The 72,089-nt window shown below is 38.3% G+C and overlaps 2 protein-coding genes across 2 annotated transcripts; both read right to left on the reverse strand.

The window, feature by feature from the left end:
* Positions 1–1,218: 1,218 nt before the first annotated feature.
* Positions 1,219–3,218, reverse strand: LOC113039678 (homeobox protein Nkx-2.5-like). The gene is made up of 2 exons (XM_026197689.1): positions 2,529–3,218; positions 1,219–1,924 (listed from the first exon to the last, which is right to left on the reverse strand). The coding sequence occupies exons 1-2, from the start codon at positions 2,821–2,823 to the stop codon at positions 1,407–1,409; spliced, it is 813 nt and encodes a 270-aa protein (XP_026053474.1). The 5' UTR covers positions 2,824–3,218; the 3' UTR covers positions 1,219–1,406.
* Positions 3,219–13,742: 10,524 nt separating this feature from the next.
* LOC113039680 (stanniocalcin-like) lies at positions 13,743–29,887 on the reverse strand. The gene is made up of 4 exons (XM_026197690.1): positions 29,579–29,887; positions 20,980–21,122; positions 20,230–20,441; positions 13,743–17,924 (listed from the first exon to the last, which is right to left on the reverse strand). The coding sequence occupies exons 1-4, from the start codon at positions 29,691–29,693 to the stop codon at positions 17,642–17,644; spliced, it is 753 nt and encodes a 250-aa protein (XP_026053475.1). The 5' UTR covers positions 29,694–29,887; the 3' UTR covers positions 13,743–17,641.
* Positions 29,888–72,089: the final 42,202 nt, after the last annotated feature.

The raw sequence follows: 72,089 nt of genomic DNA on the forward strand, positions 1-72,089 counted from the left end.
TTGGCTAATGTGAGTGTAATGACAAGCTCATTGGAAAGCGGTAAGATCGGGAGATAATGGAATTGGTTCAGTTTACGATATTACAGTCTTTGTTCGATCGATTGGACTTATCTTAGATCTTAAAATAAATTCGCGTTGAAGCTCTTTATTCGTGATTTAAATTCGTGACACATCTTTATGCCACTGTCTCTCAAGGGACAAACATGTAAAACGGTATAAATCACTTATTTAGGAAGCTATTGTTTGTATCTGTATTTATTTATTTTTTTATTATTATATAACCTAAAAACAAACGAAAAATTTAAATAGGAGATAATAATATTGTGTTATAATAAAATAATATTATTTTCCCCCAAGCAGCCTAAAACGTTTCATATGGTAAAATCTAAATGAAATTTATTTTTCTTTCTTTCTTTCTTTCTTTCTTTCTTTCTTTCTTTCTTTCTTTCTTTCTTTCTTTCTTTCTTGTTATTAGTATTATAAAATATTTAATATGACCGAATCAACACTGGGTTATGCCAACGAAACTAAATTTAAAGATCGAATCAGAAGAAAACTAAACTAAACTTTCTCCAATGAACCACGAGATTTAATATAACTATAACTGCAAGAGTTAATATGTCTGCAACCTAAACGAGCTGACAGACCAATTCTTTTAAAATTGTCTTCTTTTAAAAATAACAATAAAATTATAGCTAATAATAATAATAATAATAATAATGATAATAATAATCATAAAATCATACTCCAAGTTAGTCCACATACATTGGGCTAAATAAATAAATAAATACATAGCCTATACATACATATAAATACATATATACATTTGAAAACGTAGCTTTATCAATAATATACTTATCATTTTAATATTTTAATTTTAAATAGCCTACTCCCAAACAGTTTGTAGTATATATTATCGTTTAAAATGTTATGTTCACTGGACTTTTTACAACTCTTTGAGGAAGGAAAGTCATACACAAAAATGCAATAGTAAAAAAAAAAAAAAAAATGAGGCTGTTGTAAAGTGGGATCTAAATATATATCAAATAGTGTGATATTTTAACTCTTAGACACCGGCATTCTAACTGATATGTAAAATATATGTTATGTGTCGGGGATCCGCAACACATCTCACAATAAAAGCCGTATTTTGCATAATTTAGCTTTCTTGAAAAATCTCTAAATAGCAGCATGACAAAATCTCATTCAAGCTAAACGTTATTAAATACTTAGTCTTTATTTGGTGTTTGTTGGGTAAACCAGCGATATAAAAACAAAAATAGCTATATATAAAATCAGACAATTTATAGGATATGACAGCATGTTTTCCTCAACGTTTTTTGCCAGTGCCATTCGATGAAATAGTCTTAATCCCAAATCTTCTCTTCCAGGACTCAAGGCAGGTCTCACCAAGTCCTGATCCCATCCACTCCTCCCGTCGCCAAATTCATATCCACAAAGTGGTTGGGTATTTGACTTGTGTTGGCAAACGGTGGTACAGAAGTGAAGTTACAGTGGTATGGGTTATTTCCATAGCTGTTGTAATAGTTATTGTAGGGATATGACACGGTGACGTTGTACGGAGCTGCGTGACAGGGCTTGCCGTCCCGCACCAGCACGGGCACCGCCACCCTCCGTGGACCGGCCAGCTCCAGACTTCTGTCCTGCCGCTGTCTCTTACACTTGTACCTCCGGTTCTGGAACCAGATTTTGACCTGTGTCGAGGTGAGCTTCAGCACGTGAGCCAGGTGGTCTCGCTCGGGTGCTGACAGGTACCTCTGCTGCTTGAAGCGTCTCTCCAGCTCAAACACCTGAGTCTGAGAGAAGAGCACGCGAGGTTTCCTGCGCAGCCTCTGCTTCGGCTTCTCCACGGCTCTTTCTTCTTTTCTATCAGTATAACCCGAATCGTCAAATTGACACATGCCTATTTGGGTGAAATAAATAAATAAACACAATAAGTATAAAATGCATGCTTAAATGCGTTATAAAGCATTGATTAGTATTAGGGGATCAGTAGCCTATACAAAAAAATTCCAAATTCTATTATTTTGGTTGTTAATAATACTATAGTAGCCTACTACTACAAATACAATGACATCTATTACTACTACAGGGCTGCTAACATCTAATAAAATGACTAATAACGCTTTTATTGTTTTAGAAACTTTAAAAGATCGAATATGACAGCAAAATTTGTGTCTGTTATATTACATAATATAGAACTGATTTGGGCTTAGAGCCAATGATAATATTACAGGCCTGTTGTATTATATTTATTGGCAGTTAACACCCCTCATATCAAGAACCACTGGTTATTGTTTATATTCTTTAGAGGAGAGAGAGAGTGAGAGATGTTTCTGAGATCAGTGTTTTTATTTCTACAGAAAAAAGTTGGTTGTGGAACTTGAAAATATTCTTGAACGGTAGGCTATAAAAAACTGTTTTGGTTGTAACAAAAACACTTGGATTGTTTAATTTCCCTTCACCTTGCATTGATTGAACAGCAGTATTAACTGTAAATGCCCTACTTGTTTCTTCGCTCGGGTCCATCTCCTCCTCCGTTGGAGATCCGCAGGAGCTTCTGACGATGTCGCAGTGGTCTGGATCCAGGGCCCCGGCGGTCACGCTGTGTGTGTCGGGGCTGTAGAGGAGCTCCAGGCTCCGGCTCAGTGTGCTGTGCATGCACTGAAGCTGAAGCGACTGCAGCGGGACAGTGTCCTGCTCAACACCCATCAATCCACTGGGGTGCAGAGCATGCTGCTGCTCCAGTTTGAGGATGTCCTTTACCGAAAACGGAGTGGAGGTCACAGGACTCGGAAGCATCGCGACAGATTTGCGTGCGTGCTTGAATGAAGGTGGAAGAAAGGTTCTTCGTTTCACCTGGGTCAAATTCAAAGCAACATCAGCTGACTTCGTGAAGTTCCCACAGATGTAAACTGTAGTGAATTCTCCTTTTGGGGTGTTTGGCTATATATGTGAATCTCCACGAGATGAAGAGTGTCCTCTATCTTCCTCTTTCTGCTGCTGGCTGAAGGTGCGGAGAGAAGCGCTCTTATCTAATAGAGAGCCTCCTTATCTCAGATGGACTCCTCCCATTCTGTGCCTCCCATCATCACCTGTCCCAGCTCACCACAGTGTTAGTCTGTTAATAAAAGTCTCCAAATCAGGATCGTTGTGACTGAAATACCATTCACGCAGATTCAAGTTGAGTGGTTTGATGATCAGTTTTGAATAAGTGCACACTATTTTGTCACATTGGCCTAAACAAGGTAATCTAACACTAACAGCTTTTAATAAAAAAATAAATAAAAATAAAAATACGATTTCATATCACTACGTTAGGTTACAAAAACTAAATAAATTTATTAAGGGCTGTTTCAAGTGGAAATAAACGTTAATTAACGTTAATTTCAGTTCATCTGCGATATTAAAGCATTAAGATGGCTTGTGTTAGCTTGACCATAAGATATGAAACAACATTACTTTTGGATTTTATAGTTGTTATGTTAGCCATTGATGTTAGTGTTAAATCGATGTTAGTGTGCTACATCTCTAAATATAAATGTGCTTCATGTGTTAACATCTAAATGTATTAGTTATTTAACATTAAAGAATCAATCTTAATATATGTAATTACACAGCAAGCCTAAATGTAAGGGTAACACCAGGTAGAAATAATTATTTAACGTAACAATTGCATTTAATAATAGGCCTAATATTTTTCTAATGCTAAGGCCTTCTTTTAGAAATTGAGCGTTACTAATAGACCTGTTATGAAATTTAATTTTCGTGACTGGAAGCATTTAACATATATTCATAACACTCACTTTATGCAACCAATCAGCTCTGAATAAATCTAAATATAACAAAAAAGAACCACTGGGAAATTCACTTTTTTCAAACCATAAAAATGATGATAGCCTATTAACTAAATTCGCATACAGTATGTGTTCATGCTAATTTTCATTAGCTTTCAAGAATAAATTGTAATAATTTGTTTATTAACCAATGAAAGTAAGAATAATTACAGCTTATTTATATCCGCGTTAATCTGCTGTGTATTTAAGACGTGCAAGCTAATACAGCCTATCTGGTTAAATATAAATTTACTATATAAATATAAATTTAATATATATATTACTCAGTTATTTAATATATTGCGCAAACAGTGCTGTAATGTGACTTTCTCGAATCTTCGCTAATATTAGCTGGGATTCCTTCTATGTTGCGCCAGTCTGCAGGAAACCCTCCGTTCATCTTCGTGAAATCAGGGTTGAATTGCTCTGGTTCTTCGGGGATGCAGAGTGGATGTCCGAGAAGGTGACATCCAACAGGCCTATTAGTGTACACAGGCCACAACAAACAGTAACCCTACACCTGATGTAGTCTCTGGCGCCAGGCTGCAATGCTTGAGTGAGGTTGAGACGCCGCGCGACCACCGGATGACACTTCACCTGCCTGCATGACAGAAACCACACCACTAACCACATCTAATTCAGCAATATACAAACTATATATATTTGTGTATAGTTGTGCATGTCGTGTTTTATTTTAATCATTTATTTTACTTATTTGTGGTTTTATTTTAAATTGATTTGAACAGTCGCCTTAGGTCATCAGAATCGATCAGAATTTTGTCCGTCACAAAATACTACTACTACTACTAATAAATAAATAAATAAAATAATAAAAAAACATGTTATTTTCAAATGAAGTGAAATGTTCGTAATGTTACAAGTGACTGAAGAGAATCTAAAGTTATGAAAATCTCATCACGTCGTTGTAATAACTGGCTCCCCAGTGATAGTGTAGACAAATTATTTTTTGTTATGTTCAAAATTTTCGATGCAGCTGATGTTTACTCCATGCATATGTGACAAAGATGTAAACTTTAGCATAGGCTATAGTTTAAAAGAATAAACATGTACTGAGTATAATGTCTTCAGACAGTTGCAAGCTATTTGCAATTAAACATAAATTTATTATAGGTTTAATTTATATTAAATCCAGATACTTGAACGTAAGAGTGATTTTTTTTATCCACTTAAGAGAGACTTACATATACATATTTAATATTTAAATGAAGTATGGTTAAAGTGAATTACCACGGAATGAACTCATAAGCATAAACTAAACTACACTGTTTTAATGTAACTTCTATTGGAACTTATTTAATTTAATTATGTGTAATTACACATGGACTACTACAGTTAAAATTAATCAAGTACTTCAAATGTGCTTTAGTATGTTAGTCAACACATTTGAGTTAACAATGTCAACGTTGTTTAAAATGTACTTTCGACTACAACTTTTATTTCATTGTTACAATAGTATATGAAGATACAGACTTTTTATAAATATTTTTTTGGGAAAAACAACAAATGCACTTTCAATTTAATTAAGTGCACTTCTATTTTACCAGAAACTGCCTTTGTGTTAACAAACATGTCACACAAAATTAAAATATAAATTTAGAGGAGTGTGGGGCATGTTTGTCACACAACGAAGTTGTGACAAGGGCTAAATATCAGTATTAAATTAAACTCCTCTTCATATATATATATATATATATATATATATATATATATATATATATATATATATATATATATATATATATATATATATAGCCTATATATATATTTTTTTATTTATTATTTTTTATCAAAAAACATAATTTCTTATTTTCACATTTTACGGCTGCTATTTAATTTCACTACTTATCTGTTTATTTTTCTGGAAATCATTTCACAATAGCAAAAAAAAAAAAAAAAAAAAAAAAAAAAAAAAAGTGACAACTTAAACCAGTTTCCCTATACTTATCGACTCTTTTTGGATTTGGGCCATATCTACGAATAATGATGTTTTCATGTTGTACATAGTTTATTATTATTATTATTATTATTATTATTATTATTATTATTATTATTATTATTATTATTGTGTTGACCTGTTTCTGTTTGTGGTACACACGCGTGCTTTGGTCAGAGTGAACTTTTACTGTTTTTCTTGTCGGCTGCGAGAATTGTATCTAGTCTAAATATAGTTTAAAATTAATTTAATATTCTTATTGTTCATATTTTTGACAATTGTGGATTGTGTGCTTTTTATAGATTTTAATTGTAGCCTATGCTTTCGATTGTTTTCGATATTATATTTGAAATAACAATAGGCCCTATTTTAGAGCATGCAATTCAAAGTGAGAAGAAAAAGGCATTGTTACGCTTTTACCTGGGACAGGCTGTATATTCTCTGTGTGTAACCAGTAGGAGCAGGAGCTTTGATCCCGTCCCTCACTGAAGAGGTAATCACTATATAATTGCGCATCTGTGGAAGGCAGAGTGTTCACGAGTTCTCCAGGCAGCATTCACAAAACTCAACGAATCCTTTGGCCTCTGAGCGAAGCTTATGGGCTCCATCTCGCTGCCAATGACGGCAGTGTAACGTAAGACGGTAGTTAAGTAATAACCGTAATTAATCATGCTGTAAAAAAGAGCGCTGATGGCTGCTGAAAGGAAACACTCGCCTTCGAGCCTTTCCTTTAAACAGAACTCCATCAAAACGTTACTCGAGATTCAGTAACCATAACCTCATACAGTGACGGATTCTGATTGACAGAGAGTCCTGGATGAAGAGGTTTACACCGGACACGGAAAATCTAAGTGTTAAGTGGCCTATATATATATATATATATATATATATATATATATATATATATATATATATATATATATATATATATATATATATATATATATATATATATATAATATATATATATATATATATATATATATATATATATATATATATATATATATATATATATATATATATATATATATATATATAATGTTTCAGTTGGATGTTTGTCTAACATCCTTTAAATTTTCAGTGAACAATTAAAAGTAACGTTACCATACTGGTAGAACAATTCTGATATTCTAATATTACAATAACATTCTGAGAACATTCAGAAAAACGTTTTCATAACTCTATAGCATTAGCTTAATGTTATTAGAACATATCGTGTTAGCTGTCAGCGTAGAATTTTGATATTTGTGTTCTAATAACATAATATATTGCCAGAATGCACCACCAGTATTGAATTTGGTTTCCTTGGATGAAAAGAAAATGTTATATAGTTCATATGGCAATTATTATTATTATTTTATTTTTATGGAAAACCTGAAGTAATCCATATTGCTGTCATGTCGTCATTCTTTCCACTAGATGTCCCTGTAAGTCTAATTATAAAAATTAGCACAGATCACTGATGGTTGAAAATGTCTTTAATTTAATCGCCCAGCCTTCAGTTCAAATACGTTTGACCGGATTAAAAAAAAAAAATAAAAAAAATAAAAACATAAAACAAATAATTTAATAAATAAATATATAAAAGATAATTATTAAATGGGATCTACTATATTTGATAGCCCCAAAGCCATATAGGTTACTGTACCTGTGAACAATATACATAACATTTAATTTTACAATATTTCTTAGGGATACTTATAGGTAAATGATACTGTAGAGGCTTTACTGCCCTAGAGATACAACTGACAGGTGTCACGTCTCTAGTCACGTGATTACACTCAGTGGAAAGACCTAGTGAACACTGCCGCCTGCTGGAGAGGAAAATCATATTTCATAATATTACTGTTTTACTGTATTTTTTTTTCAGTTAGATGCATAAAAGACTCTTCCAAGCCAAGGAATCTTACCAACATCAAACCTTTGTGTATTTTTGAGTGAAACAGGATATTCAGTGAGAGAAAATGCATCAGGACTGTATTTTATTCATTTATTTGTGTCATTTTAACATATTTTAGGGGTTGAAACAAAATTAAAGTATGGAAGCATATGGGTAGCATTATTCAATTTGGGATGTAATATGCAAAATGACAATGCAATATGTAAAATGGCAATGCATTTCTGTATTTACATTTACATTTTCCAATACATATTACATCCCAAATTGAATAATGCTACCCATATGCTTCCATACCAAATTAGACACAACTTTAAACAAAACTATATGTTTTTCTTGTTTTTTTTTTTTTCACATTGTCACAGAGTCTGTTGATTGACCCTAACTTGTACTGAGCGATTTTCTAGTTTAAAAACTATAAAAAGATTGGATCATCATACACTGCATATTTTGAGGGATTATTTTACAATTGGTTAGCACTTTATAATGTTTTATGTTTTCAGTAAATTCAAAGTTTTCTGTAAATAAAACCTCCTAACCTATACACGAGAACTGAACACATTTCCACTGTTTATGCAGGATATACTCAGCACTCAGTGTCATTCAGCTTGCTGGTGTTGTAGCGGTCTTAATTTAGTGCTGTAAGTGCCACAAGCACAGATTAAGTGCCGCACTGTCATGAGTTTAGGCCTAGATACTTGTCAGAGTTACAGAAAGTATAACGTGTTGAAAAAGGCAATTGAGAAGATAAGGAGAAGGCTTGAGAAATCCTTTCTCCAGTTTCAGGGAGATGCCAGTGATTTGACAGATAACCAAACATTATCTCTCATTACGGTTCTTGTCTGTCTCCCCTGTGGCTGACTCCTCAGTGCATCATTTCCATTACAATATGTGTGCAGACCGACTGTTAATCATGCTGTTGCAACATTAATCTCATCACAGAAGAAAGAAAGTCAGGTTTGGAACAACATGATGGTGACTAAATGATGACTGAATTTGCAATTTTGGGTGAATTAAAGGTTCCCTTCATTCAGTATGAAAAGGTATGACACTTTTCATTACCTCAACTGTTTCTCCTAAACAGCAATAGGATTAAACGGGGAGAAAATCGCGAGTTTCGCTTACGTCTCCCAGTTCTCAGATTATTCTGATAAGAGACTGATCCCAGTAATCTCTTGTCTCCCCAATGGTTTCAGAAGAGATCTCAACAATGTCTCAGACTTGCCAAGTCTGTAATTAAAAATCATTTCAGTGTGAACTTAAACATTTCTTCTAAGAACAAATGATTTGACCTACAGTGTGCCATCCGCATTCATTTATTCATTTACATTTATACATGTAAATGGGTACAAAGGATACATTACAAATAAAAGCTCCTTATTGGCACTGATGGATTGTCAAAGAAGCTTTAACATCCAAAGAACCTTTCCATCCCACAAAAGGCTCTTTATAGAGAAGACATTTTCTTAAGATTATTAAAATGCTGGATCTTTTAGGAACTGATCACTGAAAGGTTCTTTGAGGAAACCAAAAATTGTTCTTCTATTGCATCGATGTGAAAACAACACATCTTTAATTTACCCAAAAATGAAAATTCAGTCATCACGCTCATCCCCATGTTAGTCTGAACCTATATCCCTTTCTTTCCTCGGTGACGAGTGACAGCATTTCCATTTTAATGTGAACTATACTAAGCCATTTAGAAAGATGTTCATATCAAGATCTTCTCAACTTACTAAAGTCTATTTTTTTTAGCATTTTAGCATGGAAGCGTGCAAATACAAAACGAGTACAGTTACAGAGCTGTGCTACTAATGTGATAAAACACAACCTAGCAAAAAAAAAAATGCCACCATAAGGTTGCTCTGTTCTGCAGGAGCATTCTTGACTGAGGTTAGTAAGGGACAGCTTGTTGTCCAGTGTGACACCAAGGTTTTTGGCTTTCTGTGTGGGTGAGATGGTTGAGTTGTCTATTGAAATGACAAGGTGTTGGCAAGGGTCGTTCTTGGCTGGAATAAACAAGTGCTTTTTATTTGTTTGTTTTTTTGTAAATTCAGGTGATGGCTGTTCATCCAGGCAGAGATTTGCCATGCATACAGTGATTTCTGATAGTTGTCAAAAGAGAAGAGAGGATTGAGCATAACCGCAATAAGAATGATAGAAAGAAACCACGATGATGCAGTCAGTGACACTGCTTTAACTGTTTCTGCAGCACGAGTGAAGACACTGACCTCACAATGTAAGCTGTCATAAGAACAGAAATAAGGTGCTTGCTATTGTTCTGGTGTTAAACAGAATTATTTGTGAAGACACAGATCACAGCTTGTGTGTGTATGTTGTTCGGGGTTGGGTCGGTCACTGGAGAGAGCTTCACATGGCCTCTCCAATATGTAAAACTACAGGAGGCGTCGCTTTAGATTTGGGAAGCTGAGGTCCAAGAGCTTTTGTTTAGACAGTTTAGCCACAAATGGCGGGATGGCAATGATGGTCCAATTAGGAGCTGGGACTGCACCCTGGACTGGATCCCTGTGTTATTTTTTACTGCTGCCCTCTTCCTTTTTCCTCTTTATAAATCACTGCTTGTGCTTTTGCCAATGCTAGCCTTACATAGCAACCCACTTCCCCGAGCTACATGGGACATGAGATGATGTAGACATACAGTGCTGAAATAGAGATCTTTGTTTGCATTAGCCTTCTGTCACATTAATATAAAGGTAAGAATGTGATCAACAAAGTTTCAGGAAGCTGGCTGTTATTTAATTATTATAATTAATCTGCAAAGAAAGTACATTCTGATCAAACTCCGGTCTGACCTTTTTCATAATTAAGAACATATTTTGTGTTTACTGCAGAGGGACTGGTTTTATATGTATTTATCAAATGTATTTTAATGTACTTTCCTTTCCTCCAGTGCTGTAAACTATTAAATGCCAGATTTAAATAAATAGAAATTAGCACATTCATATGCATTTTATATATATATATATATATATATATATATATATATATAAACATCTGATTTATAAGCTTATGTGACACAAGTCCCCATGAGTTGGTATGTATTCACCAGCACAGAAAACTACACACACATATGCAGTATATATAATAAATGTCAGATTCAGAAATATAGAAATTGATTAACATTACAGTGTATTCCCTTATTGTCAGATTCAGATATAGTCTATAGGAATTGTCAGGTTCACATACAGTCAGTATATAGACAATGTCCTTCATGTCTACAGAAAATGTCAGATTTAGATAGCAAATGCCAGATTTACATATATAAGAAACGTCAGATTCAGATATGTAGAAAATGTCGGATTCATATTCCGTATAAATGTGAGAATCCAATAGAAAACTGCCTGGCAAGTAACTATACTGAATTACCAATCATATTTAAACATGACAGATCATACTGTATGTTAAAGTGCTCATTGGTTTCAGGTCAATGCATGAGAATCCTCTATGAATGTTTTTTTAATAATAAAAAAATCTACAGGCTTCTGTCTCAGTCATGTGATGTTAGCTTTGACCAACAGAGGGCGTCGCGTGCTATAGCAGCTTAAAATCAGTGAAAACGGACTACACTTTCAGAAAATAAGATACAAAACTGTTATTGGGAGGATATAGAGGATAAAGCAGGATATACAAGTTTGATAAATGTATGCATAGCAATCTAAAGCTTCCCAGCTTCTTAAAAAATGTCTTTCTTCCCCTTGAATTCTGTTTGAAAGTAAACCATTGCCAATATGTCCGATTCACATTTCTAGAAAGCATCTGATTCACATTTATATAAAATACAAGATTAACATATCTATAAAAAACAATAAAGCTAAGGAGGGCTGCAGAATGTAGTTTGATTATATCCTAACTTTAGTGTTTTACTTCTGCTGATTGTATTTATGCTTCAAAATTCACAAATGTTGTGTAAGTATAAACCTTTATTGGTCACAGAGCTTATTTTCTACAATAATCCAAAAGACAACAGAAAATTCCTATTAGGTTTTTGTCAGAAGAGGCAAGGTGATGCTGACTTCGGGGCTGGCCTAAAATATAGATCATTACTGTGGTTATATACAGTTCTATAGACAGCCAGAATTAGCAGTCATCACATGTTAAGGTGCTCAAGGCTTTGACATCAATATGAATGTGACAATGGATGGATGAATGCCAAAGCAGAAATATCTTGTGTAATAAAAGCATGCACTGGTGGGGTTAAAAGTCAACCATATTCCAGCTGGAAGAACATCCAGGATTCTGAGAATCATATGTATGCAGCGTGATGCTTGAGCCTCTGCTAACAGTTGTCGCTCCTGGCATCATAATCTACTTAGGATGTTTGCAAGTGAGTGAGTTAAGTGAATGACTAAATAAGTGGAACATGACTGAATCGATGCTGAGCCCTGCCGCATCACCTACTCCTGTGAACTTGTGCAGAAAATGAAAAAAACCCTTCAGGACTCGTCCAAATTACCATGAAATTATCTCCCTCCCCACTGCTAGAGATAGCTGCTGCCTCGCTTCGGCTCGTCTCGCTTCCTTTCCCCAGGCCTCTTTAGAGAACAGAACCAAACCACTTTGCAGTTTCAGCGCGTTTGTGAAGTGAGTTTAAGAAAGTTCATCTCTGAAGGCATGAGCAACCCTTGTTTCTCTTTGGGGACGGGGGTCCTGTTGCTGATCGGTCACAACAGCATGTATTTTAAGCATCTTAATGAGTGTCACAGAAGCTCATTTCATAACACTGAAAAGTGTGGATCTGTCCATTAATTTACACTACTATACACAGATACTATACCTTAATGTCCTTTCTAAACCAACCAAACCCATTAATGCTTCCCTTTAGAGCTTCCACTCATCCGAGAAAGCTCTTCACATCCTTTTCAGATCTGGGCTTTGTGCAATCAGTCACATTCATCCACAGTTAATCATTTCTAAATGAACGTTGCTTGTGGACAGAGGTTTTGGCCTGCTGGAACAGAAAAAGGCCTTCTCCAAAATGTTGATGTGACAGTGACATGACACTCTTGCCCAAATGCATCATAAGCGTAATCAGATTGTAGAGACCATAGGGGCAATGCTTTCTACAATCTACTTAAGATGCTTTTGGGAAATGCAGGTGAGATCTATTAAAGCAACTGGTCTTTATGTAGTTTTTTTTTTTTTTTTTTTTTTTTTTTTTTAACCCCATCCAGTTAAGTAGTGGAATTCACTGCTGTAATTACAGTGGATGGCTGTACACATGTATTGTTTGCTGTAATAAAGCAATATGCCTTTATTAAACCCACTCACCAAACTTACATATTCTCAGAACATAGGTTTGGGAAGAACGGAAACAATCCGAAGCTATTCACCTTATTACATGTCAGTTTACTATCAGAATGATCTTGACTGCCAATTCAGTGTAACAGTTACAGTTACAGCTATACTTTAATGGATATATAACAATTCAAACATGCAAAGAATGCACATCCTCAATATGCTGCCAATAAAAAAAATAAATAAAATGAAAATCTTATTAATCACTTTGGGATCCTCTTTCATGTTTTAGACAAAAATCAGTAAATCATTCATGTTGCACAAAATGCATGTACTGTATTTAAGGTGCGAGGAAAATGTGGTATTACCTTTAACTTCAGTTTAGTATAGATTTTTTTATAAAAGATTCCTCCTTTTCTACATTTTCTTTATTCGGACACTATTATTTTTCGTTAATCTTGTATAGTCTGTTTGAGCTGTATTAAGTGTCTTAAATTCAGTTTCTACTGCATAGACAGCCAACTTTTATTAAAACCCGATCAGCCAGCAGTAAATGACCCCTTTAAAATTGTTCTAGGATTATGCTATATCATTATTTGAGTGAATTCATTGTACCCAAGCCAAGTTTTTAATGCTGCACAATTTATAATATATGGGTTATTATAGGTGTCCTCATGATGAATGGAACAAACAACACTACACCTCATGCATTCAGTACTTTAGCAAATATCCACTGAGATTGTTAAAAGAACACAACATTAGATGTGCCAGATCTGATCATGGTTTATTACACAATAAAAGACACATAGTTGATGTTTTTGTATAATTTTTTGACCTGTCAGCACAGAAAGAAACCCCAACACATATACACAAGTATATATGTATATGGGCTCAGTGTAAAGTGCAAATCAATCACAAATTTCAATCGTATATAACATTAGGGGAAAAACAAACAAACAAACAAAAAAATGCCTTGAATAAAATGCCTTCAAACAATCTTTTCCTATTTTGGTTTCATACTGAATTTTAAAAGAAAAAAACATCACATTGAATCTTAATATCTAAACATAAACAGGAATATAAGTGATATAAGTGGTTTCAAGTTTTGAGAGGAGAGAGTACCATACAGTTTAATGGCTTATAGCCTATAGTCCTCAGGGTCCTGGATTTAAAGAGGAGAAATCACCAGTTTTTGGTGAATCAGAAACAATGAAGGGTCTGTATGAACAGATCGCTTCAATTGTAGTGCATCCTGATCTTTCTGGTTATGACGTAAAGTGACGATATCAACAAAGCACTAACCTAGCCTGAAACATGTCTGATTGGCACAATTTGATCACACAGAACCTAATTTTCCAATTATTCCCACTCTACATTATATACTATTTTTGTAATGCAGGCAAATAATGTTCAATGTTTCCTTGAGGCAGTGGTTAAATAAACTTTAAATTTGGCAACAAGAAGAGTCAGTCTCCAATCTCCGCTAATCCACCATAAATCGTGATTGGGACACAATGCTATTCAAGTTCAATTGACCAGAGGGCTGCACTAAACTTTCAGTGCCGTATGCATCCCTTTTCACCAAATACAGACATCTGATAAAATATACATTCTCTGAAGTTTACAAAATCCCTTATGTTTTTGAAAAGTCTCTGAATCGAAATATGAATGAGATGTTGAGCTACATGACAGAGGCTTTGAATGAGAAAAAAAAGCTGTATATCCACAGCAGTCTAACAAATGCATTGTAATAATTTAACAAAATATAATTACATTTAAATGTACAACACCTTTTGATTCAGTAACTGAAGATAAAATGCGATCAGGCCAAGAGTGACCAAACCTTTCCGAACAGCATTGCAACTTTAATGCTACTTAAGAGTAGTTCACTAGCATCTTTTTAATAAACATCAAATGTCTTTGAGAAAATATGTCTGCACTCGCTGCTGTTTCTCTGGAGATGGTATGGACACCTTGTTGCTGAGATACCAGAAGTGCATGAAAATGGTAATGCATAATCGAGTCACTGGTCATTTAGTTTGAAAATCTTCGGCATGAAGCACACACAGCTAATGTCGGATAAACAAATGGGATTTCAATGGAAAAGTAGCTTTAATGTAACACAGTGGGGTTGGAAATCAGTTTAGCAGCTTTGTTAGGTTACAATTACTTTGTTGGTGTTTAATAGATTGCGGTATCATACCGTATTTCCCAAACAAAAACGAACAAAGAAAAAATCCTCAGATTCCCACTGCATCTTTGCCTGTTCAACAAGAACACAGCAGCTATTCTGGAGTTTCTGAGCAGAATCTGACTATGCACAATGCCCTTTTGATTGGTCCTATGAGACGGAAAGTGCATATATTATTATAAATACACATATACACACACAAAAAAAGAGAATTAACCAGTTTGGCCAGAAACAGGAACACAAAATAAAGAAATCATTTGAAAAAAAAAAAAAACTAAACCAAAACAAAGGGTTATTGGCAAGTGGGGATTTCATTTTATATGGGAGAAGAAAAACGCTACTGCTGCTTAGTCTCAAAATTTAAACGGCCCCATTTCTGCTTAGGGCTTGATCGCATGGATTTTAGTTTGCAACCTTTCTAGCGATTATTGCATAGTTTGGTGAATTACTTTTAGATTTGCAGATCATTTGGTTTAAGAAAAAAACAGTCGTTCTGCCCTCTCTGGTTCTGCTCTCTCATTTCGCTCTGGGTCCAATTCAATCAAACTGCTGTATTATCACCACACTCCCAAGACGGCGCCAGTGTAAGTTCACCATAAAGCAAAGCATTTAATGGTTAGCCTGTGTTTTTCGAACAAGTCAGGTCATATTAAGCAATGCAGATTGGTCATTCGAATGGTTAAATCACTCAGTGGTGAAACGGCTTCTCTGCTATGGAATTTATTTTTGGACGGGAACAGTCAAAAAGTGGTTTCGCGGTAGTTTGATTGGATTTGGCCCTCGGTCCTCAGCCGTTCCCAAGCCAAACACTGCCCTCCAGTCTTTGCTAATCTGAACTTCCCCAAGCAGCACTTACGAAGAGCTCTTCCCCATTCACCCTGGGTAAACAATAGGCCTTTCGGAAACGTTGTGTATTGCATAGTGTCGAGAATGGCTCGGGAAAACACTTTGCAGTGACTGCCCCAAAATAACCACTCGCTCTAACCATTCGACGGCTGAAACGCATCGCCTTCCCTATCAACGACAGCGCTATGAAACACTGGATGTTAATTACTCTGTTAAAGCTTACAATATATACTCTATATAGCTCTGAAACCCTGAATGTATACACAGCACGTGGCAATGCTCAATAAACTTTTGACAAAGTTTGCATTATAGTGGTCCCATATATCATATGAACAGCGTGTTCCCCCATGACCAGCACAGAGTCATTACATGGGTCATATATAGTCAACTCAGGATGACTAAATAAGTGATAGATTAAATACATTTCGCACTATATCTGTAAACTGATGCTTGCTGAATGAACTAATATTGCCCACAGAAATGTAATAAAATAACCATTTAAATAACATAGTATGAAAATAAATATAATAATTCAATTAACATGTTTTTAAATAGACATTAAGGTTATTTTTTCCCTCTTTTTTTTCTCAGTAACGCTGAGAACAGCGTGCTTGAACTCACTTCTACATGTCATATTCTCCAGGGAGTAATTTGTTAATCTGTCCAATAGTTTGGCCAAAATATGTGTTTAGATGTAGCGCTAACAATGCACTCAGTGCTTAGAATTGAATTTCCTCTCTGAGTTTATTTGTACTGAACTATTTGAACAGATAATAAATAGAAAGGCGATCCAAGAGTTTGCCAAAAGTGAAAAAAAGTTCCTGTAGGTCTACAGAAAGAAGCTGAAGGAATGCGAAGAGAAGTTATCCGTCCCTTCCTGTGCATCTCTAACTAATTTCATAAATATTGTTTGGTCGTCCAGTGTGGATCGATGACATCTACTGTTGCTATACTCAATTGTTATGATTTACGGCATTTAACTTGAGTTTTTTGGTATTTTAGTGAATTCCTGCACATCGATTTTTAAAGATATAGCTCTCGCCAAATAGGAGAGTTTCACACAAAGGCTAGAGGCAATTTGAGATTTACAGCTAAAGCAGTAGTAAAATATCTGTTAATAAATAAATAGTACACTCTTATTTCTATAACACATGCCAACTATTTCACACCAATGCTAGATTCAGTTTATATACACATACATTTTCTTTGCTGTATTATATATTTCATATATAAATGGCTATTTTTTTTTTTTTTCGATAGTATTTTCCTTTCATTTCTAGAGATATTCTCATGGAAATAAGTCTAAGAGCTATCTACATAATGGCCTGGATGACTCCCGCTGGATTTCATGATGACTTTGACTTAACCTACACACGGATCGGTCTGTAAACCTGGCCCGATTTCCCCTTAAATGTCTAAAACTCGTCAAATATGAATCGATGAACATAGAATTGGACATTTGAGATGTTTCCGCACTGGTGCATACCGTTTTTCCAGTTGATAAGGAATGTATACCACTAAGGATAAGGAATGTATACCACTGTTTTGTCTTGCTTTAATTTATGTGTGTGTTTTCAACTTTGCGTTTGTATATGTGTGCACGATGGTTAAGTTTGGACTGGCAAATCGGTCTGAAGTTAAGAGCTGTCACCAATGTTGCGTTTCTTGCCAAAGAGATTCGAAGCATCTCTGTTGCGTAGATTTGGCTGGATCTTGTATCCATGGGGACTGACAGACCACCGCCACCCACCACGAGTCTCCATTCCAGTAGGTGCGGCAGCAGACGGACACGGCTTGTTCTGCAGTAGTTGGAAGAGCATGGCGATCTCGGGGCCTAATCGGGTCAACAGATTTGCCCTCACCAGGTCCACCGTCTCTTCGTCACACTCCATCAAACTCTGCAGTAGTTTCCCATAAAACCTGCGGCGAGACAGAGAAAACTCACGCTGAGTCAGTGCCTCAACAAATTAGCGGGTTAAGCAGCATCAGAAAGCTACAGATTGTGCTGCGAATGCTCAGTGAATTTAAAGTGAAGGAATATGTTAAGACATTTCTTGAAAGCTTCTCAAAAGAAATTTTTTTTAAATATTGGTATCTGCCACAAAATCAATCAACAGTTTGGTTTCTAGCAAGCTCATGACATTTCGAATTTGAATACTTTAAATGGAAATGCACGTACACATGCACAAAATTAGCTAATATTTTAACCATAGACTGAAGTGGGTTTTCTGAACTCAAAATGTGCATTAAGTTAATGCAAAAACAATGTTGTGTTTTCGCCATTTAGCTAAATGCTGCTTAATGACACACAATATAATGCGTCTAACAGTTTTGCAAACACGTATCACATTAAATTTATATAAAGTGCAATTCGATGAACTTCAGAGTGCTTTTTGACTCACTGTAAGCAGGACTTAAAGTACATCTTTTTATGCAATTTTCATAATTATTCTATTGTGTTTGTAATGTACTGCTCAGTGTACTGACAAGCGTTTATGGTAACTAAAATATACTTAAATCTTTTGAAACTTGTATGTAATTTTGTGTCAGTTTAGGACTTTTAAAATATATTAACTTTAAATGTAATATCAAATGACACATTACAGTTAAAGGGGGGGGTGAAATGCAATTTCATGCATACTGAGTTTTTTACACTGTTAAAGAGTTGGATTCCCATGCTAAACATGGACAAAGTTTCAAAAATTAAGATGTACGTTTGGAGGAGTATTTCTTTTCCAAAAATACTCCTTCCGGTTTGTCACAAGTTTCGGAAAGTTTTTTTCGAGTATAGCTCTGTGTGACGTTAGATGGAGCGGAATTTCCTTATATGGGTCCTGAGGCACTTCTGCCGGAAGAGCGCGCTCCCGTATAGCAGAGCACTGAGAGCAGAGGCATTCAGTGATGAGAGCGAGAGCGTTGCGAAATGTCACAAAAGAAGTGTATTTTTAGTTGCCTGGGCAAGACAACCCTGCACAGATTACCAAAAAAACAGCATTAAGGGACCAGTGGATGGAGTTTATTTTTACAGAGCATCAACGGAGTTGTGCAAGTGTTTGTGTTTGTTCCCTGCATTTCGAAGATGCTTGTTTTACAAACATGGCCCAGTTTGACGACGGATTTGCGTATCGTTTATTTCTTAAGGATGATGCAGTCCCAACGAAAAAGGGTCACGATTGTGTGTTGGAACCGCAGGCAGTGAGTAAAACTGCTTCAAATATCTCTGCCTCCTTGTTAGTGCGTCCGCCTCCCATCGGAGACCCGGGTTCGAGTCCCGCTTGCTGCTGCTGCTAACGTTCAGTTTCAGCCTCTGGATCTGATTGTGGATCATAAATATACGCTGAATCTGACTGTTAGCCATGGTTTGTTTCGGATGTTTTTTTCCTCACGGTAATGTCACAGCTTCCAAACACTCTCAACGCAAAAGCCTACTGGCGCTCATGATTCTTTAGCTCCGCCCACACGTCACGCCTCCAGCCGGTCGTGTTTTTCCGGCAAAAATCGGTACAGACTATCTTTCTCTTATGAATATAATAAAACTAAAGACTTTTTGGAGTTATGAAGGATGCAGTACTACTCTATAGGTACTCAAGATTAACAGGATATTGAGTGAAAACGAGCATTTCACCCCCCCTTTAAAATGATAATCAAGTACTTTACATGTGCTTTAGTATGTGCACTTTTTAAAATGCACTTGAGTTAAGAAACCTAGTATTGGTAATGTACTCTCTTTATATACTTAAGTAGCCTTTTATTTCAGTAATACTATATTATTGTCACATGTATGATCTGTTTTGGTTTAGTTTTCTGTGTTTCTGTTATCCTGTCTAGTTAGTTTCCATGGTTTTTGATGAATTAGCTCCACACCTGTTTCTGTTATTCTTGATTACATTCACTGTTTATAAGTCCTTTTTTCTCCCTGATTCCTTTGTCTGCTATCGGTTGGATTTGTGTTGGGTTGTGCCTTTTTTCTCCTGTGGTATATTAAAAGTGCTCTTTTGTTATACACCAACTTGTGACAATTTTTTTTAAACCTAGTTTTAAGATTTGAAGTGCACTACACGTTCATATTTAATCAAATTAAATTTATACGATTATGCACACTTCATTTACACAAGGGAATCCACCTAACTGATGCTTTATTTTCCAAATCTAGCATGAAAGTATGGTCAACTTTTTGTGTACACTATAAGATTAAATCGTTTCATCCTGTTGTACTGCGTATTACCTGTTGGGGAAGTGGCTGGGAAGCTGAGCCACCTCTGCAATGGCTTCTGGGTTTGATTTGGCCACTGTACAAATGTCCAGCTTGCTGTAGCACTCCTCTTGAACCTCCAAGATCATCCTCTGGAAGGTGGAGCACCGTCTGACTGTTAGAAAGATCTTTGAAGTGATGCCATTGGCAATGCACTTCAAGCTTTCTTTCACAAAAGCCTTACCCTGCAAAATCAACAAGAAACCCCATGTTACGCACACGCCTGAACTGCAACTTCTGTCCACCTCATGGAACTGGAAAGGTTTTTATTATAATAAGCAGAACCTTTGGCAATACAAAGTAACGATTCTCAAACAAATTATTAATTTGAACCAGTTCTACAGTATGTGATGATTATTTGGAATCAATTTTCAACGTATTAACTTTATAATAAGTTTGTTTGAGGTAAAATTGACGGTCAACTCACTAAAGTAACAATTATTGTGATAAAGTGTTAGTCTATATAAGGCCACCAATTAAGAGAGCATTTATGAATCACTCTGTAATAAGAACTTTTGAAAATAATAGCTCCCATCGGGCCTTTCAGATCTCAGTGGACTTCAGCCGCATTCATTTGACAGGATTCATCCAATCCCGTTGCTTCTTAGCTTCTTCCTGTCTGCTGAAAAGGCGCCTTTGACTTCAATAGGATATTGTGTATCCGTCGATGAACTGATATATGTTTTTTGTTCTTTAGCTTGAATTGTATGCAAACGTACATACCTGAGTGTCGAATTTAGCAGCACTGTAGAGAAAGGACTTGCAGATTTCATGCATGCCATCTGTGTCACACGTTGAGTTTTCAAGACAGGCGAAGGCACCGCAGCCCACCTGGAGCGCACTGTTCAAGCAGCGCGCCACATCCGCTGCAAAAACAAAATTACCATTAGATTTGACAAGAACGTTAGCTGAATCTAAAGAGCAGTCTTGAGCACTTATTTTTCTCTTTAGTTGCATTATTTCAAGTAATATTTGTCCAGTCCAAACCAAATATATATCCACTTTTTCAGTGGAGCTGGTTACGGAAGTATTTTTCCCATAGAAATGTTCAAAAAGTCTTTGTTAATGCATTACAAGCAACCAGCTACGAGGAGAATCACAACAGTACAAACTTTTAATTTGAATCCAAAAAGTTAAGTAACTATTAACTATGACTTTTGCCTTAATAAACTCCTAATTTGCTGCTTATTAATAGTTAGTATGCTTGTTATATGCATGCTAGTAAGCAACTAGTTAATAGTGAGAATGTGTTAAAATAAAGTGCTAGCAAAAAACATACAAACCCACAAAGGTATAAGTATGTCATTTTCGCAAAATGCTTGAGCAAACTAATTCAGTTTAAACATTTCCGAGGACTGTTGTTCCATTTGTTTTCCCCATGCTTGACAAATCTTGACATAAAATATTTCATATTCTTCAATATTTCTCAGTCATCCATCCATCCATAAACTCAACCACCCACCCACCCATCCATCCATCCATCTATGGGATTCTCTGCTCAATCATTGAAACAAACTAACTTCCTTCTAATACATGGACACTTCAGCTTGTAGTTCTTCAAAGAAGAGAGACCTGGAGAAAAGCCACTGAGGGTTGTTGAGGGAACAGTCTTTGGAGACAGTCTGGACTCCCAGTGTGAGGAACAGGCAGTTAATGCTGGAACATATTCTTATGGAAAATGATTTGAGGAGAAACACATTGCGTGTAGTAGCAATGAATTTGTGAAGCCATTTAGGCAAGATAATTAATTCCTCACCTTGCTTACAAGTGAACACGGGGGTCATTTAGTAGGGGACACATTCTCATTATCACCTCCAAAACCACGGGATGTTTAAATACCATTCGGTCTGGGGGAACTATAGAACAAATGCTCCATGAATACTACGATTTTATGTGTGGCTTTGAGTGAGTTTCCAATTTCCATTCAGTTTTGATAGCAAGCCAAATTTTGACTTAAAATGACAAATAACAACAAGCTTGACCAGCCACTTGACAACAAGAAATATATAGCAACTGAGCCAAGCAGTGGTGTCATTACTCCACTCCACTCTCAGCCATTCATTTTATGGATATTCCAGCCATTTTTCTGTTCTTGGAACTGTGACCCATTGGATAAAGAATATCCAGAGCAGGCCTTGTGGGGTTCTTGTTGTGTCTGGGCATTCCATGCCCTGTGTTTGCCCCTGTAGTCAGGGAGTGAGAAAGAGGGTTGTAGGGCATGTGTACCACGATGTATTGGGTTCTGCTGACTGTCTCTTTTGGCACAAGACCCATTGTTTCCATTACCCTTACATGTGACAAGACAATAATGTTCAGCGGGGTGAGAAAGAGGGCCAAAACCACCACCTCCAACAGTTCCACGCCAAAGACTATAAACGCTTTGCCGCACAAACTCATAGCCTGCAGGGCCAGGATCCCAAGCCATGCCAAAAAAGAACCTCAAGGGTGTGTGTGTGTGGATGTGTGTGTGTGAGAGAGGCTGGTGTTGCTACACACTCACTTACTGTATCTGAATGAAAATAGCTTGTGTGTTGCTGTGTCAATGCTCCTGGCAAAAGGCAGACTTCTGAAATAACCAGAAACCCCCCAAATGTCATGCAGTGAATATGTCTTTTGTCCATAGGAGCAGGTTAGGGCAAGGTCTCAGATGTACATTCTGTTAAGGCCATTTGCTCATTGTGCACATTAATGGAAACTTCTGGGTTCAATAAAAGTTAAACCCTATTGACAGGCATTATTGGCATAATGACAGTTACCACAAAATATAATATCAACATGTCCATGATTATCTTAATAAAAAGCATAAATCAGGGTTACAGTAGGATTTTTTTTTCAATGGAAGTGAACAGGGCCAATCTGTAGACGTTTTGTTAGCCACAAGATGAAAACAGTATGTTAGTTAGCATGCTTTTGTGAAAAATCACTTTTTTCTCTGTTTTCCTGCTTAGATAAATCACATTTTAAGGGAAGAATCAATGTAAGTGTATTTTATTATTATATAAGACACACATTTCTGGTTTTAGATAATAATAATAATAAAAAAATGGGCCTATTTATTTCCATTTTGAGTGACTCCTCATAACCAAGATTTATATGTTTTGTCAATTTTGTAATATTTTGATTATATTTTAATTATTTCAATAATAAATAAAAATAATTATTTATTATAAAAACAACACTAATAAGAACAAATATTAATAAATATTATTTTTATAAAAACATAACACAACGTAATAATTGGCATGGATGAGTCAAAATGACTTTTGTGCTATTTTCTTTACATTTATTTTTAAATAGCTGAGCTCTAGTGGTAAATTAAACCGACCAAAGAAATAAAACACACACACACACACACACACACACACACAACACAAATGAGATATATTTATTATCTCAGCAATTTATAGACAGCTAGAAAGATGGTTTGATTAAAATGCTTTTCCAGCCAGGTTAAGCTGGGGTTTAGCTGGGTTTCCATTTGTTTTCTGAGTCTAACCAGCCAGAAAAAAGCCCAAAACCATCTAAAAGCAGCCAACACACCAGTCTGGGAGACCAACTAAGGCCAGCAAACAAGCTTAGGCTGGTTTAAGATGGTTTTTCTCCCAGCATTGATCCCACACGTCTCCTCTAAAGCCCTCAACAGTATCTCAAACTGAGCTCAGCATTGCCATGATACCAAAAATCTAAAGTCAGTGATCTCCATACAGACTCAGGTGTCTCAAATTCTTTCAAGAATAAATCAGTTGTGCTATCCAATAAAATCTGTAATAAAATGTCCTTTACATGGTTTCGGGGGGTGAATAAAGGCACCATGTAGCGAATCCATCCATTTTTGTAAGATAAATAACCAGATTTCAAATGTATTAAACACTTTTTTCCTCACTTCTGCTGACTGTGGGGAACCGGAAGACGTGCAGGTTGATGTTGTAGTATGTCAGCGCTGCATGGTTAGTAACAAGCATGGAGAAAGAACAAAACTAAATGCTGGACATGAATTAGAAGCACAAAAAAATTTAATAAGTCGAAATCGAAATAAGTCACATACGTCTTCCGCATCCCACAGTCAGGAGATGTTAGAAAAAAGGTGTTTATTACGTTTGAAATCTGGATACTTATCTTACAAAACTCATGGATTCACTACAGGTGACTTTATTCACCCCCTGGAGCCCTGTGAGGGACGTTTTATTGCAGATGCGTGCACTTTATTTCATGTCTTCTGAACTGTTGACAACAATCACAATCACAACAAACACAACAATCAATTTTGAATATAACTCCAAATGGATTATTCTGAAAGAAGAAAGTCCCATACACCTAGGATGCTTCGAGGGTGAGTAGAAGATGGACAAATTTTAATTCTTGGGTGAACTAACCCTTTAAAAATATAAACGATGCAACATTTCTATTTAACTGCAAATAAAATGCAATAAGTGTCATTACCCTAAATTTGCACTTAAGTATATTATTTAAAACTACATTATTTCTGTAACAAGTTATCTTTTTAAAATTATGCAAAAGTGTCTCCTCAATGAATGACGAAGCCTAATCACACTGTGGCTTCAAGGGAAAACACTGGGACTCCAGCATTGCCACATCAAAAACAAATGAAATTACTCGGATCTTGCTGCTCTTATGGCGTTATAAGAGGGAAAGTTTGTCACAGAAACTTTTTTTGTTTCATTGGACACCTCCTAGAAGTTATCAGTAACCTTACAAGGGAAAAGAGAGTTACGGGTGATTTGGGCCACATAGTTCAGGGGTTGCCCCTTCACTTACACTGCACAGAAGAGACGTAAAATATGGGCTTGATATTGCATTTGATGCTTTCATAGACCACTTATTGTATTGCAGTGGGAAAACAGGCGCGATGATGTATTGTGACTATTGAAACATGAATACAGCTTTGCCGGCTGACTCTAATCATTTCGAGGGTACTGCGATGGGCTCCGACAGGTCAGGACTCATTTGAGATTCAAGAAAACACATCAATAGACAATGCACTGTCTTGTGTTTGCTTTCTCTCTTACTCTCTCGTGTATCATCAAGTGCTGTAAAACCTCAAATGGGTAAGTTATCAGAGATCCTGCATATGGTTCTCGACAGGTGATATTACACTTTTCTACAAAAACTAAAAGGATCATTTATTGGAATGAAATAGCTACCTTCAGATTTCAACTTGTGGAGCGCGTGACCCCGACTTGAACCTGTGGCCTTCGAGTGTCAGTGTTTCAAACCAGACTGTTACGCATGCCATGGCTAGACCTCACAGATTCGGAGACAACACTACAATTGCCTTAATGTGTCAGGCAGAGTTCATTCATTTTACTACTGTACTTTTTCATGAACTGACGATCTCATCTGGCATCATACACTCATCCTCAAGTTGTCACAAAAATGTATGAGTTTCTTTCTAGTGCTGAACATAAAATAAGACATTTTGAAGAATGTGTGTAACCAAACAGTTGCTGGCCCTCGTTTACTCTCATAGAATGGAAAAGAATGCTACGGAAGTCCACCAGAAACTCTTTGGATAGCCACATTCTTCTTTTACGTTCAAGAGAAGAAAGGAACTCATACATGTTCGTAAACACTTAAGGGCGAATAAATGATGACAGATTTGTAATTTTTGGGTGAATTATTCCTTGACCTAGGGTGTCCTCTTTTGTTTTGCACATGTCCTGGTCGGGATTTCTAAATGTCTGGGTTTTGGCTTTGCTTTCCTATTGTCATGCTTTACAGTCATGTGCATGTATCTTCACTGCTTTGACAGTTCTCTGTAGATCCCACTTTCTTGCAAACGACCGCTGATCAGTTATGTATAATTCCTGCACACTAGGTCAACTTTGACTACAAAACCAAAACCTTAGGCAATTTACAAATCCTGGCCAGGACATGTTCAGGAAAAAAAAGTGTATGGTAACCCTATCATCAACTTACAACTGATGATGGCATTGACACCCAAAGCGCCATCCAGTTGTAAAGGAATGAACTCTGTAAAATATTTAAAGGGGGGGTGGGGGGGGGTGAAATGCTATTTCATGCATACTTGTTTTTTTTTAGTTTTTACACTGTTAAAAAGTTGGATTCCCATGCTAAACATGGACAAAGTTTCAAAAATTAAGTTGTACGTCTGTTCCAAAAATACCTCTTCCGGTTTGTCACAAGTTTCGGAAAGTTTTTTTCGAGTATGGCTCTGTGTGACGTTAGATGGAGCGGAATTTCCTTATATGGGTCCTGAGGCACTTCTGCCGGAAGAGCGCGCGCTCCCGTAGAGTAGAGCACTAAGAGCACAACAGACTTCACTGATCAGAGCAAGAGCGTTGCGAAATGTCACAAAAGGAGTGTGTTTTTGATTGCCAGGGCAAGACAACCCTGCACAGATTACCAAAAAAAAAAACAGCATTAAGGGACCAGTGGATGGAGTTTATTTTTACAGAGCATCAACGGAGTTGTGCAAGTGTTTTTGTTTGTTCCCTGCATTTCGAAGATGCTTGTTTTACAAACAAGGCCCAGTTTGACGACAGATTTGCGTATCGTTTATTTCTTAAGGATGATGCAATCCCAACGAAAAAGGGTCACGATCGTGTGTTGGAACCGCAGGCGGTGAGTAAAACTGCTTCAAATATCTCTGTGTTGTTAACTTAGCTATCAGCGCGTAAGCACATCAAGTAAACAACATGCGATGTTGTCATCAAACTGCACTTTCCACATGTACAGCTTAAAAAAAAAAAAGTGGAACTTAGTCATTTTCCAAAACCGCTAAGCAAATATATACAGTTTCAGTACATACCACATAGAGACGTCGTTGCTGCTGCTGCTCTTGTTAAATTTCAGCCTCGGGATCTGATTCTGGATCATAAATATACGCTGAATCTGACTGTTAGCCATGGTTTGTTTTGGATGTTTTTTTCCTCAAGGTAATGTCACAGCTTCCAAACGCTCTCAACGCAAAAGCCTACTGGCGCTCGTGATTCTTTAGCTCCGCCCACACGTCACGCCTCTAGGCGCTCGTGTTTTTCCAGGAAAAATCGGTACAGACTATCTTTCTCTTATGAATATAATAAAACTAAAGACTTTTTGGAGTTGAAGGATGCAGTACTACTCTATATGTACTCAAGATTAACAGGATATTGAGTGAAAACGAGCATTTCACCCCCCCCCCCCTTTAATGATTCATTTTATGCAGCTTCTCATTTTGATTTCAGCATTAAGGACTGAAATGTAAAGAATGGACTTTTTAGGAGAAAAAAAAAATTCTTTTGTTTTGTAAAGTATATACTTTTCATTTAGCTCCTTTGGGTTTAAAAGTGCACCACTGCCTCTTTGTCTCAAAAGCACTGAGTCAGTCCATGTCTCCCTGACAACTAAATACAACAGGAAGTTATGCAAATACCAAGCGGAGTTTGACAAAGGTTTCTCGACCAGAGACAGAACAGAACTGAGCGTCCCACACCACTCACAGATCGACTTTTTGACACTTGGAAAAGCTTTTCTCTGCAGCATATTAATCACTGACTTCATTCAAGACAAAGCAATAACCTTTTGTGACGCTGACACCAGATCTTCAGTTTCAATATGAGCAGCAAGAACAATACATCATCTTTAATAGTTTTGGGTCCTTTCAGGTGCACACAATGCCATTTAAAGCACCCATTGTGCTGAGTCCATTAAAAGCTAGTGTAAGCGAGCTGCCCATCCTCCAGTTCTCTACCTGTAGAACCTGTCAGTTTCAAATGAACCTGAAGACCTCTGTTAGCTGGTGTTGCATTATATGCATTGACAAATCTGCCTGTCCAATATGATGCCAGAACTAAAAATACAGTAAGAAAAAAGTTTTTACAGTAACTTCGCAGCTGTGGTTGACAAAACATATCTATCTAGAGTGTAAAACATATAGTAATGATATATTATTAAATGTTATAATGTCAATATACCAACATATTTAAGTTAATGGAACCGGTTTGTTACTGTAAAATGTGGTAATGACATTACATGTTGACTTAAATCCATAAAAAATTGGCAGCTCTAGCTACTAATTACATTGTCACCCACACAAATAAAACACCAGTTACTGAGTAACACACAAAATGATCCAATTCTCACACAGTAGTAGCGAATATCAGCATGATTTTGATTTCCTGTGACAAAGGCATACTGATAATCAGTACACAGGAAGAAGTTATTATTCATATTTCATAGAGAATTTGTCCAATTATGTTACAAAATAAGCCAAAGCATAAAGTTTTGCATGTTGCAATACACTCAACAAAACAGTCAAATAGCGCAGTACAAATAGTGAAGTGCCCCAGTGCTGTTATATGAAATATCGGAACGCTTAGTATCTTGTTCGTTCAATCCAATTAAAGGACTGGAAAATCAAAATAAATGTGATGATTTGCCCAGGGAATTTTGAGAATAACTCACAATAAATTAAGAGATGATTCATATTTTGTGCCATAAAATATACGCTTTCTAATTTAAATTATAAGATGGTTCATACTTTATACACATTATATTAAATATTAATATTTATATAGTTTCAAAGTTGTAAATACATTTTAGGTTTTCCAAAAATAAATATTTCTACTTCAAATTTTCATGTTTAATTTAATGCTATTTTCCATTCTTTGTAATTAAATATGAAATTTACTAGCAATTTCTGAGAGAGAATTGATTCTATGCCATTTCTTTCAGTGTACTGATGTGTAATATGCGTAATTGAGTTGTATTGACTGGCTGTTGACGTAAATAATAATATTATTCTGAACTGACTTGCCAATAATAAAGGATAAATGACAATAACGTAATGCATACTTACAAGAAACGTGTATATATTGCCTTGTTAAACATACATCTGTTTCTATTAAATTCTAAGGTCATTTACTTATAATTTATTTTCATTTATTTATTTATTTATTTTACAATTTTACATTAAAATCATTGTCTTTAAAAGATCCAGTACTATTTTTTGGGTATGTGGTAAGGTAACCAATGAATAGGCTTTTACTCTAGCATTTTCTCCCCAATAGAAAGTCCTGCTTTTGAGGCTGAAAGCCAAGGCGAAATCATCATTCACATTCATTAATGCCTCTAAAGAAGCTCATCATTTGAGCTGAGACGAGTCCCTTATATGCAGGTCAGAGGATGGACAAGATATTCACTGATGCATCTGTCAAAGAGCAGGTCAATGGATGCATTGCATGAGAGCTCATCATAGAGGAGATGACAGCTCTCATATGATCTACCCTCCACCAAGCGAAGCCGATGCATGCGTGTCAGCAGCACACAGCCGGCTCATTATTCCCGAACGCTTCCTACTTACAGGGGCTGTTGTGGGAGAAGCGTGCTCTCCTGTTCGAGTAGGATTCGTTCTGATCCAGTTCATACGCGGAGGCGATGAGCACGGCGAGCAGCAAAAGTCCGGTCCTTGGCGGCATCTCTCACTAAATGACACTGGGGCTATTGCGAATGCAATAAAAGAGGATTTCCTTTATGTCTCGCGCGCTGTGCGGCTCGTGTTCTCGGCGACTTCGTTGAGGAAATGCGTGTGATGTGGGCAGTATCATGAAGGCTCTTTCTGTCCGGCTGATCTCTTCAGCGATTTCTTCTCCCAGCCGCGTGCATGACAGGAGCGCAGGTCGCGCTTTATATGTGCCCGAGCATCACGAGCTCGCCGCTCAGCCCAATCACATCACAGCAGGCGCGCGAACACAGCCTCAGCACAAACTTTCATTCATTGATCCGTAGCATGTAAATTGGCTTCTCATATGGCGTAAAGTTTGCTGTTCCTTTTGACTAGTGAAAAACGCTCACATCCGCGCACTGTTGTCACATACAAATCTACACATCCACTTCAAAGAGCGCGTCGCATGTTTGATCCTTCATAACGTCACAACAGAGCTCACGTGCGCTTCAGTTCAACTTTAACCTACTGAACGAATAAAGAAAAAAGAGAGCTAAAAGTGCATGGACCCCTCTAAAACCAGCAACCAGACAACATAAATACTAAATACTGCTCACTATTTATCAGAATAGCTAGCTACAGCAACCGTTTTCTATTAATAATAATAATAACACAACATTTCATCGTTTTAAACCATGACTTGGATGGTTTGCTGGTCGTTTAAGATGGGCTTGTCCTGCTTGACAAGCTCAAGAATTACCAAACTCCTTAAAACCCTGCGTCTGGCACATCCTTATGTAGCTTATTACTCAAAAAGATCAGCTAAGACAGGGATTTATTTCTGTTTAAATGAATAAAACGGACCATTAAATAACATGGCACGCGCATGACCCCAGTCCTGTTATTCTAATGAACTCAAGTCTGATTACGCAAGTCTAAATCTCGAATCTCATTACAGGCATTGGCAAATGACAGTTTGTTTTCTTTATCTTTTTGTTTCATTCAGTAATCCTGGTAGTGTTGTATTTCAACTGCTAAAGAGATACCACCGGATCGCGTTTTAGTCAAATGTATTGCGTTCTTTGTTTTTCTTAAATGTCTTTGAGAAATAACATTTGAAGTTATTCAAATGACTCGCATTTTTATCGCTTTGGCATTTTGGTGGCCCCTCTGCAATAATGCCGCTATTGTTGGGGAAGCAGGCGGAATCGTCTCTAGCTGACAGATAAACTACGCAGTTATTGACACAAATCATGTAACGTATGGAAAGCGTGTGTTGACTTTGCGCGTCTCGCAACTCGCGCACTCGAGCTCGCGCAGGGCGCACGTGCAGAAGCGCACGCGTAATGTGACGCTGAACTCCGAATCAGCACAGTCCTGTTTAAGCGATACATCTGCTCACTTTCAGCCTTGAAGAAAGGAAAAGAGCAGGATTTTATTCTGAACACCCTTTAATTCCTAAAGGTACGGTGACATTTCACATTTCCTTTAACCCAAACACAGCACAATAAAAATGTATAATTCATACTACACAGAACCTCACTTTTGCTGACTTTTCTTGTGACGAAGCACTGAGGTTAAATCCTGCAAACAACTATTTTCTTTATACCATCACCAGTTATTTCATCAGCCCTCAAAAAAACATTCTTAATTTCCAGAGTAACATTAAAGTGCAACATCTGAACGCTTTTCCCATCTGTGAGAGTGGTGTACATTCAGCAGGTGTTTCCAAGTGAAAACACCATCAATGGATTGTGAGTCATTAATGGATTTGTGCCTCCAACCCCCTACTTACAGGTCACCACATCCTCTGCAGCACCATCAGATGAATCAGAAGGTCTTATCTGCTATTTTGCCTTTGCGGAACGGTTCAGCATTAGCCCAGTGGAAGCACCATAATGGGTCACAGCACATCATTGCAGTGTACCTGTTCAAAATGCACCAGTGGTTTTGATTTATTCCACATTTAGAAGAGCTCTTGACATCTAAAGAACATTTCTTCAGACATTTGCTATGACTAATGAAAACCTTTCTACAACACAAGTGAAACCCTGTTAGGGACGTCAAGACTGAATAACCCTTTTCTGTTTTCCACACGAATTTAGCAGTTTCAACATGTAATGGTGAAAAATACAATAGTGGTTGAAAAGTGGAGTGGAAATGTCAATCTGTTTTTTCATTGAAGGCATTCATATGTAGATGAAAGCAAGCTCTGAGACTCGAGGTTCACCAATTCACTAGTGCTAGGTTTGTAGTATCAGACTTTCACTCTTTACAGATTCCATTAAATTGGTAGGATTCCTCCCAAGCTTCTTTTCACTTGGAAAAAGCTTTTAAAATGATGTTTTTAAAACCTTAACCGTTCAGGGGTTTGATTTGTAGTCATTTTTATGGTAGCTCTTTAGCTTTATTTACTGCAGTAACTTTACGCTTAAACTGAAACTAATATATTGCTCTTCTCAACTTCTAGTGACCTGCTTTAATTCTTAATATTCTCTCAGCAACTTATACTTGTCTTTATAAGCTTTGGCCAATATACGCCAGTATGATGCCAAACTGTGACTGTGCCAGCCTGTTAGTAACTGAGCAACTATAGAACGTTAGAATTCATTACATAATTTTGTTCAATAGAATTTTATGTTATCTCCAAGGTGAAGAAAGCATTACGACAAACAGGATGGAGTATGATAACAGGGCTGCCAGTTCAGTCACACATCACTCCAGTCAATCAACGCCTGACTGCATGTGTGCACTAGACCTGCCAAAGCAAAGGAAATGACTTCTAGATTACATTAGTACTTGCCGTTCTCATATGAAGGACCTGTAGTTCTGAAAGACCCTGCTTTTGCAAACCTTCCATGTTATCCAGAGTTTGCATAAAGATGCAGATGCAGTAATAGAAAGCTATCAGTATGTAATTGCAAACATTTTAATACAAAGAATGCATTCAGAAACAAGTTCACAGAGTTCCAAGAGTTGCATTTCAGAGCGTTTCGAAATCTTTTGTCCCAGGGAGCCCTTATAATGGGGGATTTTTCATAAATGCGACCATATTTCTTGAGTGCATTCTGACTGTTACTAAGATTATCATTCTGTGCAAATGTAGAAAGACCAAATTCACCCCACCAAAAAAAAAAAAAAAAAAAAAGAAAAAAAAAAAGAAAATGGTATTATAAAATCCAATTTTCTGCAAGACTGACTCACGCAGTGTTTAGATTGTGGCGAGGATTTCATTCCAGCTGTTCTGGGAAAGTTATCAGAATTATTATTATCATTAAAATGGCTCCTTGGGGGCACATTCAACAATTTGAAAAAAAAAAAAAAAAAAGTATATATATATATATATATATATATATATATATATATATATATATATATATATATATATATATATATATATATATATATTTGATATATTTTTACCTTTGAGAGCACTCTTTGGGTTTCTCATTGGCATCCACATATTCTGAGCATTATGTGTGATTCTCAAAGCTATTTCACAACGATAACTACAAGGGTTCTTGTCCAGATTAAATTTTTTAGACCATAGGCTTCCCATAGAAAGACAAGAATAAATGATGTGTAGCAATGTGTTTCCTATGACCTATGTCTCAGCTTAGCTTTGGCATCTTCAACCACCGACTGACTTTTGTCATGGTTGTATTGCTTTAAACCATGTGGTTATTTAGAAGAAAGTAGAAAATCTAAGTTAGATTGTACCTTTTCATTCATATGAGGGCGTATCCAGAAAAGGGCTAAAGATTCAACAGCTGTGCTCACATATGGACTGAATTCCTCCTTGGCTAGTTACAGGGGTAAGTCAAATTCAGGTGGTCTTGTACCCCAAATGAATGTAACCCTTGGGGATAGTGATAAATCAGGCAAACAAAGTCTCCTCCTATGAGTGGTTAATCAGGGACATGTTACTATGAGAAATAGAAACATCTGGATATTGGACATGAGGAAATGTAAACCTTCGTCATCGTGAAGTCACTACTGCACTCAGCTCTTAGTAGTGTGTATGTGGGAAAGAGAAAGAAAAAGTGCGGGGGTAGGGGTTGGATGTGTGTATGCTGGGTAAGGGTTCAAAGACGGGGCACGATGGCAACCAAAAGTGGGCATTCTGCTTTGGCCTGATAACACACGTGGCATATTTGCATTGCTTTGCATGAAAGCAGTTTAACTGATTCTAAGATTACTCTCCATTTGCATCCTGTCCTTTCTGCCAAGAGGTCAGCTGCAACTCTGCACTTGCTCATACGACATCACGAGGCCTGTCTGATGTTCATGAATTACAAGCTCTGGTTTCTGCTTAATTTATGGAGGATAACAGTATCAGCAAATAGTAGAGACTATACTATACTATACTACACATAAAAACTATTAAAACGAGGTTTGGAAAGATGGAGTGCACATCTGGCACAAAAGCAGATCTACTGTAAATGTGCAATTGTGAAACTGATCTGACCCTTAAAAATAATCATTTTCTTCAGGTTGTCAGTATGGCTCAGTAATAATCGTGTAAATAATGGCATTGAAGTGAAGAAATTATAATATGAATCATAACTTACAGTGAGTAAAAAAGTTTGCATTAATGTACACACACACACACACACACACACACAGATGCACACACACACACACACACACACAAGCATTAAAGAAGGCTCTGTTGAATTAGATCTGCAATTTTGAGGTAATTTTACACATTTTGCCTGTTTTATTTATTCATTCACTCATTTAAAAACACTGATTTAAAAACAATCCACATAAAAGTCATTTTTGGTATTTTTTCATTTATAAATATTTATAACTGAAGTCCATGATTCCAAGTAGGCATTCAGATCTATTGGTTTTTATCATTGCATCAAACCAACTGCACTATCTAAAGTAGTCCTCAAAGCTAATTTGGTGAAAGTGTGTTGTATCATCAGCTCAGATCTAAGAATGAGCCTTTTTGTGTCCTGCTGTTCGTTGACTGTCCACTAGAGGGTCTTTGTGGAATGTGCATAACCCACAGGTAAATGATGATGCTCCGTTAACTTGCAAAAAAGCTGGATGAGAGGCTGCATAGACTGTGAAGAACACTTTTTTTCTTACTTTAGGATCCTTTTGTTGCTCATCAGTTTAGTGAAACTCCAATTTTGTAAGCTTTTTAAGGACAGTTTGCTTGCCACATGATCGCAGAAGAGCGGAAATAGTGTATTTCCCCAAATCTTCTTTTAACTTCAGGCCTTTGGGTTTTCCAGCAGACGTCTAAAGGAACACTGGCCCGAAGAAAGTCACAATCCAGTGGATGCCAAGAGCATTAAATCTTCAGTGTTGACTTTTAGGTCAATAAAGTAAGAAGCAGGTTGGGAATGTGAGGATTGAGGTTTAATAGTCTATATATTTCCATAAAACAAGCGCTGCATGAATCATTTAGTGTAAGTATATTACAGTGTGCTGAAGCATGTCATTGCATTCTTGGCCTGGCAAAGAGGTTGGCTCATTTATGACGGAGATATATTCATTTGTACATTCATTTTTCTTCCTTATTTCCATGAAAGCATTGCCATGTTCGATGTCATCATGACAGATTCATGAAAATTAAGTCTCAAGTGAAAATGCAATGGTACATGAATGATACATCAGAAAATTACCTAAACTATAATTTGAATTTATTATAATAATTAAATTCAAATACTTTTGATATAGCAAGTTATCCTTTGAAGAAACATTTAACAACAAACTTATTCAAAACAACCACATCAGCAAATGGCAGAACAAATTATGTTGTTGTTCTTCTTCTTCTTTGAATCATTTTTGGCATTTCATAACCTCTTAAGTATTTTAAAAGAACACATTATTCTGTTTCGAGTATATCACAGAGTACATCATGGAGCTGCAATGCCAGTGCAGGCATATTTCACAAAACCATGTCCTTTGTGATTATAACTAGGTACTACTTTGTACACTCTGTTCCTTATGACAAATGCATCACTTCCCAGTCATTTTTTGTGGTACAAATTGTACATTTTCCTCCTTCGGCAAACCAACAGTGTTTTGGGTGGCCTTTTGGTCACTGTGTGCTTAAATACATTACCATTCAAAATCTGAACAAAATCAAGGATATCTTAAAGTGACAGTAAATACATTTTAGTGTAACAAAAGAACTTAAAGATTGCCTTTCTGTGTCTAGTATTGGTCTACTTTGACTAACAAGAAAATCACTGAACATAATTGGAATATAATTCTTAATAAATGTAATGGGTATCATGCGGTTCAAGGTTGAACTCTGACAGCACTGTATTCACAACATTTAAACTTTACAATTTCATCAAGAGCACTCAGGCATTTTTTATCCACTGTAATTAAGTAAGGAAATAAATGATCTAACACTGTCTTGAAGATCTCTAATTCTAAATTAAATTGTACTTATCTTAAAATTACTGTGGCAACCCTCTTTGGAAATATGTGTGACATTTTTGCAGAATAATAGTCTGTTAATACTGTTGTACAGCGTGTCTTATCCCTTTAACTTTGAAAGGTCCAGTGTGTGACATTAAAACGCATTTCATTTTCACCGAAACAGATGAAGATGATTGTGCCAATGTCTTGAAAATAATGTATATATTCGAGGCAGTTGATAAATTAAAAGTCCAGTTTGTTTGAAAATAACAACACCTACACTAAACTTCGTAGACAACATAAAAAGAAACAGGACATAAAAACACATTTTCTTAAGCAACCATGGTAGTTTAGCTTGTTTCTACAAGTCTGTGTAGAGTTTCATCATATTTCACGGGACATTTCGTAACGCAACTAAATCTGGAAATCTGACCTAATATGTACAGTAAAGTCACAGAAATTCCCCTAATCTACAGTGGAGAGTCGAGGTAGACATTTGGACATGTGAGTTCACATCTGAACCCCAGATGAACATCTTCCCCACATTGTGGTTGTCATGAGCCAGTAGGAGATTGTCTTGTCCTCCTAGCGGAAATGTCAGTGTTGTTTAGATCTGCGTACTGAGAAGGAATCAAATCCCCTTGACACATTTCGTTTGAGGCCCTTGTGTTTCTATTACAAAGCCAGACATTTGTACTAAAAAGGCTAAATCTTTATTTTAAGGATTGGATGCTGTGATGCATCTCATATCTAGACCTCTCTGTTATAAATGGTCCTCTTATTTTTTTTTTTGTAGGCAAAATAGTAATTTCAACAAAAATGGCTCAAAAACTTTTTACAATAGTCCTATTATCAAAACATTAAATGCTTGCTATTTGCAAAAAATAAAATAAAAAATAAAAATAAAAATAAATAAAAACAAAATTACTTTCCAAAAGAAATGTATTAATACGTTAGTTAATTAATTTCAATTCATTTTATATTAGTTTTATAAAACCAGTTCTGAAATCCAGATAATCCCTGCAACCTGTAAATGGGAATCACTGATTAAGATAATCAGCTACATATATCAACTACCTCTTCTCACTCCTAGAATATGATCAATTGCATGTGTGTCTTTGTTCCTCCTAAATGTTTAGCTTGTACCCATCTCCCCATGGAAAGGCTTATCCTCCTCTGAGATTGTAAGCATCAGGCTAGCTGATGTTTTGAATACATGTACATAATGGGACATTAGCTTTCCATCTGTGTTAATTGCTCTCATGTTAGTCTGAGAGAGAGAGAGAGAGAGAGAGAGAGAGAGAGAGAGAGAGAGAGAGAGAATACATTACCAAATCAGCTGTTACAAAAATAAAAGTGCAGTTGCTTAGTTACTAAGCAAAGTTGGGACAACTCTTTACTTCTGCAAGTATATCTCTACATCTTTTAGTTCAAATTGTGGTGTTAATATCTTTGAAATTACCTGTAAGTCTGGTGACTGGCTATTAACTTTCATTAATAACATTATTATTGCACTTTGTATTGTAATACACTGCTATAATATAATATAATATAATATAATATAATATAATATAATATAATATAATATAATATAATATAATATAATATAATATAATATAATATAATATAATATAATGCTTAGTTATAGTCCTTAAAAGTGATTGGTTGAGCCGCATCCAACAGAAGCATTGGGACTTTGTTGGAGTGTTTTCACATTCCATACAGATTGATTTTGTGCATTAGTGACTAGCATTTTATGATTTTACATTGTGATGTGACGTGAGTAAGTGGTTACAAGGCTTTATGATTGAGTCAATGAAATATCATTCAACTTATTCATTAAAAAACACTAAAGAGACACTGAATCATTCACTCAACCTATATTAGCAAGCGACTGAATTATTCACTCAACTGTTATTAGTGAGTCACAAAATAATTTACTCAACCAATATTAGAAAGTCACCAAATCATTCACTCAAATTATATTAGTAAGTCACTGAATAAATTCACTCATCTGATTCAACAACTTAGATTTACATACGTATTTGAATATACACAAAGGAATATACACAAAGGACTGCATGGATCTAAAAAATGATTTTCTGCAGAAATGCAGTCTGGAGTTTATTCAAATTAGAGTTTAGGCTTATACTGGTTTAACACAGAACAACATACTCAGCTAAAAAAATAAAAAAATAAATGATGAATCACCTTAAATCAAATAAATGACAAAATATACATTTCAAATCAATAAAAAAACTGAAATTATACTTATGTGATAACCTAACAATACAATTACTATTTAGATCCTTACCTGCCGGTGCTATTACAGCTGGCATTCTAAATCATTTGCGTTATTTAGATCGTCTTATTTAGAACCAAAATTTGTTTGTGAATGATGCATTTCCTTAACATTTCCCTGCCCTCTTTAATGAAAATGAGTCCCCTCCAGATAGGGTCTTACAATACAACATGTTAAATGTCTGAGCTTGGCATGTCGAAGTAGGTTTATCCTTTTTTCCCATTGAGAACTTGTCACTAAAGTTTTACACTCCACTGGTTGGTCCGATGTTATATAAGCATTCTGGGGTGCATTTTCTAAAAGCAACCAATAGACTTTATCATTACCAGTAGAATTCAATGGAACTTTCAACCATAATGGCCTAATGTTGTTTTGCCTAATGTATTTATGGATGGAATGTAAATTCTGTGTGAATATGATGGGATGTCATTTGTTTTCTTAGTGTCATTTCTTGGTGAAATATCTTTCGGGTATCTATCTCCAAAATGTTCACATGGATAAGTTTCTTTAAAAGACAATATTCCAATAGAGCTGTGAATCTCTGAGAGCAAAGCAAGTGTATGAACAACTTTTACCTGGCCTGTTCCTAACACTAAAACATCTCTCTTCTTCCATGGCCATCTGGTTTCAGTTTTAGGCTCATCTGCTTCTGTCTCCAGTAAAAGAATTTCAGGAATAAGTCTTGGATCCATGCCCACATCCGTTCACACAGACCAGTGTTTTCAATTACACTCCTTTTAAATGGCTCTGAGGAGCTTGCTGTGTCTAAGTGTGTGTGTGAGTGTGTCATCTGTTCACACAGAAGAGTGTTTTCAATTAGCCTCCTTTAAATGGCTACAAGGAACCTGATGGCCAGTGAGAAGTGGGCTTCAGTGGCTCGGTTGGGCTTTGCTACCAGATTATAATATGGTGAGAAAGACCCAGGCTACATATGTATGTGTGTAATGCAAAGATCTTGTCGTATCCAGGATATATTAACTATTGCCTTGTGTGCTTTCCCTAATAAGACAATTATAGAAAAATGGCAACTTATCATACAGTTTGTTCAATACAATTGACATTTAATTTTGACAGTTTGACAGTTTTTACAACAGTTAATTCCAAGAGCTTCTAAAAGACTGATATTTCAATGCACTGGGATATTAACTGTTTGTATCATACTCATCTGTTCCAGACGAGAGTATGTGAGCGACATGCAACATTTTTAGCCTTCAGGTTTTTGGAAATCATTCGAAATGGGTTTCTTTCACAGTGGAAGTTGTAAAACCCAGAGAGAAGCTTGAAGCAGATGGCTACTTTGAGTTCGATTCAAATAATATTCCACATTGGCTTTCAGTCTGTCTATTTCTTAGCGGCACGTGCAAAACTTTTAGCCTCTTTTTGGAACTATTTTTATTGGCATAGGACAAAAATGCAAAATAACAGGCTAGTTACTGATAATATCACTGTTGTTATGATTTCTTGATGAACATTTACTCATCTCCAGAAGTAATCCTGCACCACATAAAAAAACAGTGAGGACTTTGGTGCATCCAAGTCATGTCAGAAATGTTGTATTTACGAGCTGAATGCACGAGCACCACCACAGCAAAAAATTTTCTTTAAGGCTACACTTTCTGAATTGGGGAACTGTCAGTGGGAGCACTTGGTTAACACAATGGAATTAACGTCTTTATTTATTGATGGTAAAAATTTTTAAATGCTCTATATATATATATATATATATATATATATATATATATATATATATATATATATATATATATATATATATATATATATATATACAGTACAGACCAAAAGTTTTTGAAAGAAGTTTCTTCTGCTCATCAAGCCTGCATTTATTTGATCAAAAATACTGAAAAATATTTAATATTTAATATTGTGATATATTATTACATTTTAAAATAATTGTTTTTAAATTTATTATACTTTAAATGATCATTTATTTCTGTGATGCAAAGCTGAATTTTTAGGATCATTATCACATGACCCTTCAGAAATCATTCTAATATGATGATTCATTATCAAAGTTGGAAACAGTTCTGCTGCTTAATATTTTTTCAGAACATGTGATACTTTACTTTATAAAAAAAAAAAAAAAAAAAAAAAAAAAAAAAGGAAGCTATGTTTTTAAAATATAAATATTTTGTAATAACAATATACACTACTGGTCAGTAATTTGGGGTCAGTTATTTTTTTTCTTTCTTCTTTTTAAATAAAACCAATACTTTTATTCAGCAAGGATGTGTTACATTGATAAAAAGTGATAGTAAAGAAAATATATTATTAGAATATATATTATCAGAATTTTTTTTTTGTTGAATAAATGCAGTTCCCTTTCAGTTGGTCACGTTCAACGTTATGAATGGGATCTCGCCCGAGAGCCCAATCACCTTCGAGTGGTACAAAACGAGCCAATGGTACACAAAGTACCTTGGTCTGCGGAATTTGCATAGGAGGTATATAAGGAGCAACGTGAGCAACTCGCATTCAAGCTTTCGCTTCGGAGCCGAGCACATCGCTTGCTGCAATCACCGGAGTGTTTACAAGCAAGAGCTGGTGTTGGTTCAGCCGTTCGTCTGGGTTTCCTGCGACAGCTCCCGCGTTCCCCTGAGCGCTTCAACAACCCTAAAAGAGCAATTTCTCTCACAAAAGAGATACGGGTGGTTTTGCGTCTTTTTAAAGATGTAATTTCGCCCGTGTGATTCTGGGTGCAGTCGATATATCGCTCCTCGTGACGGTCACGATCGCTGATCGACTGCGTTCTTGGATGGCTCATGTTCTCATTGCGGGGACATGACCATCTCGGTGTTGAGATCGAGACTCGATTACCTTAAAAGGTATAGAGTCCCCTCTGCCACACCCCGTTCTAGCTTTTCTTCTCGTAAGAGGGCTACTTCGGCTGGTGGCCAGGGTGATCTAAGACGAGCAAAACTCCTCGGGCCACACCCCCCTCACATATGCCGCAGCCGGTTGAGTTCCCGGATGAGTTTGCTGGACCCTCTCAGGCTCCTGACATCTCATTCGGGGCTCGCGAAGAGGACCGTATGTCGATCGCCGCATCACAAGGTGGACTTGAGTCCTCGGGAGATGAGGGTTCGGCTGCGTTGCCTCCCTCGGGAGTGCCAGCGTTGTCCGAGTCCGATCCCGAGCTGACGGCCGTGCTTTCCCGGGCAGCGGAGAGCATTGGGCTTGACTGGAATCCTCCACCCTGTCCCGAGCGCTCGAGGCTGGATGATTGGTTCCTGGGGGCTGCTCATGTGGATCGCCAGCACCCCCCTCTGGTTCCTTTTTTCCCGGAAGTGCACCAGGAACTAACTGGTTCATGGAAGGCACCTTTAACTGCCCGAAACCGTTCTGGTTCTTCCTCCGCCTTCACTGCCCTCGATGGTGGGGCGGCCAAGGGGTATGCTGGGATTCCCCCGGTGGAGCGTTCTGTTGCGATGCAACTGTGTCCTCAGAGCACCTCCGCTTGGCATGGCCGCAGCGAGGAGATGGCCGCAGAAGGGCGGCGCAACCCGTCTCTGCCCCTAAACCTGCCAAACGCCAGGCCAAGCAGTGTTCCTGAGATGGGCGACCCGGAGTTGGAGACGTCAGCTCATCAGGAGGTGGTAGCAGGACCACTCCTTTCCCTGGAGGAGGGCCGGGGGAGAATCCTTTGTTCTCATTTTCTTTTTGTTCCGCCAATGGCCCTGCAGCCGGTGGTACCCAAACCTTCACTAAAAGAGCTGTTTCCTCTACCTCCGGGTCCCAAGAGGCCACGAACGACAGCTGGCGACGTGCTTCCTTGCCGCTCTCGTTCTTCTCTCCCCTTGGCAGTTTCCATGCAAAGATGGCTCAAGAACGCTTCGCCTTTTCATGCCCTCTTTGCCACTTGGAGTCAGACGAGTGCCCGCACTCCGCCCCCGCTAAGGGACGCTATGCCTCCCATGCCGGGGCTGTCTGCTCCACCACACTGCCCCACTGTGGGTACGCCTGTAGTCCCCTTGACCTCACTGGTTTTGTTCTTGGGAGCCTGGCTAGAGCTCCCCAGGCCTTCCCGCTGGCTCATCCGGACGCTCAGGCTCGGCTACGCGATTCAGTTTGCCCGGCGTCCCCCCAGGTTTCGGAGTGTCCATGCGACGATGGTGGGCAAAGATGCCCCTGACATGCGCGCGGAGGTCGCAACCCTGCTGGCAAAGGGCGCTATAGAGTCGGTCCCTCCAGCCGACATGAAGTCCAGCTTTTTCATAGTACCCAAGAAGACAGGTGGGTTACGACCAATCCTGGACCTGCGTGCCTTGAACCGAGCTCTGCACAGACTCCCGTTCAAGATGATAACGGCCAAGCGCATTTTCGAATGCATTCGTCCGATGGATTGGTTTGCAGCGATTGACCTGAAGGACGCGTACTTTCATGTCTCCATTCTTCCTCGACACCGACCGTTTCTTCGGTTTGCTTTCGAGGGGCAGGCATAACAGTACAAGGTTCTCCCATTCGGATTGGCCCTGTCTCCCCGCGTCTTTACAAAGGTCGCGGAGGGAGCCCTGGCTCCTCTCAGGGAACAAGGTGTCCGTATCCTCAACTACTCAATGACTCGCTAATCCTAGCTCACTCTCGAGAGCGCTAGTGCGAGCACAGGGATCTGGTGCTCAGACACCTCGCCCGACTGGGTCTTCAGGTCAACTGGGAAAAGAGCAAACTCTCCCCGGTGGAGAGGATCTCTTTTCTCGGTATGGAAATAGACTCGGACACCATGTTCGCGCAGCTCAAGAACAAGCGCGCGCAGTCACTGCTGAATTGCCTGAGACAATTCGAGGGCAAGAGAGCGGTTCCACTGAAACTGTTTCAGAGGCTCCTGTGGCATATGGCGTCCGTGGCAGCAGTCATACCGCTCGGGCTACTCCATATGAGACCGCTTCAGCACTGGCTTCACGACCAAGTCCCGAGATGGGCATGGCAACAGGGCATGCTCCGAGTGACCATCACTCTGGCCTGCCGCCGATACTTCACTCCGTGGTGGACCCCTCGTTTCTACGGGCAGGCGTGCCCCTAGAACCGGTGTCCAGACATGTTGTTGTATCAACAGATGCCTCTGCCATGGGCTGGGGTGCCATATGCAACGGGCATGCTGCGTCAGGCTCCTGGACAGGACCCCGACTTCAGTGGCATGTCAATTGCCTCGAGTTGCTAGCAGTACGTCTTGCTCTGCACCGCTTCAGGGCCCTGCTGAAGGACAAGCACGTTCTGGTCCGTACGGACAACACTGCGACCGTAGTGTACATCAACCATCAGGGTGGTCTACGCTCCCGCCGCATGTCGCAACTCGCTCACCATCTCCTCCTGTGGAGTCACAAGCATCTGAGGTCGCTTCGTGCCATTCACATTCCAGGCAGGCTCAATCGTGCAGCCGACGAGCTCTCACGGCAGCAGTCTCGCCCTGGGGAATGGAGACTCCACCCCCAGTTGGTTCAGCTGATTTGGGAACACTTCGGAGACGCTCAGGTAGACCTGTTTGCCTCTCCAGAAAATTCCCACTGCCAGTTGTTTTACTCCCTGACCGAGGGCACCCTCGGCACGGACGCCCTGGCACACAGCTAGCCGCTGGGCCTGCGCAAGGATGAGGAGCAGGTCCTCATGGTTGCGCCTTTTTGGCCCGGCCGGACCTGGTTCCCCGAACTTGTACTTCTCACGACAGCCCCTCCCTGGCCAATTCCAGGACCTTCTTTCTCAGAGACGGGGCAACCTCTGGCACCCACGTCCCGATCTGTGGAACCTACATGTGTGGGTTCTATATGGGAAGTTAGTTTTGTTGTCAACAGGTTGTAGGAGGACAGGAAGCAGGCAGTGCCGTTCCAGAGGTTTCTTCCTCACTGCTTCTACTGTCTTTGGAGCTGTTGGTCGGAAACAGCTTCAGCCATCAACCAGATCCTCATACCGTGAGGCTCAAATGCGGAGTGTCACTTCTCGTGCTCCACCACAAATACAACTGGAGACATAACGTGGTTCCTAGTTGAAGTCTTCAAGGCAGAAGATATATAGAAGGTATATGAAGCCCATCAAGAAGGCTTCGTTCTGATGCTTGTGGCGCTGGACTTCTGAGGACAGCCCCACTCTGGATAAGAGCATTGTACACCTCATCATACAATACCTGCCTCTCCTCAGTGCCCTTAGGAGATCGGTCTGTAAACCCTGCCTCCTTCGCTGCTTCAGGGCATAGCTGCCGCCAGCGAGCAAAGCTTTTCATGTCCACCCGGAATCGCAGTGGCTCTGGGAGGCTTGCAACCTCCAAGGAGTTTATTAGAGCAGCCAGCTCAGTCATTCCCTGCCACTCATCCACTTCAGGGTACTGAGTTGACTGCTCAAAGTACACCAGAAGTCAGTCTTAAGAGACTGATTCCCTTAGTCGACCATCTGGCAGCATGGCAACCACCAGGGGGTCTGTGTTTGCACTCCCTATACAGGATCCATCTGTGGGGCCCAGGGAAAACTCCTTTTCTGGAGATCAGTCTACATCCGTGTGTACCTCAATCAAGGAGCAGACATCCTGTTGAGGCAGGGGCTGAAGCTCAGGGAATGGAGGCAAGGTGGTGGAGCAGATCTGGAGGGTGTTCGTCCAGCCTCAAGTGGACTCTTTGCGTCTCAAGAGACCTCAAATTGTCCACTTTGTTTCTCCCTCACACATCCAGCTTCTCAGGGACAGGATGCTATGGTACAGGCATGGCAGAGGCAGCATCTGTAAAAGTTTCCCCTGACTGCTCTACTCCCGGGAGCTCTAGAGAGAGTGCACCTAGAAAGGGTTTGTCTGCTGCTAGTAGTTCCATTCTGGACAGGCTGAGTAGGGTTCAGAGAGCTGGTGGCCCTTCTCGAAAACTCTCCTTGGGAAAGTCTAACAGGAGGGACCCATTAGGATTAGCTCCCTCCACCCTGAAGGTGTACATGGCAGCCATACTGTAGCTACTTACCATGCCCCCCTGGGTGGTCAGTCATTGGGGAGAAACACAGTGGTTACACGTTTCCTTGGTGGTGCCTTTGAGGCTGAAGCCTGCTTCACGCTCTAGAGTCCCATCCTGGGTTCTCGCTGTGGTCTTAGAAGCTCTCTGTAAAGTTGTTCACACATATATGTGCCACATGTAGGCCAACTCGAGGTATCGCACACCAGCATTCTAGATTGCCATTCATCAATTGTTTGTATTATTATAAGCGGTTACAATATTTCTAATGCTGTAGCTACTAATACTGATTTGTTTGCTCAATTAAAACAAAGAAGCTAAAAAATTTATATAGGTATGCTTATTTCTTAACGTTTCTAAGGACTGTTACTGAACATTTTTACCTCAGATCGGAAATTAGACATTCTTACCTGAAAAACTGATGACAAACGTGATCTTCCTCCACGTTTTGACTTCCTCATGTTGTCTTTGAGTACTCTATGGTTGGATGCATATAATTCTGGATATTTCCTTTCATCGTTGATTAGATTTTCATCTTTCGCGGTTTGCTACTCTGCTATTTAAATAACCTGAAGTGTGTTGTGACGGTTGTGACCTGGTAAATCCACTAGGTGGCTGTCGACGACATTGAATGTAATCACGACTAATCAATACTGTAATATTTTGCATATGTAAAAATGTCTCGAGAAAAATAAAAGATTAAAAGGACTATGTTTATTATATTTAATTATATACGTTTACATTTTATTCAAGCTGTACAGATAATGTAGGTAGTATTTTGCAGCAGTGGTATCTTGGTATAATGCTTGAACAATGGTTCGAAACAAATATGTTGTTATTTAATATAAAACTATGCAGATGGCGCTCTGTGGCGCGGCAGGAATTTGAACAGTGTCCTAAATCGTAGCTGGGTGCCCCAGAAAGATGCTGAATGGCGCCGCCGGTGTGTATACACTCATAGAGAATAATGAGTTTGAATTTTAAAGATGTGGCGCGATGCGACGTGGTGCGATGTTACGCGGCGCTGCGCTTCTTGTCCGGTGTGTGACCACCGGAGGAGGTTCCAGAGAGCTTCCTCAGAGTTAAGACTGTTTTCTTACTGGCCTTCTCTTCCCTCAAGATAGTTGGTGACCTTTAGGCCCTCCCTGTGGCCCCTTCCTTTCTGGAGTTTGCACCTGGTATGGCTGAGGCATTATTATAACCTAGGCTAGGGTATGTGCCTAAAGTTCCTACCTTAGTTTCACGGCAACTTGTGCTGAAGGCTTTCTGTCCTCCTCACTTTAGGGACCCTGTAGTTTTCCACACTGGGCATGGATTTGTAAGCATGGTGGAGTGAGTATTCTAATTCTCAAAGCTTCCAGATGCATTTCAAGTTCCTGAAGGGAACTCGGTTATGGATGTAACCATGGTTCCCAGAGGGAACGAGACACTGTTTCTCAGTTCCATACATCCTGCATCCCTGTGAGCACTTCTTTCACTAATCAGAATCTGATGCTGTTTTCATCGCACATGCATTTAAACTTCCTGGTCACTATGTCATCCCACCCATGATGTCTCACCACTGCACTGGACTGATTCCACATGTGCTTCAGAGCGCGGTCACACTGAGTATTTCCCAATGAAATTCCTTGAACTTGCCTGTGATTTTCTAATGATTCCAAAGACAATGATTAGCTTGCTCAGGTGTGTTTGATTAGGGTGAGAGCTAAACTCTGCAGGAAAGTGGATCTCGGGGTCCAGATTTGAGGATCCCTGTTGTAAAGTGTCAGGTTGCTGACTTACCTTGTATATTTGCAAATAGTTTAATAGTTAAATAATTTAATAAAGTTTACATAAAATAAATATAACTTTAACAGATATACAATTTTAACAAATGCATTTCTGAATTTCTTGGTCATACTTATAGTATAATATAACTCATGGCTTCTTGCCTCAGAATAAATTACCTTTAGAAAGTCACTTTCATACTGTTGAGGCGGTTTTTGATAAGCATTTTGCTAATATATTCCTCCAAGCGCATAAGAAATCTCATGTGACTTTGGGCTATGGGACAGTAAATCCTGACTAACCAGTGGACTGATCTTGTTCCACAGCACCTGAAATGTTGTTACTGTATATGGTCATTCGGAAATGCCAGAGCAAGTCTGTCATCAAAGTATTTCTGTATAATTGCCTCCCAGAACTGTTAAACGACTGCATCCCAAACAGTAGCATCCACCTCCGAAATACTCATAGTCAGGCCATGGTGCATGCTTGTATCACCAGTTTATCAATTCTTCAGTCTGACCTCAAGCTGTTTCAGTTCAGTGACTCTCATATATTGGCTCATTTTGAGTCAGAGAGATGGCTCATTTGGGTAATACTGAAAGTGATGAGTAACTCTTACATCTGTGCTGCTTGAGCCATGAACTGTTTCATCAGTTTTGTTGAAGTAGGTGAACTGTTCGTTTTACTTCCCAAGACCTCAATACATCATCAGTAGCCAGGGCTATTAATTTTGTGTTTCTTGATATGCTTTTTTTGGACACTCTAAGTGTTGGTAGCCACTGAAATGTATTTTGTAAATCACCAAGCACCACTGTTTCAGCTAAAAATCTTCTTTACTCTTCAACTGAAGAAAAATGTCACCAACATCTTGAATGGCCTGAGGATGAGTAGATTAACAGCAGTTTTTGGGTTAACTATCCCTTAAGGTGTGTACAGAATGGAGTGTGTTGGTATTAAATTACTCATACCACCTCTAATACAGCAGCACACAATCTATGATTTTAAAGCTTTCCAACAGGAAGTGCTTTTGAGCCACTGGTTCACATTTGCCTGGCACTCGCTCTATCTCTCCTTCTGTGTTCTCTTTCTCTCAGAGCTCTGATAAGGAGTATTACACTGTCAAATACAGTGGGGGATAGCTAATCTGAGAGAGAAACATTGCTCCGGTTTCCAATTTGCATGCTAATTGAGTTCCCATGCTCATCTGATCATCTGATAAGGCCTGATTATAGCTATAACCAGAGGCATCAACCATTTTTTTTTTTTTTTTTTTTTTTGAGGGGGCACCAGCGGCTCTTCTGATTTTTATTGTCATATAAATGTAAGATTTGTTAAGGCTGGTTCACAAAATGCAACATGTCATAATAAAATTATCAACAGTACAAACCTAAAAACAAAATTCACTGTGCTGAAAGTCAAAAAGGGCACGTACTGTACGATTTGTATGGACATGACACTGCAGGTTAAAGCATATTATACATATAAATATAGTAAAGAAGGCCCCTGGCAGTGTAAAAATAGCTTGTGCTCTACATAAAGACATTACATTTAATTGAACTTAATCCACTTTAAAACCCAGACACAGACACACACCCACACACAATAACCTTTAATTCAGACCAGACTTGAAAGTCTATATTTATACTCATACGCACACATACCGACAGATATAAAGGAAGTCTTGAAATTGATGTTCATATACCACAGTCAGGTTGAATTATTTTGCAACACATGTAACTTTAAAACCTTGCATGTGTAAAGTGTCCCATGAATTCAGATCAAAAGAGGAACTGTGAACACTTTTTGGAGTAAGGTATTTCAGCATGAAAGAGAGCTTTGTTTTGGAAAGTGTGTGTGTGTGTGTGTGTCCATGTCTGTGTGCGTTCCGCTGAACACAGCAGCATCCTTCCGGCCGGAAGCTGGAGCCCAAGTGCATCAGCAAGTCAATTACACAGTGTGTGTGTGTGTGTTTGTGTGTGTGTATATGTGTGTAAATGAATGCCAGTGTAAATGTCTGACTCATGCTCAACACTGTACTGATCCCAAAATACTATTCTTTATACACGAGCTGAAAAATAACAGATATTAACTTTTGTTTATATGAAATATAATCAATCCTGTTAGGGAACTATTTAAATTAATATTGATATTACTTAATTGTTACTTAAAATGTATTCCATGATATTAAAGTTACAGTATTTGAAGAAATGATGTTTGTGTAACATTTATGTGGATTTCTGATTTATGTGGAACTGATGTATATGTATAAATTATTTAAATTCAACACACTTTTTGCCATGTGTAGTGTACAAGTTATATAGACTATTTTTATGGTCATTTTAAGGCATTTTTTTGGAACTTGGCGGACCCTTGTTAGTAAATGATGACAGAATATTCATTTTTGGGAACTACTGTGAGCTATTCCTTTAAATAGTCCAAGAAAAATGTGTGTATAATGATTCAGAATGATTCAGAATCATGTTGTTTAAACAGTTTTAAGGGTATTTTCCCTTGTTTTTATAGTAAATTTGTAGTAAACATGTTTTGGTGTTCTGCATATTGAATATCATTGTTTAGTATAGCAAAACGTATGTAACCATGTTTCCCTGAGAAGGGGAATGAGACGCTGTGTCCCCTAGAGGGAACTATGGGGAATAAATCTGACATGACCGATGTCTAAAGCATGAGTTTAAACACGTCAGTGAACTTGACACTGGCAGGGGTAGCCTATGATGTCACAACTGGTGCTGCCGAGAGTATAAAAGGGCACTTGAAATATGTCATCCACTTCTTGTCCGAATGCGGCATAATGCAATTCCTGAAGCAAGGGAAAGGGAGAGGAAACCTAACTATGCCCCACATTCAGGACATCTTTCAATGAGGCTCCCAGATAGCATACAACATGCAATAGCTATTCAAGCAGAGCTCAGGGGAGCAGAGGCCTCAATAAAGATGACTCTCTTTAGTGAGAGGAGGCCTAATAACACTGGCCATAGGCTCATCTACATTTTATACCAAATGTAGAAAACTAAGGAAACTACAGAGAGCCCAATACTTAGTAAACTATCCATCATAGGTCCAGACAAAAGTGTTCATCGAGGTGATTACAAGGGGGCTCGCGCTTCCACTGCAGATACAATCTTCTATACTAGACATAATGTCCAACAACTCATCATATGTGGGGCAGGTGGGCTTTGAGTGCTCAGAGACGTAATCAGTATCTTCCAGCTCAACTTGGCTTGAGGCAAGGACCTAGGATTTGATTATGTGACAGACAGCTGAATGAGAAATATTCATACATTTTTTAAACTTGCTAGCAAGCTCCACCTGCAAACTCCATTACTGCAGTCTCCTACTCACTTTAGCTTCAGTGTGCCGTAAACCACAAAATACAGATGGCTGTACCAATTCTATCAAAACAAAAACAACAATTTGTCTAGCTCTTTACATGCTCTTTAAAACATTTCCTTCCTCCTTTGTCCTCCTCCTCTTCCTCCTGCATCTACTCTAACAGCTGTTGACTTTGCCACATTCTTCATTAATAAAATTAAACCATCAGTGTACAATTTTACATACCACAATCTGTCAAGCACATCTTACCAGCAAACATTTACTCGTTCATATCCTTCTATTCACTCTATGAAGCAGAAAATTCCAAACTAATTCTCTCTAATCATCCTACTATTTGTCAACTTGATCCTATTTCATCTCATCTCCTCCAAGCCATTTCTCCTGCAGTTGTAGCTGCACTCACTCACTCACTCACTCACATCAACACATCCCTTTACACTGGTGTTTTTGCCTCAGCATTTAGACAGGCTATTATATACCCCACTACTTAAAACCCCCACAATTAGCCCATTTCTTTCAGAGAACTACAGACCAGTTTCCCCTCTTCTTTCATTGAAAAAACACTTGAATGCACTGTTTATCCAAGTCTCTGCCTTTCTCACACAGAACAACATCCCCGACAGCAACCAGTCTGGTTTCAGAAGTGGACATTCAACCAATACCGCCTTGCTCGCTGTTGTTGAAGCCCTAAGACTGACAAGAGTGGATTACGAATCTTCAAGACTTATTTTGCTGGATCTGTGCACTGTGTGCATTGGTTAACCACCAGATCCTCCTGTCAACCCTATTGGCAAAGGGCCTCTCAGGAACCATAATCCAGTTGTTTGAGTCTTTTCTCTCATAAAGGTCCTTCAGTATATCTTGAAGAGATGAGGTATTCAGCTCACAACATCTAACTACTGGGGAGCCTCAGGGCTCAGTTCTTGGACCACTTATCTTCTCTGTCTACATGGCATCGCTAGTTTCTGTCATTCGGAAACATGGCTTTTTATATCACTGCTATGCTTTTGACACTCAACTCTACCTCTCATTCTATCTTGATGATCTGACAATAGCTGCTCACAACTCAGCTTTTCTAACAGACATTTCTTGCTGGATGAAGGACCATTACCTTCTTGTGGTTCCATAGAACCCATTGTTCATAATTTCAACATCCAGTTAGGCACATCAACCATAAAACAGCCAGAGTTGGAGTTATGTTTGATGATCAGCTGATTTTTTTCAGACCACATCTAAAACTGCCCAGTCTTGCAGATTTGCTTTATTCAACATCAAGAAGATCAGGCCCTTTCTTTTAGAACATGCTTCACAACTTGACAGCAAGATTCATTTTTAACGAGCCGAAAATAATGGACATTACACCTTTGTTTATATGCACACCGTTAATTAAATTCATTACTTTAGACTTATGTGCCCTCTAGAAGCTTGCATTCTGCAAGTGGTCACTTCATTATGCCATCCCAAAGAGGCACTTAATCACTTTCACAGACTTTTAAATTAAATGTTCCCTCCTGATGTAATGACATTCCCAACTCAGTCTGAGCAGAATCTTCATCTTCAAGAATTGACTAAAAGCACATCTCTTCCATCTTTATTTGACCCTCTAACTAGCAGGGTTCTAATTTGATTCTTTATAATAAATCGATAAATAAAAAATAGTTGTCCCTTTTAGAATGGCACTCTATTTACTATCTGCTTATTTCAGAAAACTGATACTAGCCTCTTTAATCTTTTTATATTCTATTTGTTTTCTTTTTATTTATTATACAATTAACAAAAGCAAAAAAGGCCTCTAACACTAGCTTGGTCTATTATTATCTGTTATTATCTGTTTTCTTTTTATTTATCATATGATATAAAAAAAAACAACAACAAGCTTGTTACGTGTACTGCATTAAGTAACTGAGACTTGCTATAGCACTTGCATATCATTCATTTTTTGTTGATTTTAAACGCTTCCATTGTCCTCATTTGTAAGTAGCTTCGGATAAAAGCATCTTCTAAATGTCTAAATGTAGATGTAAAGTAATGTAAAGGCAAAAGCATTTACAATGGACACAAACAGTCCCCTCAAGGACTGTGCTTGCATGCTCCTCACCTAGGCACATAACACACATAACGTATTATCAGGTGTCAAGAAACGCTGACATGGATGAACACAGTTTCTAAATTGTGCAGTGCTTGTGCTTGCCATAGTTTGCCTATTTAGACACACTCTGAAACAGACAATCTCCTGAAGTCAAGAAAGAGAATTACATATTTCACAGGTACCCTGTTATACTATACTTTTGGCCTTAACAGTTGTGACATCATAGGCTGAAGCCTGCCAATGTCAATTTCACTGCTGTGTTAAAGCTCATTCTTCAGACACCAGTCATGCCAGAGGCATTCCCCATAGTGCCATCTAGTTCGAAAGGGAGCTATAGTTAATTTGTGGTTACATTTACATTTAATTAATTAATTTATTTTGAGGTTGCTTGGTTTTATTCCTAGTAAAACCCATGGTTAATTTCCGTAAGGGTTGAAGGTAACAGCAAACTGTAAAATCACATCTCCATATTTTCAATTGTTTTGCTCGGTCAATGCATACTTCAGTTCCCTTGGCTTTGTTTGCTACATCATGCTCTAGATTTCTCTGAACACATTCATATTTTCTTTAGCATCTCTTAGAAAATACAGGCATGGCAATAGAAGTTTTGGCATGCCTTGGGAATAAAGACAAACGAAAGCCAGATGTGAGTATGCTTACTTTAGCCCATAGTTTCTGTCGAAGATGCCGACACAACTCCCTCCCTCCTCACACTCACATTATTCCATACTCATCCGACTCTTTCAGTCCTTTCTGTGTTAACAGGTTTACAAACATTTGGACAGCTCACACGGCAGAGACAGCGGGGTCACTGGCAGGGTCGACTGTGACACTATTGAAAGCGACTTCAGTTTGAGACAAGTGCGAGGAAAGACACCTTAGTTAGAAGTTTTAAGTGTTTACACCTGTATTCTGTGAGATCACAGGCATTTAGTTCTAATTTATTACTAGAACGTCCATAAAACTTTACTACAGTATAAAGGATTCGCACCTTAAAATACGGGTTTACAATCTTATTAAAAATGCAGGTGAGAATGGTATAAATAAATAGAACATTCATAGTCATAATCTCTCAAATGAACAGCAGCAAATGTCATGAGAAATTAGATTTACATGAATAATATATACTTAGTGCATTTATATGAATGAAACTTTGTTGAAAATGTAAACAAGCCTCAGGCCATTCAAGTTGTAGTTGAATTTGTTTCTTCATGGAAACAAATTTTGAGACATTTTGCATTTTTTATATTTGCTGAGCAATGGATCCACTACAGTGAATGGGTGCCGTCAGAATGAGAGTAATCCACACGCCTCCACTCCATCAGTTAACATATTATGAAATAAAAAGCTGTGTGTTTGTAAGAAAAAAAATTAGCCAAAACTTTGGTTTGAAACTTTTTTTGACTGTGCAATTTGTGTGCATATTTTCACTCCTGAGTCAGACAAGATTGATTTATCACTGAAAAAAAGTCAAAAGTCACCTTCATTTATATAGTGCTTTTCAGATTCAGATTATTTTATTTCCTGCCATGTCAGCACTCAAAGCTATTTTCATGGCAAAAATACAATTACAAAAATACAAATATCATATAAATAGAATAAAAAACAAAACAAAACAAATAAACACAGCAAGTCATATTGTATAATATTTTTTTAATTAACACATGATAAAAAATCCAAAACCTTTTCAGGCATAATCTCATTAAATATGTCTTTAAGTGAAGTAACTCCATAAAAGAGCATTCGGCTTGTAATAAGTCCAGGACAATCCAATAAAATATGTTTAACAGATAAGTGTATTTTACAAAACATGCATAGAGTTGGATCTTCACTCTTAAGCAAAAACGCATGGGTCAAACTTGTGTGACCCATACGACATCTAGAATAGACAACTTGATCAAGTCCAGTTTTAAAATTGATTAAAAGTCTGTTTGTAATTTCCGGATTAGTTCCATACAATTTATTATTCTTGTACATATTCCTCTCTTCTTGCCACTTATTTAAAATATATCAATTAATAATTGGTCTCATATCTGAAGGAGGAATTTGACATTCATTAACTTCCTGATTAAGAGCATCCTTAGCAGCTGCATCAGCTTGTTCATTTCCTGAAAGTACAACATGTCCTGAAACCCAGCAAAAGATAATACTGAAGAATTAATTTAGTAGATAATCCACTTTTGTTAAGATACAGTCCAATAAAGGATGATCAGATTTTAAAGTGTCCAATGCTTGAAGACAAGATTTCGAGTCTGTAAAAAATATATAATTTTTTTGTTGTGCATTTTCAGTATGCTCCAAAGCTAAAAGTAAAGCACGTGCTTCAGCAGAATACGGATTCCATAGCGTTAATGTCCAGTCACCATTTCTGCTGTTACACTATTTTCCACCTTCGAACCATCTGTGAATATAGGTACGTGAAAAGGGAATTGGTTTCTTATGTCCAAATATTGCTGTCTATATACATTTGGATGGGTCACTCCTTTCCTTTGATGAGCCAAATCCAAATTGATATTAGGCTTCTTTAATTTCCAGGGAGATATAGAATTGAATTGTATATAGTGCTTTTAACAATAAAGATTATGACAAAGCAGGCGAATACCATTAAATGTTGTTTTATAACAAAGTTCGGGAGGAGCAGTCACAGTTCATTAACCTGATTAACACAATCTATCTATCCTAATCAGATCTAACGGTGCAAGGTCAGAAATACCTATATTTTGTTAACTTTGACATTATTCTTCAACACAATTTATGTAAAATGGTGGTTTATAATAATTATGGGAGAAATAATTATTAAACCATTAATAATCTACTGTTTTTTTGGGGGGGGTCATCTGATTTGTGACGATGTATTCATACATTATATAGTGCCTGCTCCCACAGGAGCCTTTTCTGTACCTCCCCCCATATAAAAAATAAATAAATACAAATTCCTTGATTATGCATATCAAAGGTTGCAATTTTTTCTGATTTTCATTACGCTAAGCCATTTCACTGAAATAAGCTGTTCAGTTTTCCCAAATAGGCGAAGTGAATTTCAACAAGGGTTCATGATCAGCTTCGATGCCCCACATTCTCAGTTGCATTAGCCATTGTAGCGGCTACTTGGATAATTCCAGGGTCAGAACTCCTAATCGATCTTTCAGCTCTGCATAACCCGCCGTTTTCAAACATAATTGCCTGAAAAAAATTTATATATATATTATATATATGTTTCTCAGCGGACACAGTAAAATACTTCTTTGTCTCATCTGTCGGTCCAGCGAGCACTAGTCTCTCAGTGGATGCAGTAAATATCTTTTCATTTCCTCTGTCTGTCCAGTGAGCCTCAGTCTCCCAGAGGACACAGAGAGAAAAAAAAATTATATATATATATAAAATAAATGACAAATTATATATATCTTTTCGTTTCCCCTGTCCGTCCAGTCAGCACTAGTCCACCCCATTTCTCCTTCCTTATAGATCCATCTACTTTTACCACAACCGGGGGGAGTACTCTAGGTTCGGGCCACATCCCAAGCTCGGAGCCCTCCACCTGGACAGCACGCCAAATTCGATTTTGAGTGATCACGCCAGTGAATGGAGAAATAGGTCCCTAAATAATTTGGTCCGGCCAGAAAAGTTGCATGGAAATAAAGAATTAAAATTAAATTAAGCATTTAGCAGACGGTTTTATCCAGCGACTTACGGTGCATTTAGGGATTTTTTTTTTTTTTATATCAAGGAACTTATGTCTGTATCATTTTCAGTGATGTTTAAACATGCGTGGTAAGGCGAATGTAATTTCTTGGACAGTTCAGTGTGGATGAAGACTCTCTAACTTGCTTTTAGATGCAACACTTTGGATGCCAACTGCCGTAAAAATCCAATGAAGAAGGAGAACCTGCTTTTAGCGTCTTCGCCTGAAAATGTATTGGTTAACGTTGCTAGAGGAAGCGGCCTCAAAGTGCCACTCGACCGGAACGGCGGGTTGAAAGGCAAAGCCGCGGCGGAAAGTGAGAGAGGCTTGCTGCGGTGAGAACTGGGGTGCAGCCCAGGCTGGTTGGATTCCAGCTCGGGGAGAGCTCGGTCTCGGGTGGCACGATCATTGTGTCGAGCGAGGCGAGCTCGGAGCTTGCACGGTCTATTGGCCACGATGTGTGGCTTGGCGAGGAGAGCAGCTGTCGCGATGACACTTAATGCTGCTCAACGGCTGTGTTTGGCTGGGTAGGAATTATTGCGGGTCCGGCAAAAGCAGCAGGTCTTATAAATCCCCGGTGTAGCTCTCTTCGTTGATACGAAATTGGGTCTGTGGTGAGGTGACAGACAAAGCGAACCAGCATGCCGATAAACCGTCAATGGAGATAGGTAGGCTAATTCAGCTGTATTTATACCCTAAGGTTGATTATCTTAAGTGGTTCCACCTGTGCTAATTAGGCTATATATCTGTTTCTCCCGAACCTTGTTATGAAACTACATTCAATTCCAGGCTGCAGCAAAGTCAGATTGTGCAGAAGAATCATCTGTTTCCTGTGGTCTTGTCTGGGCTGGATAAGTATAGGATCCGGGTGACTGCAGTGACCATCTGACCTGGATACAGACTGGATCTGGTGGCTACGGTGACCTCGGAATAAGAGAGAAACAGACTAATATTAGCATAGATGCCATTCTTCTAATGATGTAGCAAGTACATTGTGTGTTATGGAAAGTGTTACCCTTTCAGGTTTTCCTAATTAATGCAGCCTAAAAATTATTTAACGGATTTGAATATTAGTAATGTGAAATGAAATGTGTTATGTGTAAACCAGGTAAAAGAGGTGGGTCTTTAATCTATATTTAAACTGACAGAGTGTGTCTGCCTCCTCTTCAGTAGAACTAGATGATGTGAATGAAACTTCGAAATGGGCATAACGGGCTCTGAGAGAGTTTGTGGATTCGAATGACTTATTTAATCTTATAATTTGTGTAGATTTATTTTATTATTCAAACCTACAAGCTATGTTGAATAAATGCAGGAATCTCCCTCATTACAAACTTGAAAGCTGCGAGAATTATTAAAACCATGCGATAGAGCTACACACTCCCCCACCGAAATTTAGGACCTGATTAAATATAACTCTATTATGCAGAGATTGGAAAAATAAAATTCCACAATTTATCAAAACATTTTTAGGTCTGGAAATTGTTGTTTTAAAATTGCATGTCATTTCCATGTTGTTCATGACCTTACAAACCCTAAAAGCAACTGATGCACGCTCTTAATCACTTAAACTGGTCCACCAATGTGATTGCGCGAATGCTCCGTTACCTCTCCCTTTTGTAATCACATGCCAGATCTGATACCCAGCTTTCTTCCGTGACCTCTCAATTTATAAATTAAGCACTGCTGATATTCAATAAGCCAAGCTTTATCATTTAATTAAATAGTTACTCTTAAATTGGTTTGGATGTTTTTTTGTATTCTTTAGTTTGGGGAACAGATGCACTCTCTATAGAGCATTGGCAGAGCTCTGGTAGGGCATTGTGTTAGCAAGCAAGCAAGCACAAGGTTGGGGGTTCGATTCCCCTGGAACAAATGATAGGTAAAAATTGTTAACCTAAATGTACCGTAAGTCGCTTTGGATAAAAGCATCTGCTAAATGCATAAATTTATTTATTTAATTTATAGTGTGATATCTAGGTGAAAGAGTCTCTATGTGCTGAGAATTAACTGATTTCTGTGGCATGAGGCGGCTAGCAGACGGTCGGATTAGCCAGTCTGTCTGCTTCCTTACATGGGCCCCAGTTAATCAAGTATAAACTCTAAGACTATGTGCCATATTTCTAGAGAGAAGATCAGCACCACCCCAGGAGGGATGAAGACCATCTCTTTTCAACAGGTCAGTTCTACCCCAACAATTCATCCAGTTGTCTATGAAACTTATGTTAAAAGCTATAATAAGGATAGAAGAAGCAATGAATTGAAGCAATGGTTTAAAGTTAAAAAAAAATCTTGTTGTGTCTGATGAATTTAATGAACTCATCTTCATCCTGGATGGCTGGTACATTTTCAGCAATTCTTAATTTTTGGGTGAATTATCCCTTTTGTATTGCATTTAAATTTAATATATTTTAAATATTTAATTTTAATTTACACCTAATTTAAACGTACTAAATTGCAACAACAATTCAAATGTGTAATTACATATCTTAATTATAATTTATAAGTAAAAAATAAATAAAATATTTTAATATAAATTACATTAAAACATATTTTAGTTTACCATAAATTATCGATAGTTAATTTAGCCAAACATTTAAAATACAAAATATTTAATTAAGAAATTACATATGAATATGTACTTAAGTCTAAAAAATATCTAAATTTAAAAAAATAATAAACATTACATCCAGTTTGCACTTAAGAGTATTCTTTAAGTTTTATTTCCTTCCACATCAGCAAACAATAACATTCGGTTTAATATAAGCATGCTGCAGTTTTGTTGTCTGCCTCTTGAAAAGCTAAAGTTCTTTAATTAAAGCTGAGTGGATTCTGGTTTGCTGTCAATGATTTTATCATTCAACGACAGCCGCCTCGCCATCGGGAATCTAGGACCTCTTTGACTCGGTGGATGTTCTCATTGGTGTCAACCTTGGCATCTAAGGAGCGTACCACAGGACTGTGAGAGTTCCAGACTGATTCTGCCCACTGAAGCCCTCTCCCGGACAGCAGAAACATAATGAACGTGATCTTTGCTCTATTACTCACAAACTGATGGGGTTGCAACTCAAAGTAAAGAGGGAACTGGAGAAGGAATCTGCTACAACACACTTTCCACCACTCTGGAGTAGGTCGCAGACTTTGCCATGGGAATTGCAGAGGCTTATGGCATGGCAGAAGGAGACTGAAGTAACTTACAGAGTGCTTGGATCAATTCAGTGAAGTGATCAGGTGAAAGGGTATGCCGGATTTCCATAATGAAACTCAGCTGTGGGATGGACTGAGAGACACAAGGCAGATGTTAGTTAAACAAGCTTCTTTATTTCCATAAACAGAAGGCAGATTCAAAATGGAAGAGTTCAATTAAAACAGTCATTGGAAGCTCAGTCAACAGAAGAATAACATTACTAAATTAAATCTTTCCAGGAATCCATCCAGAGAGTGAATTTCATGGAGTCACAGGCAGCTGAAGGTAAGTGGAGTGAAGGAAGATGAGCATACAACATTGAGACCAGACGACGAAGAAGTGAGGTGAGTAGATCTGTACAGGGCATGGGAAGTAGAGTCCTGCCACGGGTCGGGTACCTGCAGGTACCCACATAAAAGTGGCTAAAACGGGTGGATTGTGACGTTCCTAAAATTCAATGGGCAGGGATGCGGGCGGATAATTATCTCCTTGTGGGTGGGTAGTAGGGCGGATGAAAAATATGTGCAATAATCTTAATTACCATTATACATATGCAATGATATGATATGACATTTGACCCATTACGTTGATACAAACATCACAATAATCCACAAGTAATTCAAACCACACTTTTTTGGCTAAACTTGATCATATATAAATAGCATTTGTAATAGCTATACCTAATCATAGCTAGCAAAAGTTCTTAAAAATAATACCATTCTCTATTCATGCTTTATCTTTTTTCTACACTTGGCTGAACAGGATAGATTTGTGGCTCAAGAGTAAAAGTCAAATCTGTGTGGTTTAATATTGCAGTGTCCTCAACCATTATGATCATTTTTGATCACTTTGTTCTTTCCTAATTATGTAGCAACACACTACACAACCTCATACAAATAAATCAGACATCAACCTACATGTACTCTTACCATTAACAGTAACATGCATGTTCTCATGCCGTCTATCTCTTTATTTTTATCTCCAGCTAAATTCCACGTTGCTATAAATCCAGACCAACAAAAGACATGGTACACCTGCAAGCACACTACAAAACATGCCAACAATATAATAGCATTTAACTTAACTGCACTGCCGTTAGTGTGACAGAATGGAGAAAATTTGTCAAAAAGAGCAAATCATTATTGATCTATGGAAAAAAGAGAAAAACAGCTTGGAGGTGAATGAAAGGAGGGTTGCAGTTAAGTGAACAAAACTGCTAATGGAAACTTTAATAGGCACTTTGAATAGCAACCCCCCCCCCCAAAAAAAAAAAAAAAAAAAAAAAAAAACGAAAAAACACAAAACACGGGACTAAATATTAGCAAATAACATTCATTGGTATGACTCAGAGTTAGTGGCACCGTGACACACCCAAACCTATTTGATGTTCAGTCGCCATTAAGTTAAACTTTGGGGGGTTAAAAAAAGCATGGAGTCAACAGGACTGGAGTGGGGGCCCAACGAAGAACAAAAACGCACCCTTTAAAGGACAAAATACCCAAGACACAACAAATCATTTAGTCACCCTCATGTCATTCTAAACTTGTATCTCCTCTTTTTTTTTCCTGTTAAACACACATAAAGATATTGTGAAAAATAGATACAAGTCAATGGGGTCCAAAGTCAGCGCAAACAACCTAGTTATCTATGCGAATGAGGTTTATCATGGTGCTTTATTCACTAAAGTCAGTGTAGTTTGCCCAGTACAGTTAATGTTTCAAGTGTTTATATATTTTTCGTGATCATGGCAGCAGTAATTCACTCAATGATAATCAAATGATGGAGAACAGCATTATAACCGGGCACATATCCAGACATCTGGTGTAGATGACGACACTTTCTGCATTCAAGTGTCAGTTTAAAAAGTCATTATGATTATGTTGATTAAGATGGTTGAATTTCACTTTTGTTTTGCTAAAATGCTTAATTTTCTTTCTACTGGAGTTGGTAGAGAGGGAAAGAGAGAGGAGGAGTGGAATTGGAACATGAACCAGGTTGAACTTGAACTTGGATCACTATGAGCCATAGCTCTTACACGGTATGTCTGTATTAATTACTGTAGTAATTAAAGTAGTCACAGATTACTTTGTGGGAAAAACTTATGAATGAAGATAATTCAAAGACATTAAGTTATTGGGAAAGACTAATAGATAATTAAATAGCCATTACATAGAGTGGATTTAATTAATGTTCATATGACAAACAGATAGCATGATTAATTACTATGGTTAGTATATATATATATATATATATATATATATATATATATATATATATATATATATATATATCACTGTCCACTTTATTAGATACACCTTGCTAGATCCGGATTGGATCATCTTTTGCCTTCAGAACTGCCTTCATTCTTCGTGGCACAGATTCAACAAGGTGTTGGAGACATTCCTTAGAGATTTTGGTCCATATTGACATGATAGCATCACGCAGTTGCTGCAGATTTGTCGGCTGCACATGATGCGAATCTCCCGTTCCACCACATCCCAAAGCTGCTCTACTGGATTGAGATCTGGTGACTGTGGAGGCCATTTGAGTAAAGTGAACTTGTTGTCATGTTCAAGAAACCAGTCTGAGATGATTTGAGCTTTGTGGCATGATGCATTATCCTGCTGGAAGTAGCCATTAGAAGATGGGTACACTGTAGTCATAAAGGGATGGACATGGACAGAAACAATACTCAGGTAGGCTGTGATGTTTAAATGATGCTCAATTGTTATGAAGAGGCCCAAAGTTTGGCAAGAAAATATCCCCCACACCATAACACCACCAGCACCAGCCTGAACTGTTGAGACAAGGGAGGATAGATCCATGCCTTCATGTTCTCATCAGACCAGGCAATGCTTTCCAATCTTCTATTTTGGTGATCCTGTGTGAATTGTAGCCTCTGTTTCTGGTTCTTAGCTGACAGGAGCATTAACTGGTGTGGTCTTCTGATCCTTTATCCCATCTGCTTCAGGGTTTGATGTGTTGTGTGTTCAGAGAAGTTATTCTGCATACCTTGGTTGTAACGAGTGGTTATTTGAGTTACTGTTGCTTTTCTATCATCTCTAACCAGTCTGCCCATTCTCCTCTGACCGTTTGGCACCAACAGCCATTCCACGTTCAAAGTCACTTAAATCCTGTTTCTTCCCCATTCTGATGCTCGCTTTGAACTTCAGCAAGTCATCTTCACCATATCTAGATGCCTAAATGCATCTAGTTGCTGCCATATATTGATTAGCAATTTGTGTTACCAAGAAATGGAACAGGTGCATCTAATAAAAAATACTATAAAAGAAAATGTTTTGTTTCCTAATAGAACCTTTCAGTAAACCGTTGTCGAATCATATGCCAATAAAGAACATTTATTTTTAATAACTTAAATTAATATGTTAAATCAACAGCCATATGAAACATAAATTGCTAAATTTGTACATTATTATAATTATTAATTCAAATGTGATTTTTTTTTTTTTGGCAACTCGATCAAATATTAAAGACAAACATTTCACCTGAAAAAAAAAAAAGAATTGTATTTTATGGAAACAATAGCAATTGTTTTTGTATTGAGTTATCAGCATTAAGTCAAGTCAAGTCACCTTTATTTATATAGCGCTTTAAACAAAATACATTGCGTTAAAGTAACTGAACAACATTCATTTGGAAAACAGTGTGTCAATAATGCAAAATGACAGTTAAAGGCAGTTCATCATTGAATTCAGTGATGTCATTTCTGTTCAGTTAAATAGTGTCTGTGCATTTATTTGCAATCAAGTCAACGATATCGCTGTAGATGAAGTGACTCCAACTAAGCAAGCCAGAGGCAACAGCGGCAAGGAACCGAAACTCCATCGGTGACAGAATGGAGAAAAAAACCTTGGGAGAAACCAGGCTCAGTTGGGGGGCCAGTTCTCCTCTGACCAGACGAAACCAGTAGTTCAATTCCAGACTGCAGCAAAGTCAGATTGTGCAGAAGAATCATCTGTTTCCTGTGGTAAGCCAAACTCCAGTCCATTTCTGTTTCTAGACTGTCCTGACGATCAGCTGATGCTGATCCAGAGAAATGGAGACTTGCTCAATTCAGTGAGGACCAATGGATTGGATTTAACAGTAACTCTCAGTTAGACTAACTGTTGCAATAATATAGATCACAAATCTAAGTCTTGACTTTTGGGACCTTTGCAGGTGCCTACTACCATTATCAGTCAGGGTTAACCTATAATGTATTTTCTGCAAATAATGTCTCCCAGTATGTATATGATCACTGTATGTATACTGAATTGGCCGTTTTGATCGCAATTTTACAGTCAATTTGAAGCCCAAATAGCAATGTTTTAAATTGGTGAGGCAAGCAAATTGATTGATTTTCTTCAGTATGGAACAATAACATTTAATAGTTATGCTTTTACAACATGTATGATATGTGATCCATGTTAGGCCATAAATTATTGGAGAGAACAGTATAATATTCTCTCATAAAGATGATATAAAACCTGCCACCCACCTCACAGCCAGGCCTGTCTAACACTTTGCCTGGGTTAGTCTGGCACAGATCCTGACTAATTGTACCATGGATAGTTTTAACTATAACTGAAAATTGTTGTTCTGATATGTTACAAAGCATGAGCTCAGAGTGCATGTGCAGCCAATGTACTTTCTCCCATGAGCCTGTACAGATACTCTTCACAGCTCCTTCCTGCCCAAGAAAACTGGTGTTTACAAGGTAATAATGTTGATCATGGAAAATCAGTGCGCTCTCCCACACTTCCATCTCTAGTGGAGCAATCTCTCCCTCGCCTTGCCTTTTCCACATAAAACTCAGCAGCTCCTGCACACAGCCATACCACTATACTGTAGGTGTCACTATATAATGAAATAAATAAAATAACCTTTTGATTCATTCTGCCACCAAGACACCCGATTCCAAAAGCATTGGGAGTAATTCCCAAAGGATTGCAAAGACAAGCATTCTGGACGTTTCTAAAAAGATGATAATTATTTTCATGTTAAGACCGAAAACTGACAACTGTTGCTTTGACAAACTAGAAGTGAATTTAGATATGTAGCAACATCATGTTAGATGATTGCAAATACAATCTAAATGTAAAAATAGATTAAATGAGCATGCACCATTAAATATCCAACCAAAATTTTTACTATTTTATACACTTTATTTTGACTTTAGACATTCTAGTAACTATAAGTAACTTTGCAACTGCATGTCAATCAATTCTCATTAAATTTAAACAAGTTTTCTCACTCTTGTTAGAGTATTTATAGATTGGGTCACATTTTAGGGACCATTAACCATGTCTTTTGTCTCATTAAACTTCTAATTTGCTGCTTATTAATAGTTAGTGCGGTAGTTGTTACATTTAGGTATGGAGTAGGAATAAGGCATCTAAAATATGGTCACAAAGAATAAGGTATTAATATGTGCTTTCTAAATACCAATAATAAGCTAATAAGTAACCAGTTAATTATGAGAATTGGCCCTTAAAATAAAGTGTTACTATAAGATGACATGACTAGAATGACTGTTGGTTGACCATGAGTGTTAGCAGACATTTATCAGTCTAGTAATACTCTTATGACTGCTAGTTGATATGCAGTTGCAAATATACTTATAGTTTGTAGAATCTCTGTGAAGTGGACTTTTAAAATAATGTGTTTTCAAACATACGTAAGAGATTGTAAGAATTCACACCAAATTCACCACCAGATTGCCAAAACGGGACATAGCTGCAAATTACCAAGGCATGCTGTCATTGACATATCCAATACAGACTATCAATGAACTATAAAAATAAATCTCCAGTATCGTCCAATAACCAGTATAGTATTGAACTATAAGGCACCCTTTTGTGCACCATATCAATGGAGAAGAGTGATTCCACATTTTGAGGGTCAGTTCAGGTGTGTGGATTATGGTGGTGAAATGATGCTACACAATCCCAGTATAGCTTGTGCACACTTGAATTGTTATGAGAAAATTCCTTTGATGAATCTTTAACACAGTGCAGTAAGCGCATGCAAATAAACACTTATTCCCAGAAGTATCTGGACAGAATTCCTGCAGCAGAGCATTTTGGCTATTTCTGGATTGGATTAAAGGGTGGCTCATTTAATATGCTTTCAAAGTTTTGGAGAGTCTTGTTGTAAGGACAGAAGCAAATTACCCTCATTAAGTGGAGTATTTGAGGTTGTTTAATTTGTAATCCAGACTTCATTCCTCACATAACTTCAATTTTATAGGCATATGATTTTTATAACTCTGCTTCTCATTCTTCAAGCTCTGCAGGGAAACTATATTATACAAGTACTGTATGTGACACCAGCTTATTTATGCAGGTCCACTATCAGTCTGAGAATCTGACCTTAATCACAAACCAAACATAGTTTTTCTTGCCCCTTTAAATGGGATTCTTTTTAATTTCTTTCAAACTACACAACACTCATTTTTAATCATAACCACTGGGGTAGATTATAACATAGAGGAACTGAGAGGATTCATGGACAAATTTGGGGTTCTATATATGTTTATTTGTTTATTTAAAATGTGTGTGTGTGTGTGTGTGTGTGTGTGTGTGTGTGTGTGTGTGTGTGTGTGTGTGTGTGTGTGTGAAAATGTGTGCTGAAACCTGGCATACACACGTAGTAGGAGTAGTTTCAGCTACTTTTAATAGTTCAACACACTAATATTTATTATTATGTAAGTTCACAATATAACTAGGCCTAGTTGTAACTTATGCATGGCAGACCCAGATCTCTCTGGGACTTTTTGTTATTTTTCCCATTGTGTAGAACACTAGAGAACATGGATCCATCATGCCTTGTTACCACTGTGCAGGCTGGTTGTGGTGGTGTAATGGTGTGGGGGATGTTTTCTTGTTACCACTGTGCAGGCTGGTGGTGGTGGTGTAATGGTGTGGGGGATGTTTTCTTGCCACACTTTAGGCCCCTTAGTGCCAATTGGGCATTGTTTAAATGCCACGGCCTACCTGAGCATTGTTTCTGACCATGTCTATCCCTTTATGACCACCATGTACACATCCTCTGATGGCTACTTCCAGCAGGATAAAGCACCATGTCACAAAGCTTGAATAATTTCAAATTGGTTTCTTGAACATGACAATGAGTTCACTGTACGAAAATGCCCCTGTTACGGCCAGCACTCAGGCCGTAATGGAGACAAAACGGAGACCAGACGCGTCACGGCATATTAAACATTTATTTAAATGCCAGAAAACAGACATAAACATAATCCAAATAATCACGGAGACAAAACACCCAACTGCCTTCACGAGAAGTCTCCCACATATTTCACTCCACAATCCAAAAAGTGTCAGGTGTGTAGCCATGCCCCCTCCAGACGGCACCTAAAACACAAACACACACACACACACACTCACGCACAGCTAGGCTGAGAACGCCCCCCCCCCACACTTAAAAAAAACCCAATTCCATAACAAACAAAAAAACAAAACACAGCAAAACATAAATCCAAACACAAGAGATTGAAAATATCAAGATCACAATAATAAAGAACTTCTGACCCACTAACCCTTTACCTCCGGATCCTGGAAGCAATTTAAGGTGATAAAGAATATAGTAGGAAGCAAAAGAAAAGTAGGCAGCATTCTCATCAACAATTATATATCCGCCTCAAACGTACGGGACAACGCATCAGCCATGACGTTATCAACCCCTCTGATGTGTTGAATATTCAAATTATATGGTTGTAGAAATAAAACCCACCGCATCAAACGCTGACTCGGACTTTGCAATAAATGCAGAAATGTCAAAGGATTATGATCTGAGTATACCAGCACCTCCGCGCCACCCCCCACATAGACATCAAAATGCTGGAGTGCCCAGATCATAGCCAAAGCTTCTTTCTAGATCACCGAATAATTCCTTTGATGTACATTAAACTTTCGTGAAAAGAAACATACAGGGTGATCCACTCCATCTTGATCAGATTGTAACAAAACTGCCCCCGCTCCTACGTGACTTGCATCAACCTGTATTTTAAAAGGCTGACCAAACTTAGGTGCCACAAGGACTGTGGCTGTTGTCAGTAGCAATTTCACATTATCAAATGCCCTCTGACAATTAAGGGTCCAATCAAACTTCATTGAACCCTTCAACATATCAGTCAATGGGGAAACTACCGTGGAAAAATTAGGACAGAAACTCCGATAGTAACCGCCGAGTCCCAAAAACCGCATTAGCTCCTTTTTTGTTGATGGAGGAGGAAAACCTTCAACCGCTAAAATTTTTGCTTGAAGTGGACGTACCTGGCCCTGCAAATTCACATTTCGACAAGTTGACAGTAAGGCCTGCTTCAACCAACCGGTCAAACAAGGCCCGTAAACGCTGAAGATGCTGCTTCCAAGTATCAGTAAAAATAATAACGTCATCCAAATAAACAGCGCAACCCTTCAACCCCAGAGTCACTCGATTCATTAATCTCTGAAAGGTTGCTGGGGCATTCCGCTAACCAAAACTCATAACGGAATACGAGTATAGCCCTGAAGGCGTAATAAAAGCAGTTACCCCTTGGGCACGTGTTGTTAATGGCACCTGCCAATACCCCTTCAAGAGGTCCAGCTTGCTCACAAACTTGGATGCACCCACTTGGTCAACGCAGTCCTCCATACGAGGAAGAATAAATGCATCAGGCTTGGTTATTTTATTCAACTTTCGATAATCAGTACAGCATCTGTGTGTACCATCTGATTTCTTTACCAACAAACAAGGCGATGCCCAACCAGAAAATGAATGTTGGGCTATGCCATTATCTAGCATATACTGAACCTCAGATTCTAATATTTCTGTTTCTCAAGAGGAAGCCGATAAAAACGCTGCCGTATTGGTGGCGCGTCACCAACATCCACATCATGATATATCAGATGTGTGCGCGACGGCACATCTCCAAACAACCTGGGAAATTCAGCCACTAAACAGATGACTTAACGAACTCTCGAAAATCTCAAGTGCTTCAGAATTTCTTAAACGTGGTAACAATTCACTATTCCCAGGTGCTTTCACACCCCCCCACATCAAATGAGGTTCCTCAAGTACTCTGGGGGCAACAGACACAGGACTTATGTTTACCTCAGCGCTACGAGAGAAATATGGTTTAAGCAGATTAGCATGACAAAGTTGCTTTCATTTTTTCCGATCAGGAGTAGCAATGATATAATCCTGTTCCGAAACTCTCCGTACTACGGTATAAGGACCAGAAAATTTGGTTTACTTGGGTAAGGCAGCAACACTAATACTTGATCGCCCGGACTAAAAACATGACATTCCGTATGGCGATCAAACAATCTTTTCATTTTAATTTGCGCCTTACCAAGACGTTTCTGCGCTTTCAGACCTGCAAGAAACAAATGCCTCCGGAACCCACTAACATAGTCGGACAATTTTTTAGGTGGTTCCTCACCCTTCAACTCATCTTGCAAAACTGTAAGTGGTCCCCGCACCGTGTGACCAAACACCAATTCGTTTGGACTAAAACCCAAACTCTCCTGTGTCACCTCCCTAGCAGCAAGCGTTAGCCAAGGCAGCCCATCCTCCCAATCCCGATTCAGTTCAACACAATATGCGCGCAACAGCGACTTCAGAGACTGATGGAAATGCTCCAATGCCCCTTGACTCTGAGAATGTCGTGCACTTGACTGATTATGCTTCACCCTAAGCTGCCTCAAAACCTCGATCATTGGTCCCTCGATCGCTCTGAACAATCCTGAGTATTCCAAAAATAGAAATGAAATGCGTAAAAGCTTTAACGACAGCTTTAGTGGTGATCTTACGCAAGGGATATGCCGTGGGATATCGAGTTGTTTGACACATAACTGTAAGCAAATACGAGTTACCCCGATTTAGACGGAGGCAACGGTCCCAAACAGTTCATCATTATGTGTTCGAAAGGTTGACTTGTTACTGAAATCGGACACAACGGCACAGGTTTTAAAACCTGATTAGGTTTACCAACCATCTGGCAAGTGTGGCAAGTTTTAATAAATGTTGCTACATCCTTTTTAAGAGGAGGCCAATAATATTGCAACAAAATACGGTGATAAGTCTTTTTCACGCCCAAATGGCCTGCAACATCCCCATGGGCAGCCCTTAATACCACCTCCTTAAACTGATCCGGCACCTCTACCTGAATTATTGCCTTACTGCCTAAATCCTCACTTTGATGACTCCATTTCCTCAACAGCAACTCCTCCTGAACAAAGTAGCCGGTTGCCACACTCTCCACCTCCTCAGGGGGCACTGCAACAGCAAACAAAGGTTTTAAAACAGAATCATTCTGCTGTGCAGCTACCAACTCACTACGAGTAATAGGAGAAGTCCCGGCTAACCCAGGCACCTCAACTTTTTGCACCTCTACACGATCAGGTAAGCTACGACTCATTGAACGGGTTACGGCACAGGACACAAACACCTCAGGGAAATCACAACTCAATTCATCAGTTTGTCCTTTCAATGGAGTAAACAAAACTACCGGTGGAGGAACAACATCTCTCCACACTTGCCCCCCTGACAAGTTGTTTCCCAAAATCACAGAAACGCCTTTAACAGGCAACGACGGACGCACTCCAACAGTTACCTCTCCCTCCACCAAGTCAGATTTTAAATAAACTCTAAGCAAAGGAACAGACAACGTCTGCAGCCCTATCCCCCTGATCAATAAGTTTTTCTCCGCACTTGAGGCAGCAGAAAAAGGTAGAATCAACTCTAAAATAAATGATTCTGATGACCCAGTATCCCTCAAAATCTTAATTGGTACCTTGTCAATACCATCAGTTAATGACACAAAACCTTTTGCTTGATTCCATTACAAAATCAGAGAATACCGGCAGTTTTTTAGACGTAGATACCGTGTCTACCAATAATGTGGGAACAAAATTGATCTTTTTACCTCGTGACCTCAGTTTGCCTGCCAACACTGGACACTCATTTTTCCAGTGTCCATTGTTAAAGGAATAATGGCAAACATTATCATCAGTTTTCCCCCGCAGAGAATTAACCAACCTCTGAGGCACAACATCAAATTTTCGTGAGCGTTTCTGAGACAAATTATCTCTATAACTAACACTACCACCTGCACGTGCATCAGCAAACCCACTCCTATGAGTTAAAATGAATTCATCCGCTAATACAGCGGCTTCAGCAACCTTGCCGGGCTTATTTTCATTGATATACGTAGCAATGTTATCAGTGACAATATTTCTAAACTGCTCCAACAAAATCAAATCTCGCAACTCTTCAAAAGTACTCACATTTGATGCAGCGCACCACCGATCAAAATGCGCAGTCAGCTCTCTCCCCACTTCAACATGAGTCTGACGTTCTCCTCTTCGCCAACTCCTAAAACGCTGATGGTACGCTTCTGGAACCAACTCCTACACTCTCAGAATAGTAGACTTAACCTTGTCATAGTCTTTTCGATCTTCCACCGTAAGCGCCATATAGGCGTCTTGTGCTCTACCGGTAATTATACTTTGAAGCATCACTACTCGATCAGCAATAGGCCAGTTACGTTCCTCCGCAATACTCTCAAACAACATGAAAAAAACATCGGGATCACGTTAATTAAACTTAGGAAGCAATTTTAAATTCCCTACCACATCAAATGAACGCGATACTCTTTCCTGTGATGGTACTCCTTCAAATTACATTTTACCTTCACTGGTTAACTTTAACTTTCACTGGTTAACTAAAGTCTAACAGGGGAATGAATGAAATCATCCTGTCGTTTATCACCCACATCAAACACTTGACTTACCCATGAAAAATGTGAACAACTGTTTCGTTTCCTTCTCACGTCCATCTCCCGCAAAATTTCCCAAATTATTTAAACGAAAATCATTAAAACTACACGTGACTAACGCATTGGTTTGGACGAGCCCCCATCTGTTACGGCCAGCACTCAGCCCCAGCCACGCCCCCTCCAGACGGCACCTAAAACACAAACACACACACACACCCACGCACAGCTAGGCTGAAACGTCACAGCCCCCCACAGTCACCAGATCTCAACCCAATAGACCATCTTTAGGATATGGTGGAATGGGAGCTTCATGCCCTGGATGTGCATCCCACAAATCTCCATCAACTGCAAGATGCTATCCTATCAATATGGGCCAACAGTTCTAAAGAATGCTTTCAGCACCTTGTTGAATCAATGCAACGTAGAATTAAGGTAGTTCTGAAGGTGAAGGGGGTCAAACACAGTATTAGTATGGTGTTCCCTGATAATCCTTTAGATGAGTGTATATTCTATATTCTTTATTCTACAATGGAATCTTATCTTGCACATGCAACTTATTTTTATTGTAATTGAAATTCTTCATCCATTTCATCTGACATTCAGGAGGAGAGAAACACAGGTAGCACAGTGAATGTTTATGTGGTTACCAATGAATGGGTTACATCTTATTAAAAACCTGTTTGTTATCAACTAAATATCTTAAACAGTATAACTGATACCTATATCTAATATCTGCCTTAATATGATTTCCCCAACAAACAGGCAAGAGTGAACTCATGAATTGGCCATCCACCATGATTTATGTGCTTTCTGACAAAACACTTGCACATGAGAAACTGGAAAAATCTGGAACATTTATGGTTCTCATACAAGCATGCAGACAAAACACGGCAATGGTCGACTGCTAAAATACTCGGACTGTTTCGTGCACTACTATTCAGAGTT

Source organism: Carassius auratus, chromosome 22, assembly GCF_003368295.1.
Source record: "Carassius auratus strain Wakin chromosome 22, ASM336829v1, whole genome shotgun sequence".
NCBI lineage: Eukaryota > Metazoa > Chordata > Actinopteri > Cypriniformes > Cyprinidae > Carassius > Carassius auratus.

Excerpts from the sequence above, each read along its gene's own strand:
- LOC113039678 (XM_026197689.1), bottom strand. The coding sequence starts at position 2,823 with ATGCTTCCGAGTCCTGTGACCTCCACTCCGTTTTCGGTAAAGGACATC. Across the intron at positions 1,925-2,528 it reads GGACCCGAGCGAAGAAACAA|GCATGTGTCAATTTGACGAT; the intron begins GTAGGGCATTTA and ends TCACCCAAATAG.
- LOC113039680 (XM_026197690.1), bottom strand. The coding sequence starts at position 29,693 with ATGCCGCCAAGGACCGGACTTTTGCTGCTCGCCGTGCTCATCGCCTCC. Across the intron at positions 21,123-29,578 it reads CTTCTCCCACAACAGCCCCT|CGGATGTGGCGCGCTGCTTG; the intron begins GTAAGTAGGAAG and ends TTGTTTTTGCAG. Across the intron at positions 17,925-20,229 it reads CCCAGCCACTTCCCCAACAG|GTTTTATGGGAAACTACTGC; the intron begins GTAATACGCAGT and ends GTCTCGCCGCAG.